Consider the following 72,089-nt stretch of genomic DNA (forward strand, 5'->3'; position numbering starts at 1 on the left):
ATATAAGTAGGCCTATATTCATTGTATTGGTGAATCTAGTTGATCATTTTCATATTGATGAGAATACAGTTTGTTCTTGTCATTCTTTTGTCTCTATTTTTATACTTTTCATTGTGCCCTTGATCTTGGCAAAATCTCACATGGTATCAGAGCCATTGGGGCTTCATTGATTGGATTTTGGAGACATCGTGGAAGGCTTCTATTTTTGGATCTAAGGGACTGCATTTTTCGGAGGCATCTTAGAGCGTTTTCAACCTCACCATTGCGTCCGAGAGGTCGTTTCCATAAAAATCGAGTATAAATTCGACCTATTTTGGCGAAAATCGATTTTTGGGTGTGGAGGAATTTTTCTGCCCAATTCGGGCAGTACGGTATGGAATTTTCGGATTTTTTTCAAAAATTTTTTTTTTTTTTTCTGAAAATTATTTTCCAGTTTGAAATTTTTTTTTGAAAAAAAATTTAAAAAAAAAATTTGAATTTTTTTTTGGGATTCGTACCTTCTGCCCAGTCAGCAGCACACAGTGAGCGCCCAGTCAACAACACCTAGTCAGTGCCCAATCAGCATTTTCTTTGGAAATTTTTAGACCCCTCTCCGTTGAGTAGTTTGGATTTTTGGGTCAACTTTGGAGGCCCATAACTTGCTCAATTTTGCTCCTTTTTTGGTGCCATTTTTTTTGATTTGGAATATTTTTTCATGCTCTTCGCAGTGGTGTTGTTATTTTCTAGTTTTGGTTCATAGGTTTTTCATAATTTTAAGATTCTCTCAGCTGTACCTATCTAATCCTCAATTCTACAACTTCAAAAGCCTCGTTTGAGCTCATACGACCTCCTTTTCAGGTGTCATTTTTTTTAAAGTGCGTGTTTTTTCATCTACTTTCATAATCTATGATCAGATTTCAAAGATTTTAAGTAGAAATTGTACTTTCAAATATTGGTCTTATTTGGCCTATTTGGTACTTGTAAATTGCTTGGATCTTAGTTTAGATCTCTTGCATTATTAGTTTGAGTCTCTTTTGGCCTTATTGAGACAGTTGTAAAATTGAAATCAGAAGTCCACTTTGCCATTTTTTGCAAGTGGCCCATTGTACATGCACTAAGTATAAAGTGTCAAATCATCACTTTTGGGGGGGTTCTTTGATTGAGTGAATTTGGGGGGGTGTCTTGTGTGATTGTCCCTCTCTTTCCTTGTGCTCTTTCATTTTTGTTGCAATGAGTCCTCATAAATTTCCACCTTTAACTCCACATAATTATGCATCATGGAAAATTAAAGTATGGAGCAAATTAATGGAAAAAGGTCTCACGCATTAAATAGATGGAACAATAGCAGCACCACCTAATCCTAAGGCTGATCCCAATGCTTAGTTAGAATGGCTCACTAAGAATTGCATGGCTCTTGGAACTTTGCACAAGTATGTATCAGATGACCTCATCTTTCATATTGAGAAGTGTACTACAATCAAATATGCTTGGGATATGTTTCAGAAATTGTATGGTCAAGTTGATGAAATCAGAGGTTATAAGATTGACAATGATCTCACCAACTTGGATATCAAGAGTTTTGACACAATCCAAGATTATGTCACCAAAGCAAATAAGCTAAAAGCAAAGCTTAAGGATTTTGGAATTGACAAAAAGGATGCTCAGTTGATATTCAACTTGTTGGACAAACTTGCACCAGAATATGCAGCATTTGTGTCTACGCATTTGTGTCTAGCTTCCAAACTCATCGTTTGACAGTGGGGAGTTCCTATGTTATGCCTTCATTTGATGCTTTCATAGAAATGTTGATATTGGAACAATCTAAGTTGTTGAACATGGGGCTTCTCAAGTCTTCAAAGTCCCAGGCTTTGGTGGCTAATCAAGGGAATCAAGGAAGTCAAGGCAAAGATTCCAACAAGAAGAAGAAGCACTCCAAGTCTAAGCCACAATAGGAAAAAGGACAATCATCCTCTCCATCACAAGGCAATTTTTCATCCTCTTCCAAGAAGGGGACACCACCTAAGAAGGATAAGCCAACTTGTGCATATTGCAAGAAGTATGGTCATGATGAGCATCGATGCCACACAAAACAAGTTGATGAGTTAACTAATCTTCTTAGGAAAAACAACATCAACTTGCCATCCGCCTACACAAAGAAGGATTCATCTCCTTCCTCTTCCGCACATTCTAAGGGAAAAGGACAAGCATTTGTGGCTACAACAGGTTCTTCACAGTAGTGGATACTTGACTCGGGTGCCTCATATCACATGGGTTCTACAAAGGAGCAGTTTTCTTCATTGGAGCCATCTAAGGTACCTCACATTTACATAGGTGATGATACACAAGTAGAGGTTGAAGGGAAAGGTTTAGTTGACATGGATGATAGAACTTTTGAGAATGTTCTCTATGTTCCTAACTTTTCTACCAACCTTCTTTCTATCTACCAAATCACTCACTATGGGAATGGGAAAAAGGTTGAGTTTACACCAGATTCAGTTGTGGTAAAGGAACTTGATGATGATGCCTTGGTAGTAGTGGGACAAGTCAATGACAACTCAAGGCTTTATTCATTCTCCCACTTTATGCCAAGCTCACCTTCTAGGGCCTTGCTTACTCATTCAAATTCCGAAAGTAAGCTATGGCATGAGCGGTTTGGTCACCTCAACTACTGCTATCTTCAGCAGCTCAACACTAAAGACATGGTCATAGGTCTACCTCGAATTAGTTTTTCAGAGGGTGTATGTTCAGGTTGTTCCACGAGCAAGCATCCTGAGGAAAAGTTTGATAAGGGGAAAGCTTGGAGAGCTTTGGAAGTTCTTCAACTTGTTCACAGCAATGTAGCAGGTCCATTTTCAGTACCTTCATTTAGTAAGGCCCGCTATGTCCTCACCTTCATTGATTACTACTCCTGCTTCACTTGGGTCTACTTTCTTATTCATAAGAGTGAAGTATTTGACAGATTTCAGGACTTCAAGACTCGTGTGGAGAAGCAATCTGGGAAAGTGGTGAAGATTCTTTGTACAGATAATGGAAGGGAATATGTGAAAAAGAGACTTGAGGATTTTTGTACATTTGAGGGGATTGATCTTCAACATTCTGTAGCATACACTCCACAGCAGAACGGAGTTGTAGAATGCAAGAATAGAACTCTCAAAGAAATGGCTAGCTGTATGATACATGAATGTTCTCTTGATCCCGCCTTTTGGGCCGAGGCTATCAGTTGTGCCACACACATCCAGAATCAGGTTCCTCACAAAGCTTTGCAAGGTATTACTCCTTTTGAGTTTTGGGCTGGTAGGAAACCAATTGTGAGACATTTCAGAGTCTTTGGTTGTCCAACATGGGCTCGCATACCTCCACAAAAATGCAAGGCATTGGAACCACAAAGTCGACCTTGCATATGTTTTGAATATACTGAGGGTGTTAAGGCATATAAATTGATGGATCCTGAGACACATGAGGTGTTCATTGAGAGGAGTATTCACTTTGAGGAAAGCTCTCCTAGCTTAGCCTCTCTACCTCCTCCACCTTACTCCATTGTGGATAGTGATGTTAGTGATTCAAATGATGAGACTTCTTCAAATCTGACTCGTAGGGTTACACCTTTGCAGGGTCCACTTGCAGTTGAGGAGCCTTGTTCTCCACCTCCACCTAGACCTCGTTGGGCTCGACAAACACTTGAGTCCATGGGTTCTCTTGTTGGGGATCCTTCAGATACATGAAGAACTTGATCACAACATCAAGATCTTCCACATGCATTCATTGCTACCGCTTCTGATCCACAGACATTTCAGGAAGCATCAGGGGTTCCTGAGTGGGACCAAGCTATGGAGGAAGAGTATAGTTCCTTGATGAGGAACAACACATGGGATTTAGTCCATCTCCCTAAGGGGAGAAAGATGGTTCGATGTAAGTGGATCTATCGGACCAAGTTTGCAGCAGATGGTAGTGTGGATAAGTACAAGGCTTGACTTGTTGTGAAAGGTTTCTCCCAAGTAGCAGGTGTTGACTATATTGAGACCTTTGCACCCGTAGCCAAGATGAACTCCATTCTCTTGACACTTGCTATTGCTGCAGCTCATGGTTGGGCTATACATCAGATGGATGTGAAGAGTGTTTTTCTTCATGGTGACCTTGATGAGGAGATTTATATGGAGCAGCCGCAGGGTTTCATCCAGGATACTTCCTTGGTTTGCAGACTAAGGAAATCTCTATATGGCCTTAAGCAGGCCCCCAGGGCTTGGTATGCCAAGATGGATTCCTTTCTTCTCTCAGCAGGGTTCACCAAGTGTCACTTTGATCTGAATGTCTATATTTTGCAACAGGATGACTCTCACTTGATACTTGTGCTCTATGTTGATGATTTGATCATTACAGGGAGTACTACATCCATCATTAGCAGGGTCAAATCTGCTTTGCATAACAGATTTGCTATGACTGACTTGTGTCTTTTGCACTACTTTCTCGGGATAGAGATTTCATAGTCACCTTTCGGGATTACACTATCGCAGCCCAAGTATTCTCTTGATCGACTTGCACGCTTTCATATGGCTGATTGTAAGCCTGCCCTGACTCCCTTTCTTTCAGGAGTCAAGCTTGAGGCTCAGTGTTCTTCTCCACCAGTTGTTGCCACTTTGTATCATCAGCTTGTGGGTAGTCTCATCTACTTGACCCATACAGGCCCTGATATTTCATTTGCAGTTGGCATGGTTTCCCGCTTCATGCAGGAACCACACGAGCTTCATTGGAAAGCCACCAAATGCATCCTTCATTACATCCAGGGTACACATCACTATGGGATTCACTATGCAACAAGCACAAGACTTCGCTCGGTTGGTTACATAGACTCCGATTGGGCTGGTGATCTTGATGATCATAAGTCTACTTCCGGTTACAGTTTTTACCTTGGTTCAGGCCCCATTTGTTAGTAGAGCAAGAAGAAACATGCTATTGCTCTCTCTTCGACTGAGGCTGAGTATCAAGGTGCTATTAACACAGCGACTGAGACCATTTGGCTCTAGTAGATTCTCACAGAGTTTGGGTTCACCACTTCACGGCTGACAGTTCTACATTGCGACAATCAGAGTGCTATTGCAATCTTGAAGAACCCAGTCCAGCACCAATGGACCAAACACATCGAGATTCATATGCACTATATCTGAGAGCTCATTCAGGAGTAGGTCATTGATTTGCAGTATTGTCCTACATCGGAGCAGGTTGCTGACATATTCACCAAACCTTTCACTGAGAGTAAGTTCCAGCAATTGCAAGCTCTCTTGGGGGTGCAGGATGTGTCATTAGGGGGGGTCAGCTGACTTCTCCTTCCTCTCTTATGGGGGGGACTTTTTCCTCTTTAGGGTTTTGTCCATCTTCTTTGAGAGTCTTTTGTACATTCATCTCTCTTTTGGGGGGGAGTTTTCTCCCACTGGGTTTTCTCCCTTTCTCCATTTGTGAGAGATTGTATTGCATAGTTTTCTTGCATTTGCATATTGTACATGGGTACCTATCCTGGCCTAGTAGCCGAGACCCATCTTGCATTGTTGACTTAAGTCTTCATTCCCCTAAGTTGCACTTAATGGGGGGTGTTGGTGTAAATAAATATTCATTATGGATATTATTACACTTTACTTAAGTTAACTTAGGATAATGCATCTCTTTGTAGTTTGGATTTGAGACACTTAGGGAAGTGTGCACATAGGGATAGAGCTTGTAGAAGAAATTCCACCTTTTGTGGTCTTATTTTGCTATTACACTCCACATTCGGTGGGTCATCCACCTCTTGTGGAATATTATATTATTTCTCCTAACTACCCCTAGTATTTCTTACCTACCCTTGTTTCTCATTGAGCCATATGTCATGATTGTGTGCTTGTACATCCATATGGCCTTGCCTATATAAGCAGGCCTATATTCATTGTATTGGTGAATCCAGTTGATCATTTTCATATTGATGAGAATACAGTTTGTTCTTGTCATTCTTTTGTCTGTATTTTTATACTTTTCATTGTGCCCTTGATCTTGGCAAAATCTCACAAGAAGGATGTACAAATCACCAGTATGCTATGTGGATGCAAAACAAAAAGACTCCCACCAAATAGAGATGCAGTCACCATGAGAAGAGATGACTAATAGTGAGTGTGCCCCAACTGGATCACATGTGCCTATTTGAATACATGTTGCACAAATAGGGAAGCCACATGAGTAGATTGCAATATGCAGATGACAAGGATCCACTCCCATTGGGATATGCACTAGACCGACATAGAAGGCATGTTAAGCCACCATCACAAAAAAGGAAGAGTAGAGAAGTGATGAGTTTTTCACCTCGACAAACTGGCTAAGATGATGTTCAGACTGATGATGGTGAAAGGCATAACAATAGTTGTAGAGAGAGAGTGCAACCAGTATGTAGATGCCTTAAATGGAAGTAGTTGAAGGTTGATGACATGGTGTCATCAGAATGGCTACCGGTCAACATGAGAAACGGTAAGGAAGCAAAGAGGCTAAGTGATGTGCTCCTACCTGATGAGAATGAGCATGGTATGGATAGGCATGTCTAGCAACCAGTTAAGGTGTTCCAATGGAAGATCAACAATGTGCAGACATGATGGTTAATCGGTAAAGTGTGAGATACCAGAAGGGTTAGAGAACTGGTAGAAAAGAAGGATCAGTTGAGTGTTTGGTCGGTGATCCTATCTAAACTGACATAGAGGTCCAAGCTAAGGTGGATGTCGACAAAGGTGCCACGTGGAGTCAAGGTAGAAAACATGCATGCAGAGGTAGATGGAGTATACACTGATGAGGTTGTTATAGAGTTGGTCAACATTAATTGTAGACCATGTAAATCATAGGATGTATTGCAGAGATGTTGTAAAGGTGTGTATCTCGAGGGAGGTCGAACAGAGGTGATAGATGCAAAGTGTCCAGGTACAGAATGAGGTTGGTGATGCAATCTACAGAACCATTTATGGTGATTGATCATGTGTCCCACCGGCTAACTATTCATGTTTTCTAAACATAGCAAACGTGTATTAGAAGGCATGTTAATGGCAGTGATGTGCATATAGTTGTCTTGGATCATAGATTGAATAAGATCTGATTGGATTCGATGCAACTCATGATTAGTGGAAGAAACCCTAAGGTGCCAAGTTTGAATATTTCTTTTGGAGGGAAAGTGAATATAAATATGCGGGCCAAAGACAGATGCTGCCAAGTGATGTGAAAGGATGAATATATGAGAGTTGAGAAATACAACACCACAGGAGCCCAAATGATCTCTGCAAGCTAAATAAACCTGTTACAAGGAGAAGCAAGGAAGCAACAAAGGAAAAAAAAATACATAGAAATATGCTCAAAAAGATGAGAGCTCAATATTCACCAAAATGTGTAATGTGATAACGATACAAAGAAAAGAAAATTAACCTCTAATAGGTCAAGAAACCCTAAAAGGGAAAACCTAGGCTTGCACATAATAATTAATAAAAAAATTGATTATTATGCACCTAATGCTAGCTTAAGTGTAAAAGAGATAAAGGGAACTTAAATAATTAGACAAATGTTGTTTAATTAATCAAGTAAAGACCTGATTACTCTAACACCCCCCCTTAAGCTAGACTTAGGGAGAAGCTAAAACCTAGAACAACTACTGAAAGCAGGAAAGATGGGTCCCGACAATAAGGCCTGATCAGGTACCCAAATACAATGAAATCTCTATGAAATGGAGAGAAAAAAGAGAAAACCCAATGGGAAAAAACTTCTCTCCAAAAAGAGATAAAATAACATGTTGAAAGAAATAAGAAGGAAGGAAGGCCTCATAAAGACCCCCCAAGGACAACTTCCTTCATCCCAAGCATAGAGTGCAATTGAAGATAGTGTGGCAATGTGAAAGGTTTCGTGAAGATGTCTGCAACCTTCTCGGTAGTGGGAATGTACTCCAAAATGAGAGAACCATCCCAAATCAACTGGCGGATAAAATGTATGTGAATCTCAATGTGCTTCATTCATTGATGCTCTACTGGGTTACAAGAAATATGAATAGCACTCTGATTGTCACACCAAAGAATAGTGGGACTATCAAAAGGAAAACCAAACTCAGTCATCAACTGTCGAAGCCATAAGATCTCCTAACTGGCGAGCACAACAACTCGGTACTTAGCCTCTGTAGATGATAATGCATGAGCAGTTTGCTTCTTGCAAGACCATGTGATAGGAACAGAGCCAAGAAAAAAAACAAAGCCAGAAGTACACTTCTGATTAGTGACATCACCAACCCAATCTAAGCCAATGTAGCCAACAATGTGAGGTTCCCCTGATGTGTAGTGAATGCCATGAGAAATAGAGCTCTGAATATACCGCAAAATATGTTTGGCAGCTTGCCAATGACTCTCATGGGGATCATGGGAGAATTGAGAGACAAGGCCAACCGCAAAGGAAAGATCAGGATGAGTGTGTGTCAGGTACAACAAACTGCCAACCAATTGCTTGTAAAGTGTAGAATCTACTGAAGGAGTGGGGTAAAAAGTAATCAAAACAACCCCTGACAGAAAAGGAGTGGGAGCAGGCTTTCAATCAAGCATGCGAAAGCATTGAAGCATGTCAAGAGCATACTTCTGCTAGTAAATGAAGATCCCATCAGAAGACTGAATCACCTGAAGACCAAGAAAATAGTGCAGAAGACCGACATTTGTCATCTCAAACTGGTCCAACAAAGCTCACTGAATATGTTGAACCATAGAGGATGAGCTACCTGTGATGAGGAGATCATCAACATATAGCACAAGAATCAGGATCTCACCCTCAACAAGCTAAATGTACACTATGTGATCGAAATGACTGTGGGTGAAACCAGTGGAGAGCAAGAAAGAGTCCATCTTCTCATACCAAGCCCGAGGGGCCTATTTGAGACCATACAATGAACGCTGAAGTCTGCAAACCAAAGAACTGTCCTACACAAATCCCTGAGGCTGCTCCATATAGATTTACTCCTGTAGGTCCCCATGCAAGAAAGCACTCTTCACATCCATCTGAAAAATGGGTCATCCCCTAGAAGCTGCAAGAGATAGTATAAAGCGAATAGAGTTCATCTTAGTGACAGGGGAAAATGTCTCAGAATTTCAAAGTAATCGGTACCCTCAACCTATGAGAAACCCTTTGCAACAAGACATGCTTTGTAATTATCAATAGAACCATCAACAACATACTTAGTGCGATACAACCAGTGACACCTAACCATCTTTCTGCTCTTAGGAAGAGGACAAAGATCCCAAGTATTATTCCTCATCAAATAAGAATACTCCTTCTCCATAGCACAATCCCACTCAAGGTGTCTTGTAGCCTCTAAAAACTTCTGAGGATAATCTAAAATGGCATGACTCAAAATACTAGAACCCACAGTATGAGAATGGATGCGACGAGTATCTAAAGGATCACCAGCCATAGATCATGCCACCTCAACAGTAAAGTGAGCCCACTTGGGCATCTGAGGTGGAGCAAGTGGAGGTGGGGATGGTGAATCATCAACAATGTCATCAGAATCATCCTCAAAATAATCCTAAAGAGATGCAATGGGAGGAGTAGGTAGAGGAGTAGACACTGGAGACATGGTATCCACTGTGGGAAGGTACTCATCAAACTGAATATCATGTCGAAAAAGGACCTCTCTAGAATCAGGATCAAACAACCTATACACCTTAACATACTCACATTAGCCAACAAAAATGAGGGGTCAGCTCTTCTATTCCATTCCTTTCCTTTGAGAATCAAAAATAAAAGCTCATGCCTCACTACCAAAAACTCAGAAAAAAGAAACACCAGGCTTGTCATGAGACCAAGCCTCCTCAGGAGTCATATGTCGAATCGCCTTGTGAGGCATCTGATTCTGAATGTACTTGGCACAATTGAATTCATCAACCCAAAAAGATGAATCCATGGACCTGGACTGAAGCATACAATTCACCATCTCCCATAAATTTTTGTTCTTTTTCTCAGCAACACCATTCTGCTGAGGGGTGTAGGGAATAGTAAACTGATGTTGCAAACCATGCTTAGTGCAAAAATATCTGAAATCCTAATTCACATACTCCCCCCCATTATCTGTACATATCCTTCGAATAGAACAACCAGATTGCTTCTCTACAAATATCTTGAAGATGCGAAATGAATCAAAGACATCAAACTTGTACTTAAGAAAGTACACCCATGTGTGTCGGGAGAAGTCATTAATAAAAGTGAGTACATACTTGGCCCCAGAAAAAGGAGTGGGAAATGACATAAGATCACTATGAATAAACTCCAAGGGTTCCAAAGCACGAGGGGCTCTTTCCTTTGGAAAGGGATCCCTGTGATGCTTGCCAAGAACACAACCATGATAAACACCATCAATGCAAGAAATCTCTGGGATCCCAATAACAAGTGTCTGTGTACTCATCTGCTGAAGATATCTATAATTGATATGGCCCAAGTGCTCTTGCCAATGTTTACTCACTGAATTTGCATGTGCTATAAGAGATGAACCTACACCCATAGAGGGCTCTAATCCATCAAATCTGTAAAGACGAGATGCAATATCAACACTCCTAGTAGCCACAACCAAATCAGAGTCATGGAGGTCCTGAATAACCACATTATGTGGTGAGAACTCAACTGTCTTACCAGAGCCAGAATGACAAATCTGATAAATGGACATGAGGTTTTTCAAGATGTCAAGGACAACTAGAACATCCTGTAGAGTACTCCCATCCAAATAGATAGAACCTGAACCCAAGACTGAAAGCTGAACTAAGTCACCCACTGCAATCTGTGAAGTACCACAAGAGGCAAGATAAGTAACCAATTGCTGAGTGTGAGTCATATGGTGAGAAGCACCAGAATCTAATATCCAAGTGGACCCATAGGTTGAAGCTCGATAAATGAGAGCATGACCTTTCCCCATGGAAGGAGAAGATGCCTAAGGTGAGGAGATGTGATGCTACTGCATGGCTTCCTCTAAAGCCTCTAAGCGTTTCCAACACCTGGAAACTCGATGTCCTTCCTTGTCACAAAAACTGCAAGTGTCTCTTGATTTCTTCTTAGTCTTGGAGGAAGACTCACCAGACTGTGAATATTTCCCATGTTTTGGAGGAAATGGTGGTTTAGAGTCAGACTTAGGAGGTGGCTTGGAGGAATGCTCACTGCCTACAAAATTCTTCTTTGGCTTTGGTTTCTACTTTTTCTTCTCCTTAGAGGACTGAGCAACCAATGCTTTGTTCTTGGACCCTGAGAGCATGTCCAGCTGAGAAAGGTGAGACTTATCACAAGACAAACACTCACAAAACACATCAAAGGTAGGCATGGTGAAATGAGCACCCAAGCCATCCATGGTGGAGTATAAAGCAAAGGCAAAAAACTGAAAAATGACCCCGAAGCTTTGAAAGAATCAAGTGAATGCACTCTGTGTCTGTCTTGATCTTTCCACAACCCTGAAGAACACATCTGGTAGTCTTGAATTTGTTCAAAAAATACTTAATGGTGGGAAAGGAATCAGGTGATAAGGAAACCAACTCTGCCTCAATTTGTAATGCCCAAATCTCATTAACCCTTCTGGAGAGAGACTCAAACTTCAACCACATAGCATGAGGAGTGAGCAACTCATCAAAGTGAATTAGAAGACTATCAAAGACATGCAAAGAGAGAAAACCCATGGTATCATCCATCTTTTTTATGTACTAAAGAAGCTCATCCGTTGCAATAGAGGCTGAACCTCATCCAAACAAGATCACAACCCTCATGCTCGGAGAAACTTCCTGATGCGAGGCTTCTAGGTGTGATAGTTGTGTGATGTCAACAACTCAACTAAAGCATCTTCCATGAAACTCAGCACCTGCACCTGCTTGTGGTTTTTTTTTATGATTTGATCTTTCAGAATAGACAGAAGATGCAAAAAGGTTTGTGTGTTTTGAGAGTTTTGGTTTTCTAGATTTCTAATATAAATGACAGAAAGCAAGAAAAAAACACCCCCCCACAATAGTTAAACCCAAACCCTAGTACATACTGATGGGAAGGAAGTAGTGCATAAGCAAAAAAACTTAAAAATTAAATATCATGTACCTAATGAAAAATATGAGAAATAAGATCACATATCTGAATAGAGCATGCTGAGAGATTTCCAACTCCTATTCCATTTTGAAAAACAGAGTCTATTTGCCCATTCTATGACCCCACAAGTGCAGAAAAGAGACCCCACTTTGACTGAAAAAAAGTACACTCAAACAAAAAAATTGGTAAAACATTCCAACACCACAAGGTCCAGCTCGAAACCATCTTTCTGACGCCTATTCGTTTTTGAAAAAATAATTCTGTATGCTCGAGATATGGCAAAAAACCAACCCCCCCCTTGAAAGGCAAGAGAGAGTTGCAACAGGGGCTCACTAGTGGCAGGGTCAGGCAGAGGTGGTGCTCAAGTAGAGGAGCGACAGAGTGGTAGAGCTAGGTAGAGGCATGATGGCGGTGGTGGGTGAGTGGCTAGTGGGCGAAATGCGGTGGCCGGGGTCAGAGGCCAATGGGGGCCAACGGGGTACCCCAAAAAGATATATTTTTGAAACAAAGAAACTTTTTACCTTCCTTTGAATGATTTTTTTGATTTTTGATTTTTAATATTTTTTTTGGTAAAAAATCGAAATTCAGCCTACATGCCATAAAAAGGCAAAAAATAAATTTTTTGAGTTTTTTTTTGAACTGCGTGTCAGGGCCGTATGACCTGGTACTGAAGAAAAAATACCCCCAGAGGCTCAGGAGTAAAAAATGGTCAAGTTTTATATAACCATAGGGGTCTTTGGGCCTTCTGAGCATGATGGTGAGGTCTGTTTAGGCCCAAAGTGCTAAAAAAAAAGGCCTATCCCTAGGTGGACAAAAAAAACTTATGAAAAACCTCAGATCTGCTTCCAATGCAAAATACGCAAAACAAGAACACGTAGCTGTAGATCCGAAGCTCTGATACCATGTGAGAGTTGAGAAATACAACACCACATGAGCCTAAATGATCTCTGCAAGCTGAATAAACCTATTACAAGGAGAAGAAAGGAAGCAACAAAGGAAAAACAAATACATAGAAAATATGCTCATAAAGATGAGAGCTCAATATTCACCAAAATATGTAATGTTATAATGATACAACGAAAAGAAAATTAACCTCTAATAGGTCAAGAAACCCTAAAAGGGAAAACCTAGGCTTGCACATAATAATTAATAAAATAATTAATTATTATGCACCTAATATTAGCTTAAGTGTAAAATAGATCAAGGGAACTTAAATAATTAAACAAATGTTGTTTAATTAATCAAGTAAAGACTTGATTACTCTAACAGAATAGAGAAGTAGATGAAGTGTGATATCTGTAGTGGATCGTAGAGATTGAGCAGTAGGGAGACAACCGATAATAGGTTTTGGCGAAGGTTTAACTGGTGAGGTTAGATCAACTGGCAAGATGCTGAATGAGTGAGTGTAGATGTTGCATGTGACAAAAAATTAGTCAAGTACTCAACAACAATCAGAAGAGAGACTGTGTGAGAAAGAGAATAGGGTTGAAGAGTTCAACCTGCAATAGTGAGGCAACCGGTAGTCTGCCAATTAGTTTGTGAGAGGAGTAGACCGGTGGTGGATAGCAGTAGTGTGTGAGAGAGAAAAAAGAACCAACAAAGAGAAAATTGCATTAGGAGAAAGGGTTGCAGTTGAGAGGCAAGTAGAGAACCTGCAGAGCATTGGAGAGAGGAGAACCAGTAGAGAGATTTGCAAAAGAGTTACAAAATCCATTTGTAATAAGACTATTACTATTGTATTTGAATATACTCATTGTAGACCACTGAGTTGAAGCTCGATGCGAGGGTTGTAGCTCTGAATCAGGGGTTGATTCTCCTTGGGTTGTTTCCCTAAATTAGGGGTTGGTGCCTCAACATTGTAATCAGAGATTCAGTGTGAGGCTGGATTGGAGTAGTAGACTTCAATAACATTTCTCACCAAGGTTTTTCCCATCTTGGGTTTTCCTCATATATGTTGGTGTTATGTGATGTCCCTTTATGTGTGATTGCATTGGTGATTAGTCTCCCCACTAACCGGTAAGTCTTCATTGAGTTAGATCTGATAACCAATATACACACATAGGATAGTTAAAGGGAAAAGATTGAGAATCATTTATTCACCCCCCTCTCAGTGGTACATTGTGTCTAAGAGTATGATGGAAAATTTTCCTTGAAATGTTTCTCTTGCAATAAGGTAGGGCATTTTTCTTCTAGGTGCCTGGAGAGAATGTCTAAGTATGATAGGCATGACAAATTTGATAAGCATGATAGGAATGATAGATATGAGAAGCATGAGAAGTATGATAAGCCTTACAAGTCTAACCAGAAGTATAAGTATTAGAAGAACTATTATTATGTTGTTGATGAAGGTATTACAGATGAAGAATCAAAAGAAGATGAAGTTGAGTTTATTACTATCAAAGATTATGGGCTGGTGCATGTTGATCCCACAAGCTGCACTATTGAGGAGAAATATTTAGCTGCTAAAGTTGAAGAGAAATATGAATGGATTATTGACAACGGTTGTTCGCATCATATGACTAGTGATAAAAGAAAATTTGTGAATATGGAATGGTATGATGGTGGAATAGTAAGATTTGGAGATGACAAAGCCTATGTGATCTGTGGTAGAGGTTCTATTTCCTTTTATGGTAAGCATAATACCAATGATATCTTGTATATTGAAGGTTTGAAGCATAATATTTTAAGTGTTGGATAGATGGTTGAAAAAGGTTATGATTTACAATTCAAGAATGGAAAATGCAAGATCCTAAATGCCTCCGGTATAGAGATTGTATCTAGAACTAAGACTGGAGGTAATATTTTTCATTTGAATGCTGATGAGAAAATTTGTTTGATTGCTTAGATTGATGAAAGTTGGCTATGGCATAGGAGAATGTTTCATGTTAATTTTGATTCAATGATTAATATTAGTTCTACACAAGCTCTTAGAGATTTGCCTATAATTGTCAAGCCTACTAATTTGGTATGTAAAGAATATCAAATGGGTAAGCTAACCAAAATTTCTTTGAAGAGCAAGCAGTATACATCTGATGGATTGCTAGATCTTGTGCATACTGACCTATGTGGACCTAGAAACGTTAGAAGTGTGTAGGGTGATAGATATTTTATGCTTCTAATTGATGATTATTCTAGGATGATGTGAGTTGTCTTTTTGAAGGAGAAATTAGAAGCATTGAACAAATTCAATATATTCAAAGCAAAGGTTGAGTTTAAACAGGATTGAAGGGGAAATGTCTGAGATTTGATAGAGAAGGATAATTTTGTTCTAGTGATTTTTTTCATTCTATGAGAAGCATGGGATTAGAAGAAAATTATCTGCTCCTAGAACCCTGCAACAAAATGGAGTTGTTGAAAGGAAGAACATGACTATTTTGGATGTTGCAAGGACTATGCTGATTGAAGGGAATATTCTGAAGATCTACTAGAGAGAAGTTGTTACCATTTTTGCTTACACATTCAACTGAGTTCATATAAAAGTTGATACTGGTAAGACTCCTTATGAGCTATGGTTTGGTCATGTTCCTACTAGGAGATATTTCAAAAATTTTGGTAGCAAGTATTATATCAAGAGAGATGAGGATATAGGAAAGTTTGACACAAGAAGTGATGAAGCAATTTTCTTGGGATATTCAACAAAGAGCAAAGCCTACTGATGATACAATAAGAGACTGTGGAAGATAGTAGAAAGCACAAATGTGAAGGTTGATGAGAACTATGGAAAAGAAATCAAAGTATGTGGATATAATGATGGTTAGCATATTGTTCTAACATCTATTTAGACTGAATAATTGAAGCAAAATGATCTGGTAGAGACAATTAACCCAGATATTGCTGCTACCGGTGTGATGATTAGAAGAAGGCTAGCTATTGAAGAAGTATGTTTGATTTCCAAAATTGAACCTAAATATGTTATTGAAGCTTGGAAAGATGAAAATTGGATAAGGGCTATGGAAGAAGAATTGAATCAGATTGAAAAGAATAATACATGAGAACTTGTGCCTAGACCTAAAGATAAGAATGTCATTGGTACTAAATGGGTATTTCGAAACAAATTGAATGAAGCTGGAGAATGTGTCAAAAATAAAGAAATATTGGTATGAAAAGGATATTCATATAAAGAAGGGATTGATTATGAGGATACTTTTGCTTCGGTAGCTAGACTTGAAGTTGTCAGATTGTTGCTTGCATATGCTACCTATAAAGATTTCTATGTATATCCGATGGATGTCAAATCAAATTTTCTAAATGGTGATATTGATGAAGAAGTCTACATTGAGAAACCTGATGGATTTTCATTATCAGATGATGGTGACATGGTATACAAACTGAAGAAAGCTCTTTATGGATTGAAACAAGCCCCTAGATCTTGGTATGCTAGATTGGATGAGTACGTGTTGAAATTGGGATTTAATAAAGGTACTGCTAATAGTAATCTGTATTTTAAGATTGAGAATGATAACATCTTGATTGTTGAAGTTTTTGTTGATGATATTATCTTTGGAGGAGATGATAACTTGAGCATGAAGTTGGCAGGTGATATGCAGAAAAAATTTGAGATGTCTATGATAGGAGAGATGAAATTTTTCTTAGGTTTGTAGATTTCACAGACTGGAAAAGGTATTTTTATATCTCAAACTAAATATGTAAAGGAATTATTGAAGAAGTTTGGGTTAGATGACTCCAAACTAGTTGGAACTCCTATGGTGATTGGTTGCAAATTATCTAAAAAATGATGAATCTCCGAAAGCCAATCAGTCTTTGTACAGATCTATGGTTGGTGGACTACTATATTTGACTCAGACTAGACTGGACATTATGTATGTTGTCTGTATGGTTGCTAGATATCAAGCTAATCTGAAAGAGAGTCATGTCACTATGGTAAAGAGGATATTCTGATACTTGAAAGGAACTGTGGATTATGGTTTGTGGTATCTGAGGAATGATGATTTCATGTTATGTGCTTAAACTGATGCTGATTGGACTAGTGATTTTGATGACCAGAAGAGTACCTCTGGTGGTGCTTTCTTTTTGGGGAAGAATTTGGTTTCATGGGCTAGTAAGAAACAAGATCAATGTCCTTATCTACTGCTGAAGTTGAGTACATTGTTGCTGCTAATAACTGCACTCGGGTAGTTTGGATGAAGCAAATGTTGAAGGATATCAGAGTTATCTATGATGAGCTTTCTATCATATATTGTGATAATTCCACTGCTACTACTATGTCAAATAATCTAGTGCAACATTCAAAGACAACATGTATCAATCAAGTATCATTTCTTGAGAGAAAAAGTTAGTGAAGAGAAAGTAAAGTTGGAATATGTATCTACAAAGGAACAAATTGCTGATTTTTTCACTAAGCATTTGCTTGTAGATACATTTGTCTATTTGAGAGACAAGTTAGGGGTATCTACCCCTCCTAATGAGAACTAGATGCATTGAGTTGCATCAATATAGTGGACTCCAAAGTCTTATCTTTTTGTTTGGATTGATGAGTTGGTGTTGCTCCTCTAGTGGAGTAGTCTATTGGTTTGGTTTTTTATTTTGAGAAACTTTGGCAATGTTGTCAAAGGGGAAAGAGAAGCATGTGAAAAACTATTTTATCTGCTTAATCTTAGGGGGAGCTTGGTGGAGATGTTTTCTTTCTTTGCATTGATTGTTTTTCACATTTATATGTTGCCATCAATGCCAAAGGGGGAGATTGTTGGACATTGATGTTGCTATGATATGTTGTTGTCATTGATGTCAACATATTCTTGTGATTTATTTCTTCGATGATTGCAAATTGGTTTATTGGGATCTTAGTTTATTATATAGAATATTTATAGTATCATTATATTCTTTTGTATTGGTTTTGGTGATCTAAGAAGCTTAATTGATCATATCACATGATCCAATTTGCAGTTTGCTTTTCTGTTCAATGCTTTGCAAAGCGGTATTTCCTCCGATATATTTCGGTATGATCATATCTTGAGCTGATATTTTGGGATGGTCTTGTGTATCTTAATTTTAGATGGTTCGTGATTTGGTGCTATGCATGTTATTTGTCTTCGTGGCAGTTGTTTTTATTTGAGTACTTCTGAGTTTCAGATGTTGATCGATGAAGATTTGATAAGTGGTGTTGGTACAACTATTACTGATGATTTTAGCATGCTTGCTGGTGTTTCCTAAGTATGTCCTATTTATTTTTGTGATTTGTATTAATTGTTGTGCGAGTTCTTGGTGAGTTTTCTCAACCAGTGATGTTCTTTGTGTTATGCAGTTTTCTTGGTGGTGCAACGTTTTGCGGTTAATCTTGGCATGATTACCGGTGGTGATGAGCATTTGGAAATTTGATTTAAGTCCATGTTATGTCATGTATATTATTATATTGGTCTTGTGGTTGATCTTGGTATTGTGTGATGTAATTTTGTAATTGTGAGTTGAAGGTTTAGCTAACCTTGTTATCAAGATTGATGAATTGTATAAATAGGTGATATTTTCATGTAATTTAGGTATAGAGGTTGTGTTTGCATTATCAGAATGTGGTGTATGTGCAAACAAGTGATTCATTATTCAGTATTGTGATTGAGTAGAGATTGGTGTTGCAAAGCAGACAATTGTGCTTAGCTAGAACTATCATCAGACATTTGCAGATGCTATTATTGTAGTTCATTCCTTCCAAATTGTAGTCCAAATTTTATTGTAAGTCAGTGAGACTTCCTTGAGGGTTGTAGCCTACCAGGTTATTATATTTGAGCAATTAGTTCTAGGCAATGTACCTGAATGCTGGTGCATTCCCCATTGTAATATTTTCACATACTACTGCAGAGTATCATCTATTTGTGGTTTTCTCTCATTTTTGTTGCCAACACCTATTAACAACTTTAGTTTGCCCATCCATTTGTGGATGGTAGGCTAAACTATAAGACAATTTTGTGCTAAGTTTCTTCCATAAGGTCCTCCAAAAGTGACCTATAAACTTGGAATCCCAATCAGAGACAATATTCAAGGGTAAACCATGGATCCTCACCACTTCTTTGAATAACAAACTTGCAATCTGAGATGCATCATTACTACACTTTCATGGAAGAAAATGTGCCATCTTACTAAACCGGTCAACAACCACAAATACACTATCAAAACCCCTTGGAGTTCTAGGCAGCCCTAACACAAAATCCATACTCACACTCTCCCAAGGCCTATTGGGAATCGGAAGGGGTTGATAAAGCCCTACATTTGATGAAGTTCCTTTGAATTTTTAACATATGGAACACCCTTCAACATACCTCCTTACATAAACCTACATTTTTGGCCAATAATAGAATCTTCTAACCTATTCCAAAGTCTTGTCAAGCCCAAAACAACCTCCCAAACTCCTAGTATGTTTCTCTTTGATGATATTATCCCTCATTGAGCATCTAGGTACACATAATTGACCCCCCTTGAAGAGAAAACCATTCTGAAGTAAAAAATCAGAATACTCACTGTGGAACATATTTAAAGACTGATTACAAACCTCATTAATCTCTTTTAAATCTGCATCATCGTGATACATGTCTTTGAGTGCATCTACCCCCATGCTTTGTAGTTGTATTTCTTGCACCATGAGTGCTCTATTACTAAGAGAATCTGCCACTTTATTGTCTTGGCCTTTCTTGTGTTTTATAGTAAAGGTGCAGGCTTGCAAAGATTCAACCCACTTCATGTGTCTATGGTTGAGTTTATCCTATCCATTCAAGAAACTTAGAGCATGATTGTTAGTAAAAGAAACAAATTCCATGGGTAACAAATAGTTCCTCCACTTTTTAAGTGCTTGAACCATGACATACAATTCTAAATAATATAAAGAATACTTCCTCTTTGCCTCACTGATCTTCTCACTAAAGAATGCAACTGGTCTTCCCTCTTGGCTTAAAATAATCCCTATTGCTTGATTCCTAGCATCACACTCAATGGTGAAAACTTTATCAAAATCAAGGAGCACAAGAATTTATGGTCCATTGGTCCAAGAAAACTTACCCTTATTACCTCCTTTGATGGTATCAAGAATCGGTGCACATATGTGGTTGAAGTTCTTTATGAATATCCTATAGAAGCTTGCATGTCCATGGAAGCTCCTAACATCTCCCACTGATTTTGGGGTTCACCAATTAAGGATAGAATCCACCTTGGAAAGATCCATCTTCAAACTTTCCTTCGAGATGACAAAACCAAGGTACACTAGCTCTTCTTTCACGAAGTCACACTTCTCCAAGTTTACCATCAGTTTCTCCTCATGCAATCTCCTCAAAACCATGTCAAGGTGCTTTATATTCTCCTCCATGGACTTAATAAACACAAGAATGTCATCTAAATAAACCATAACAAATATTCCAATAAAAGGTTTCAATACCTCATTCATTAGGCGCATGAAGGTACTAGGTGCATTTAACAACCTAAAGGGAATCACCAAACACTCATAGAGGCCCTCATTAGTCTTAAAGGTTGTCTTCCATTCATCCCCTTCTCTAATCCTTTTCTGATGATAATCACTCTTCAAATATTTGAAAAGTAGCTTTCTCCTCCCAAACAATCCATGAGATCCTCCATTCTTGGAATAGGAAACCTATATTTGATTGTGATCCGGCTAATGGCTCTTGGATCAATACAAAGTCTCCATGTTCCATCCTTCTTGGGTGAAAGGATGGTAGGTACAACACATGGGCTCAAACCTTTCCTCAATGGGCCCTTTTCCAATAATTCTTGCACTTGCTATGCAATCTCCTTAGTTTGAATCGATGTCATTTTGTAAGAAGCCTTAATAGGTAGTGTATCCCATGTGACTAGGTCTATATGATGACTTACATCTCTGATTGGGGGTAGGGAATTGGGTAATTCCTCCACTACAATGTCGTTATACTTCCCTAGCAAAGTTTGAACCTCACTAGGTATGGATCCTCCTTTGGTTTTAGGCAAATCTGATCCATTGTTTGGCTTCACAATCAAGGAAAATCCTATACCACCTTCCTCTTTCAAGGTTTACAAAAACTCCTTCTCACCTACCTCCATGACACTAGAGCCCACTTATTTATCCACACCTTCATCCGATAGAGGGTTCAAGGTAAAAGACTCACCATTCTTGGTTATGGTATAAGTGTTTTTTTGCCCATCATGTTGAGCATTGAGATCATACTGCCATGGATTTCCTAAAAGAAAATGACAAGCATCCATGGGGATCACATCACATAGGACTCTATCCCTATACCCCCCAATTTAAAATTCTACCCAAGATTGTTTATTTACAAGAACTTGTTAGCCCTTACTCAACCAAGACACCTTGTAAGGGGTAAGATGAGGGATTCTCTTCAATCCTAACTTCTCAACCATTTCTAATGACACCAAGTTATTTGTAGACCCTAAATCAACTATGAATCTACATACCTTCCCACCAGATTTACAAGAAGTTATAAAAAATGACTTCCTTTGTGGTGGCTCCTTGGTATTTGGCACTTTCAAGAGAGTTCTCCTCATCATTAGGATCTCCCCAAATTTTGGCTTAGTAGGCTTATGTGGTATATTGACACTTTGGAAATCCTCCTCTTGCACTAGTTGGTTCCTCCTATCTCAACCATAAGAACTAGAGGATTTCTTTTCAGGACATTTGAAGGTAGGATGCCCTACTTGATTGCAATTATAACATCTACCCATGAAGGTGCTTGAACCTCTTCTTGATCCACCGAATCCTCCTCTTTCGTTGGGTCTTCTTCCTCTAAAACTTACTCTATTACTTGAGTCCCCACTTTGTTCATTGTGGTTAGACTTTCCTTGTTGTCTTTGGAGCTGATTTCTGCCCCCAAAAGTTCCTCTCCCTCTGAAATTTCTACCTCTTCCTCTACCTTGATGATCACTCTTCCTCTTCAACTTTTCTTCTGCCCTCAATGCTACTTGGAAACACTCATCCATGGTCTTGGGGACAAGGAGGCTGATTTCATCTTGGATATTGAACCTCAATCCATTAAGATATCTAGCCACATTTCCTCTTTCATTCTCCACATGTCCATACCTCATGTTGAGTTTGTGAAACTCCTTAGTGCAGGCAGCCACATCCATGTCTTTTTGTTTAAGGTTTTGCATCCTTCTGAGTACTTGAACCTCATAATGAGTAGGAAGGAATTGTCCTTTCAGTTTGTTTACCATCCTATCCCATGAATTTATCATGGATTGTTTTCACTTCACCCTTTCTCCTTGGGTGTAGTTCCACCAAACCAAGGTTGTGCCCTTCAACTTTGTTTTGGTAAACTTCACCTTCTTGTCTTTAGGTACCTCCTTGTACTCAAACTAATTATTTAAGGAATCAATCCACTCTATCAACTCCTCAAAATCCATATTGAATCAATACATAGGAAGATCCATTTTCACATCAGAAGCATCCCCTTTCATTGATTTCAAAGCATTGATGAACCTTCTTTCTTCAGGAGGAATCTCCTCTTCCCGAGGTCTTGCAGGAGGGGTCTCACATTCACCTTCTCCTCCTTCTTCTTCTTCAGGGTCACTGTCACTCTCTTAACCCCTATCTATCCTTATCTCTTTTCCCTTCAATGCTTCTACCTCTTCTCTTAGGGCTTTCAATTCCCTAGCTACTGTAGATCTGGCTTTTGGAGGCATATTACTCACTCAAAATCACCTACTTTTCTTCACACACTAGTACCTTCCCTTACCAAACCAAACATGGCTCTAATACCAATTTTATTTAGAGAGTTTAATAATTTCTACAAAAAACCAAGACTAAGGTTTCAAACCCAAAACTCCAATTTGCACAATGTATTACTCAGCCAAGGCTTATACCCTTTAACAATGCTTCACAATGAGGCCATTTGAGACATCTCGACAAAAGACATAAGAAAATATTGGGGAAGGAATTCCAACATTTTCTCAGACCTAAGAGGACTCAAAAAAACCAATTCCACCTTTGGAACAAACCCTTCTAAGCCACTCCACACCATTGGCCTTCTAGGAGGACTAGTCTTTAGTATCCCTACTCAGAGGTCTTTTTGGCCATAACTTTTGAATCACTGACACTAGGGGAAAAATGAACCCACTTCTAAATACCCTTTTAGAAACTGTGAAACATATGTCAAAATTAGGATGAGGTGATTTGGACCAAAATTTTCAAAAACTGACTGTTGTAGTCCTCCAAGAGCCCTATTAGGCCTCCAAATACACTACAAACACCTCGTAGACACTCCACCAACTTGAAAACCCAAATTGGAATGTAATGGAATGGAAAAAATGAAAGGATTTCATAGGTTTTTTGGTCTTCTTGATTGTTTTGGTACCAAAACTCCATTTGTCTTCTCAAACCCTATCCAACCGGCTTAACACATGAGGATGTTAAGAACACAAAAAACCTTCAAAACTCTTCCTCTGAAAAAACCAACCAAAACCCCTCTGTAATATGGATATATCTTCCATTCCAATAAGTATTGAGTCAATCCATTGATGGAATGGCTAGATATTCATTATTTTCAATCAAAGCCCCAAGACCTAGGGTTTCAGACCAGTTTTGAGAAAACATCCTATAGAATGCTAAAAAATAAATGAAAATTAACCAAACTAATCTCAAATGAAAGGTAGTTCAGAAGAATTTCTAATTAATCCACTTGGAAATTTTGAAACGTCCGTACAGAGAAGTTATAACAGAAAGAGCAATATTTTTGCAGAAAATTATAGAGAAATTGTCTTCAAATTCATTCAAAATTTTGAGTTCTTTGTACAAAATAACCATCCAAACCCTCCTCAACACTTTAGGGGTCTATTTAAACTACAAAACCAATGGATATAACCATATTTTTAATTGGTTAGCCTTGCAACTACCTAAAAAACTTGCAAACATGTGGAATAGGACCAAAAAACATTAAATACATCAGTTTTTCTCCCTCAACACACATTAGGAGGTGTTAGACCAAGTTTGACCAATGTGGTCCTAGTTGATTACATACAAGCAATTGGCATCAATGCCTTACAAGGTGACTCCAAATGACTTCAAAATGTGTCAAGATGGTCCTCAAGACCTTATTATATTTCACATGGACAAAAAAATATGACAATAAATGGAAAACACTTGATAGGCCCCTTGGACCCATAGGTGCCCCTGCACCAGTTTGGACCAAATTTGCTTAAGGCATTTACATAGTAAAAGTAGGTTACAAATATCTCCAAGAGAAAGAAAGTCATGTTCACTTGCCTTCACGGCTTTGTTTGAGTCCTACATGTCTAACTAGGATGCATCTTGATGATCTTGGAATAATATTAGTCTTCTCCTATGTTCTTTGTAGTTGAGCTTATGAAGATGTAGATAATATCCTTCTTAGTTGTTCCTTCAAAAAAACTTGCTAGATTTAGTTGCAAATTAAGTTAAGTTTTGAAGTTCCTCTATAGAACTCACTACTAAAAACATTATAGAGCTGGTTGATAATTAATAAACAATCAACCTATGCATTCCTTTGTGACCGGAGCCCATCCATTTTGATTTGGTAGATCAAAGATTGAAAAGAATAATATAATATTTAGGGAAAAAGATTACACCTATTGAGAATGTAATCGTGAAAATAGAGCAATATATTTCTAAATTAGTCATGTCATACTTATTTAAAAATATCTTTCCAAAAATAATTTTTTCCACATAAGATAGCCTCATTAAAAAAATAGAGAATCATCTGCAACCCTTCCTCAATTGATGTGATTTCACAAATCAATGCTAATAAAGTAGGAAAGTTCTATAAATGGTTACCACCCATTCTCCACTTGGTCAATCTAAACGTTGATGAGGCCTCTAAAGGGAATCCAAGTGTGTCAAGAGCTAATGGTTTCTTAAGTTACCACAAAGTTCATGCAATTGGTCCTTTTTGAAAGAAAACCCCTCAAGGTAGTAATAATATGGCTGAATTAAATGCTCTTAAGATTGACCTACATATTGCAATTCAAAAAAATGTGAATGATATCCTGATTGAAGGGGATTCGTTAGTAGTAATTAACATAATTTCACAAATTATATTGGATAATTATAAATTAAAGTATCATGTATAAATAATTATCCTAATTTTGTTAAATTTTAACTATTATGAAGTTGGTGACTATTTTAGAATTCCATAATAGATACTTTATCAAACTAAGAAATCAAGAAAAATATTAGTTACTTGGAGCTCAAGGATTCAGACTATATTTTTGAGTGTTCTCTCTTGTGAAGTTTAGTTTCATTACACATATGTTGTTGCGCTAGTCATTAAGACTATCTTTGGAAATGGATAACGTTCATCCACCTGGAAATATTCTTCATAAATTGCATATGTGGATTATTGTCGTTTGATTACCTAGACACTCAATTTGTATATGATAAAATAATAAATTCATTGTTTGCTTTCTATTGAATTTCAGTGGTGAATTTTAGTTGTGTTATAATTTAAGTGTTGCAACTTGGTCCTATTTAAGATAGGAAATATTGTGGAGTTTGGAATTTGAATATTTATTTTTTACTATTAGTTGTTTTGTTGAGAAGTGATAGTGGTGGATGATATTTGGTGTTTGTAATTTAGGGTTTCGACAATGATTATGTATCAAGTGGATTGGCATATGAAGGTTTTTTGTTGATTGTCTAATTGGTTTGGTGGAAGGATTTGTTCATGTAGGTAAGCGTAAAACTCGCCATACCATGGGGAATCAGGACCGATGAGTTGACATACCATCTTGGATTCAGGGATATCATAAGTGGGGATCCAAATCTATTCAACTAAGAACTCATAGTGTGTTGAGTTATATGGAAGATCGAGAAGAGAGGCTATTATATCCATTGCATTTGCAACTCTGATATGCTCTTGAGAAATCTGATCAAAGGTGATAGCTATGAATAATTCCTTGAAACTATCAACCATTTTCTTATAAGGCATGAGCTTATCATCCTTCATTTGGTAATCATCATTAACCTATCAAGAAACCAATTGTGAATCATTGTATACTTATAGCTCCTTCAAGTTCTATTGTATGGCCATTCTTACTCTTGTGATCAAGGCCCCATATTCTGCTATGTTGTTTGTGCATGGGAATGTGAGCATGTATGATTTTGGAATGCTATCACCTTGAGGTGTGATAAAAATAATGCCAGCTCATGAACCATTCTTAGTGTATGATCCATCAAAATATATCTTCCATTGTTGTGCTGGTTGGACTGTGAAGATCTCTTCATCTGGAAAATTTGAGATGATAGGATGGTCTCCTATGAGTGGCGCTTTAGACAACTGATATGCAATTACTTTCTGTTTGATTTATTAATGGTCCACAAACTTATGTTGAACTCACTAAGGATCATAACCCACTTTTCTAAATGGCCTATTAGTGGTCCTTTATTGAGTAAATACTTGAGTGGGTCTATCTTGGTGATGAGTTGTATCTTATGTGTTGGCATGTAGTGCCTCAATTTGGTTTCTACTAAAATCACTGTGAGACAAGATTGTTCAATAGGCATATAATTGAGTCCATACCCTACTAGTGTCCTAGAGATGTAGTACACTGCACATTCTTTTCCTTCTCCATTATGTTATGCTAGTAATACCCCTAAGGCTATAGCCGTAGATAATATATATAATAACAAGGACCTATTTGGAGTTGGTGGTATTAACATAGATGGTTCCATCAGGTAGTCCTTAAGTTTCTAGAATGTTTATTGACATTTCTCATCCTATTTGAAGCGAACATTCTTATGTAATAGATGTGTGAATGGATGACATTTATTGGCCAATTATACAATGAATTGACGGATTGACTATAGCCTCCCTTGTAATGTTCTCAATTTGCCGATGTTCTTAGGAGGTGACATCTCCATGATTGCCTTTAATTTTGCAGGATCAACCTCAATTCCTTTGTTTGAGACAATGTATCCTAGGAGCTTTCCAATGGTCACTCCAAAGACACACTTCTTTGGATTGAGGCGAACATTATACTGTTCTAGTTTGGTGAAGATTTTCTCCAACACTGCAAGGTGATCATCTCTTGTTAATGATTTAGCTAGTAAATCATCCACATAATCTTCCATTAGTGTATGCATCATGTTGTGGAAGATGGTAGTCATTTCCCTTTGATATTTAGCTCCTGAATTTTTTAGACCGAATGGCATCACATTCCAATAGTATGTTTCTCATGGGCATGTGAAAGTGGTTTTGTGTTGATCTTCTGGGGTGATCTTAATCTGGTTGTATCCTGAAAAACCCATCCGTGAGAGATAGCATCGCATGTCTTGCTATTAGGTCCATGATCATATCAATGTTGGGTAGAGGGAAGTCATCCTTAGGACATGCTTTTTTTAAATCTCTAAAATTTGTACAGATATGGATGCCCCCAATCAGTTTTGCCACTGGAACGATGTTGGATAGCCATTTTACATAGTCAATAAGTCTAATGAAACAGACATCTAACAACGTTTTGAGTTCATCTTTCACTAAGAGCGTGATCTGAGGATGCATCTTAGTTTCTGTTTCAACAATTTTGCTCCTTTTGCTACTATCAAGTGATGCATCACTATATCTAGATCTAGTCCTAGCATGTCTGCATAGGACCATGCAAATTTGATCTATCTCTTTTGAAAGAATTATACAAAATTAGGATTTTCTTCTAGAGTCAATGATTCTGCTAGGTGTATCATGTGGGGATTTTCTGGTGTTCCCAGATTTATTTCTTTTTTTCCTCCACAAGGATAGATGATCATTCCAAATTTGTGCTGAAGGGGAGAATGTCAAACCTTTCATCCTCAGGTGCCTCAGAGAGGTTTTCACATTTGGATGCCTCCTTTGTTTTTACTTTTTTGGGATCTAGAAGTGTGGTTGTGCAATTTTCACTAGAAGATCCATTCGTTATTGTTATATTTTTGCAACTGAAAAGTTTGGCATTTGCTTCGAAGTAAGTTGCGCTATTGAGATCAATAGAAAATATAGTTTTGTGATCCTTGTTTGGTATGTTATCCCTAATTCGAGAAAGTATATTATCACCTCATCGTTTTGGAAGGTGTTAAGGCACAGGGGATCTTGCTAGTCCCAGTCAATAAGTTCAGGGTGGATGATTGGCATTGCTTCATCGATTAGATTGAGATCATAGGACACGTCATTTATGGTTAGGATGGAGGTATTGAGGTCATCGTCAGTACTCTCCTCATCATAATCGGGGTTGGGAAGTGGCATCTCTCCAAGAAATATCCTTAGTATCCTGATTCCAAAAGGTTTTGATCCATGCATCTCCCTCGGCTCTCTTATCTTCAAAAGTATCAAAAGAGTCCTCTTCAAAGTCATGTGAAGCTAAAGAATCTCATTTGTATTCATGTGAATTTATCTCATAATAAATTTGTAAAATTTTGTCACTATATCTTATAGGGATATCTTCAGGTGTGAAATTTTTGTTGACAACTACTACAGGTATTGTATCCGACAGGGTTGTTGATGTTGCTTGGGTGTCTGAAACATAGAAGAGCTTTAACCTTGGAGTGATGGGCTTATAAGTTGGTTGCTTTTGTTTGCTTATAAGCTTGAACTTAGAAGAGATCCCTAGACTAGGATTAAGTGTGAGTCCTATTTTATCTCTTGGTTTTAACAAGGGTTGTAATTGCTTGTATGGTTCCTATTTGTAGGATCCCAAAGCACTATGGCCAACACAACCCATCTTTTTCATTTTGGTGAAGCCTTTGTCAAAATTCTCGGTGGGAATCTTTACCTTGTGTTTACCTTTGTCTATAGGGTCCTTGTAGATCCATTTGGCCAAATCCTCTTCCATATTCTCTTCCTCTTGGGTCCTTCTACAAGTGAACTAAGTCAATGTACAAGTATTTGCTGCAATAGGTGGCTAGAGTGAAATTTGTAGCTTGCCATGAGTCCTAGGTGAGAGAGGTATTTAGCCAACATAGAAAAGTTGGCCAATGTTATATTTTCTTGGGCCTTCATCCTTTACCTTCATCTTCAGATTGTCTTGTTTGGGTGTAGGGATCAGTGTACTGGTGAGAGAATTTGGGTGGACATATGATGGTGAGGTGGTGGATTCTATTTTGCTAGGAACCATGATATTCATATGGTGATTAATGTTATTGTAAAAGGAAAATGGATTGGCATCACCAAAGATAGTAATCTCCACTCCATTATATGGAAATTTGATGCACTGATGGTAGGTGGATGGTACTTCTTACATGGCATGAATCCATGGACTTCCCAGTAAGAGATTTTATGGAAGAGGTAGATCTAGGACTTGACAAACCACATCCTTCACCACAAGTCTTACCCTTACTCGTAGAGTAACACACCCTTTAAAGGAGTGTTTTGCATTGTCATAGGTCTTGATGGCGATTTTCTTTCTGGCATCAACTACTCCTGCATATCCCAATGCTATTATTAATTGTAAGGCTCAAATGTTAAGGCAAACTCCATTGTCAATCAAGAATCACTTGATTTTTTGTTTACGTATGAATCCCTCAATGTGGAGAGGGGATTTATGGGGTTTTTGAATGGATGCATCGTCACTCTTAGAAAAAGTGACACATGGTGATGATTTTGAGAATTCCAACCATGGCTTGAAATTAATCTTTGTTTAGGTTGGATGGAACTGACTCTTCTTGGAGAGCTTGGTCCAAGGTAGTTTTGTGTGAGGGTGATAGGTGAAAAATCTCTAGTATAGAAATGAGTGATGGTGTCTTATTCAGTTGGTCCACAAGGTTATATTATTTGGGCATGTATGTCATTCTTGATGGTGCTCCTTGTAAGGTAATCTTGCTATGATGGGTAACAACAATGCATTCAAGATCTTTTCCTTTGATTGTAATGGTTGTAACTTGCTTATTATCATCATAAAGGTTATTGATAGTATAGTCATATGATGTGCGTGTATAGTTTGTCGTGCTATCTTGGTTCTTACCTTGATGGGAGGGATCCCATTTCTTATATGATGGGAGTAGATTCTTGAACATGTTGTGATCTATATTGGAAGATTTTGTAGTGTGGCCATTCACTTCTATCTCACCTCAATCAAAGAGGTTTTGAATGATGTCCTTTAGTAGATGGCAATTATTTGTCTTGTGCCCTCTTCCTTTGTGAAATTCATAATGCTCATTATCCCTCCAACATGGAGGTTTAACCTAAGGCTTGTAATTTGATATTTTAGGAATCGTGATAAGATTGGAAGACATGAACTATCATAATACCATTTCAAGAGGTTCTCCCAAGGGTGTATATGTTTGATTTAGTTTGTAGATAGAGTACCTCCTCTTACATGCCTCTTGTTGTGTGTTGGGGGCTTGATTTCCTTGATTGTTTGGGGGATTACCTTGGTTGGTATTGTTGTTGTTGGGGTTGGAGTTATTGTTGTTACGATTATCATCTCGCCCGACTATTTTGACCATAGGTTGGGAAATCTTGATAGTCCTTGCATCTACAATACCATTATTAACGATGTTTTTGTTCTTGGAACAAAACTTGGGTTTGTCATTGTTGTAGGTCGGTCGAGGACCATCCTTGTTGTCCTTGTAGATTTTGAAAAATCTCTTCTTGATAAGGGCTTTCTCGATTTTGAGTCCTTGGGCTATCACCACCACAAAAGAGCCCAAAATTTTTACTTCCAAGTAGAATTCCATCTCTTCATTTAAGTTTGAAATGAAGATTTCAAGTAATTGTTTCTCAGGAATGTGGAAGGAATGTCTTCTAGAAAGGTGTCTCCATATTTGCAAGAATGTTGAGAATAACTCTCCATTATTTTGTTTAGTATTGCATAAATCATCCATGGAGACATCATCTTCTATGTTGTGTGCATGATGAGTAACACATTTTTGCACTATCCTCAAATGTCTTGATTTCACATGTCAACTGTGAAAACCACTACATACCCAAGCCTCCTAGACTTTGAGGAAAGAGGTGCATAAATTAGGTCTCATCATATGCAACCTCTAATCATGCAGAGTAGAATTCTCTCACATGGTCTCTTGGATCTCCTTTTCCTTTGTGTTTGTTAAATTTTGGAGTCTTGAAATTGCGTGGGAAAGGAGACATGGAAATTTTCCTATCAAATGGATAGGGACAGATGTCCTTGAGAACATATCTATTTTGTGGCCTCCCTAAGTTTGATTGTTGGGTGAGTTCTTGTACTTGTTGTCTCAAAATATCCATTTATGTGAGAGGAGGAGGGATGTTCCCTTGTTAATACTGGTTGTTGTCATAATTGTGGGTATTCCTCATCCTTCTCTTGTTTTAAATTATCTCTTGTTTATAACTATGTTGGGCTTGCTCTGTTTTTTCCCTAAGTTGTGATACGTCAAAGTCTAAAGGGATTTTTCCACCCTCTTGAGAAATTCATAGGAAATGGACGTCAATATTCCCCTTGAGAATCTCATCAAAGAGTTTGTTAAATCTGGGGTCATGTGTTGCTCATTCAATTTCCTCTTGTGTGGGAGTATGTAAGTCTTCTCCCCCTACAAATTATCTATGATGAAAGGGGTTGAGGTCTTCTTCCTCTTCCTATTCTTGATGTATTTCATTTTTCTTGTGTCTCATACTCTAAGACCTGGTTTTAGCCATGTTGAAGTGTGTGTTTTGGAAATGAAATGGATGAAAAAGTGGGTGGTCTATCCCCTCTTATAGTTACAATATTTTATGATGGTGATGATTGAGTTCAAATGTTTGTGGATGAGTGATTTCTTACCCTAAAGGTTGGATTTTAATAGAGTCCTCTTTGGGATTGCTTGCTTGGTGTTCAACAATCATGAGATGAGGTGTAGCAAGGTTTGTGTTATTACAATCACAAGCTACCTAGCTATGAGAGGATGCACCCATGAACTAGTTTTAACCTATCTAGATGCTTAGTAATTCCCCTTATGATGACTAATACTAGATGTAGAGACACACTAGAGAATATTTCTATTGGTGTCATAATGATCAATATCCAAAAGAACCAAGGGCAAGACCTCTTTGTGTTTAGAGTTGAATGGAATTTTGATGTTTCAATTATGAGCTTTGAAATGAGTGTAAACCTTGGAATTTATACTAGGGGACTATGATTTTGATGATTGATTTCAAATGATTTAAGGGGGAAATGTGAAAGATGTGTATTTAGAATGACTCAAGAAAATGAAGAAGAGGAAATGTGGAACCTTGGAATCTCTAATGGGTGATAGAGGATTGTGGAATGTATGATGGAGGAATGCATTAACCGTGATTGTGATGATATGATAAAGCCCTCCTTTGAAAGAAAGCTTGTGATGTGATGGTTTCTAGTTCAAAATCGTAGGTCAAACCATGGTCAAAATCATGATAGTGATGGAGGAAGGTGCGATGTTTTAACAAAAGCTTGTAGTTCTTGTACAAGAAATTTCTTTTCTTTTGGGTCTTCTTTTCACTTGGCTTCTTCTTATTAAGATGATGATAAATGGATATCTTGATGTACTTGAGAGATTTCCAAACCCTAAGGATTTGATGTTTGAGCTGGATTGTTCTTAGTTGATGGGATGTAATTGTTTTGAATGTGTGATTTTGACAAGAAGACACATCAAGCATATAAACACTTCTTTTCTTGGTAACTTTGAAATGAATTCGATGAAATGTGTATATTCTAGGATCTTTTCAACCTCAAATGATGTCCATAGGTTTTAAACAGTTAAATACAAATTAGTCAGTCTCTTCTATTGTCAAAAAGGTCATTAATAATATCATATCCCACATCTTGATACTTCGTCAGCTCAAACAACCTTGTGACACCCAAGGGTGCACCCATTTTTTTACCTTTCGCTAGAAGTTGAACCAAAAAGAATTGATTCTCAATTGGATCATTTTCTTGGGAGATATATGGTGAGTGGCTTTGAGGCGGATTCTTCCCCACCCTTGCACTATGATATTACAATATTTGGTTACTGACTCAGCTGGTTTCTATACTTAAGGTTTGTAATAAGGGCTTTGTTTAGTGTGTCAATGATAAACTCCCTCAAGAGGCTTCTCAACCTTTAGAACAAAGGCTTTATGTATCTCAAGGATACTGGGGGAAGGCTATCAATGAGCACTACCATTGGATTTTATTTTGATCAAAATCCACATTTGATTATAATGGGTTGGAATACTTGACATTAGTTGTTCCCCTCTCACCGGTCTTATGGGCTTCTCGGGAGGGCAGGCCTACTAATGGATTTAGCTAAATTGCAATAAATGAAAGTGAGTCTAACATTTTGATCACCCAATTAAGGGGAGAGCATAGGCCTATCACAAGACAAAACAAATATGTTTGTTCATTAACCCTTTGCAATAAGAAAATCTAATTTTCTCTTTTTATTCCATTATTGCAATATGATTTAATTTCTACTTGGAGAGGTTGCTCCAACAAACATGGTGTTATTTTTAATCAAGATAGAAATAATGAGTGTTCTTTTTATCCAACAATTGCAATAATTGAACTTTAAAAACTTTGAAAAACCTTGCAAGAAAAACAAGAACTTGAAATTTGAAAAAGGTGGCTTGTTCTTTTTAACTTTGCAAAATGAAGTGTGGTTTGTCCTTTTTACCCTTTGTAACAAGAGAATGAAATTTAATTATTCTTTTTAATTTGCACAAAAATGAAATGTGATCTATTTGCAAAAAGGAAGGTTCTTTTTTCGTTCTTTTTATCCTTTGCAATAAAAGAAAGTTAAGCTCTTTTTATGACACCAAATGAAAAATGAGATCCTTTTTATTTTGCACCAAATGAAAATGTGAAGTTCTTTTTAACTTGCAAGAAGTAAAGATTTGAAGTTATTTTTAAACACTTGTCACAAGAAATGAAAACTTGAAACACAAAATAAATTTAAAACTAATCTAACTCCTTGGAAACCTGCAAAACCCATGAAATATCAGTCCAATATGGTGGGCTCACAAGCTTAACATTCTTTTGAGTGTTACAAAATTTGGATCTCTTCTTGTGACAAATGTGCTACTTTTCTAAAGCATAAGTGCTAAAATAGAGAGAAAATATGTTAAAATTGAGCAAAAGCACTAAAACATTACAATTGCACTAAAATAAGACACACAAGTGTTACAACAAAATAATTGCACTAAAAGAAGTGATAAAAGAGATAAAACATATAGATGTGCTAGAATAGAACTTCACAGGAGCGACAAAACTTAGAACAAAAGCACTCAACCACCTGGCAAATACGCTAAAATGAGACATGTGCATGGAAAATCTGCAAGTTTTAAAAAATTTAGTAAATTTTTTAACTTGTTAGTGTTGAATATGGGACACATGCCCCATGGTGGGTGCCAAAATGATGCACATGAAAGGGGGGCATTCAAAACAAAAGCTCAAAGGTTAGTATGTTAGTCTCAAGAAAAACTAAATGAACTAAAAACTTCCAAATGCATACCAAAAGAGATAAAGAACAAACAATAGAAGCATAGAATATGAAAAATAAGAGTTAGAAACTCCCTAAGATACACCCATTGTACTCTTTGATGTCTTGATGCAAGGGCATTGATGCAGAGGGCTTGGTATTAATGAGCAATTTCCTTGGTTTCTTCTATGGGTTAAAACTTGGCACCATCCAATGGTCCAATATCTCCAACCTTCCAAAGGTTCTTAATCTTTTCCTTGATCCTTCCCAAGGATCAATCCACTTAGGAAAAATTTGTTTCACAAGGAGACTCCTACCCCTATATGCTCAACCCCTAAACCAAGACACCTCACAACCCCAAGCCCCTTGCCAACAGGACCTTTTGATCAAATGGTGGAATATGTCATGTGTGTGTATTTGAACATGTTTTACAAGGTATTGTCATTTACTTATATGTCTTTTGTCTATTCTTACAAACCTTTTGCGCCTTTTGTTCTTAGTGACCTAGGAAATAGAGCTACAAGCAATTAGGCCTCTAATTGGATTTTTTCCTCTCTATCTACCAAACTCTGTGAACAACCTCTTGAAAAAAAATTATATTTAGATACCCTTTTGGACCCTCTAAAGGATTTCAAACTTTTGCATTTGGGTTTTGAGTTCAAGTGTTCAAACCCTATTGTGCCTATTTTAGCCTAGTTAGCTGGTATAGGGGTTTAGGTCTCAAAACCTTCATCAATCAGATGCGAATAAAGTTAGGGATTTTAGAGAGGTTCTGAACATTCTCAAGGGTCCCCTCCATGCAATTTTTTATCACCGCTTTGTCCACTGCTCCAAGGATACAATCAATCCTTCGTTGTAGACTTTCCACATGGGTAATGTCAAGTCTAGGGCATCACTCCAAAAGTGTTAGGTGAGATCTTTTGCTTCCCAAACCAAAAAAATCATCTAGTATACAAGGTATTCCAACATTCCCCAGGGTTTTAGACCATTACCATTGAGGAATGTTGAATGGTGTCTCTTTTTGCATCCAAACCCTAATTTTTAGGGTTTCTACTAGGCAGCGAGAAAAAAAAATTCAATTACTCATCAACCAAAGAACTTCAAGACCTAAAACCTACATAAAATGAAAGTTGATTCACTTTTACAACTGATTCAAGGCATTTTTCCTTCCATATGTCCGTACAAATCCATACCAAACCCAAGAACAAAAGAAAATGCAGTAAAAATGACAGTTTCAAAATTGTAGGATGCATAAATTTAATTCAAAGTCTCAATCTAACCTTTGGGAATTGTTCCTCAAGCTTAAATAAGGCCAAGGAATCCTTCCAACCACCTCCAAATGTACAAGTGCAACCAACTAGCCGTTGGGCAACCACAACTCAAATATTTTCAAAATTGCCTATGACAACATAGCAACTTTTGACAAATTATTACATCACGCACTTGCCTTCATACCAAAGGTTACAAAGTGGACACACAACATCTCTATGACCCCAAGACACCAAAAACATAAATAAAATTCCCATACAAGGCTTTTTGACCAATTACACACCTTGGAGCCTTAGGGCTTATTACATAGCATTGGTAGCATTACCACATTCGTTTAGGACCTACACAAGAAACCTTCAAGGCAACACATTGTGTTGAATTCAAGAACATGTTGAAAAGATCCTAGCACACCCTTTAGTGCCCTTGCACCATACTCCCCTAGATAAGAAAACTCAAGTCCCTTGATTTGCCAACCGGGTGACTGAGGTTCCATGCTTTATGATATGACTTTCAGACATCCAAGTAGCTTCAGACTTAGGGAGGTCCTTCCACTTGACCAAGTAGTCCTTGTAGACCCCTCTTCTGGTTTGTTTGATCACTTTGGAATCAAGGATACTCTCCAAATCCAAAGGTTTTATCGGTGGTGAATCCCTCACCCAATCTACATCCTCTTCCACAAGAGATGAATCAGGTGTTGCATCAGGTAAAGGACCCTTGAAGGTTGTCAAATCACACACATTAAAAATGGGAGAGATCCCCAAATCTGGTGGAAGCTCAACCTCATAAGCATTGTTACCAAATTTATGAACCACCCAGAGAGGTCCTATCTTCTTCATGAGCATCTTAGAGGGTTGGCCCTTGGGAAATATTTCCTTCCTCAGATAGGCCATCATCAAATCTCCTACTTGAAATTGAACATTCCTTCTCTTAATATCTTCCCTGATTTTTTATTTTTCTGCACTTTTGTGAAGTGAAGTCTTGACTTGATCATAGATCTCCTTCATAGTGATGGCAAAGTCCTCTCCTTGAGCACTCCTTCTTCCCATACCTCCAAGGTCTATAAGTTCTAGTATCCCTCTAGGATGTAAGCCATACACAACCTCAAATGGGCTTCTCCCTGTACTTCTATTAACTGAATCATTATATGCATATTCTGCTTGTGCAATCACCAAATCCCAACTTTGTCCATGTTTCTTGGTAAGGCATCTAAGAAGATTCCCAAGAGATCTATTAACCACCTCAGTTTGGCCATCAGTCTGAGGATGGTATGCTAAAGAAAATGATAGATTGGTACCCAATTTCTTCTAGAGAGCCCTCCAAAAATGACCCACAAACTTGGAGTCTCTATCAGTGATAATATTCAGAGGTAGACCATGTATCCTTACAACTTCTTTGAAGAAGAGTCCTGCAATATGAGATGCATCATTTGTGCATTTACATGGCACAAAATGAGCCATCTTGCTGAACCTATCAACAATTACAAAGACTCTATCAAACTCCCTAGAAGTTAAGTACAAAATCCATACTAAGGCTTTCCCAAGGCCTAGTAGGAACCGGTAAAGGTTGATTCAACCTAGCATTAGTAGAAACTCCTTTTTCCCTTTGACAAATGGGACAATGCTCCACAAATATTCTTACCTCTTCTTGCATTTTAGGCCAAAAGTAAAACCTTGATACCTGCTCCAAATTTTTATCCAAACCAAAATGACCACCAAGGCTTCCATTATGCTTTTCCCTAATGATATTCTCCCTCATAGAGCATTGAGGAATACATAGTTGATGCCCCTTAAAGAGAAATCTATCCTGCAACATGAAATCAAGGAACTCAACATGAAAGGAATCAAAAAACTTAGCACATACATCATAAGCATCCTTAAAATCTTTATCCTCCTTATACATGAGTTTAAGAGAATCAACACCAACACTTTGACATTGGATTTCTAGGATAGTGAGTACTCTCCTACTCAAGGAATCTACAACCTTATTAGACATGCCCTTCTTATGCTTGATAGTAAAAGCGTAAGGTTGAATTTGTTCAACCCACTTGATATGTCTTTTATTCAACTTCTCCTACCCATTAAGAAAATTCAATGCATGGTTATCAGTATAAACAATGAACTCTTTTGGAAGAAGGTAATGGCTCCAAATTTTAAGTGTTTGTACCATATCATAGAGCTCCAAATCATAGGTTGATTACCTTTTATTATCCTCATTCAACTTCTCTAAAAAGAATGCCACCGGATGCCCTTCTTGACTAAGAACTGCACCTATTGCCTGCTTGCTTGCATCACATTCAACTGTAAAAAGTTGATCAAAATTAGGGAGCCTCAAGGTAGGAAGTTACGCAACTTTCCTCTTCAAAATATCAAAGCTTTTATATTCCCTCTCTATCCATTCAAACCTGCATTGGATTCCCCCTTTTATAGTGTTAAGAATTGGAGCATAAATATGACTTAAATCCCTGATGAACTTTGTATAAAAAGAAGCCAATCCATGAAAGCTCCTAGAATCCCCTATTGTCCTAGGTGTAGGCCAATTGACAATAGCCTCAACCTTTGAAGGATCTATTTTTAAACTTCCCTTGGAAACCACAAAGCCTAGATACACCAACCCAGTTTTCATAAATTCACACTTCTCAATGTTGATTGCTAGTTTCTCCTCATGAAGCTTTCTCAAAAACTAATATAAATACTTCAAATGATCCTCCTTGGACCTGCTAAACACCAAGATGTCATCAAGATAAACAATAAAAAAAATTCCAATAAAGTCAACCAATACCTCATTCATGAGGCGCATAAAGGTACTAGGTGCATTTGTGAACCTAAAGGGCATCACCAGCCATTCATATAAACCCTCATTTGTCTTAAAGGAAGTCTTCCACTCATCACCAAGTCTGATTATGATCTGATGGTAACCTAACTTCAAATCAATCTTTGAAAAGTAGCAAGATCCCCCAAGATAGTCCATTAGGTCTTCAATCCTAGGCATAGGAAACTGATACCTAATTGTGATATTGTTAATGGCTCTAGAGTTAGTGTACATTCTCCATGTTTCATCTTTTTTGGTGCCAACACTGTAGGTACAACACATGGGCTTAAAATGCTCCTAATCAACCCCTTGTAGGTAGCTTTGTTGGGTAAGGTTACACCAAGGATCAAATCAATTTGATGACTAATTTATTTGATTGGAGGCAAGTTATCAGGCATGTCTTTCACTATAATTCCTTCATATCTATCCAACATGGCTTGCACTTCACTAGGAACCTCTCTGTTTGTACCATTCTCTTGTTGAGGTTTATCCTTTGGGTATAAGACTAAAGCATAGCCTTGGATCTCCTCTTGCTTCTGAAAACTCTTTCCCACTAATCATCATGACACTTGGACTAACAATCTTCTCTTCCCCTTGATCAAGTAAGGGTTCCATCCTAAACTGCTTACAATTCTTGGAGATGACATACACATTAATTATTTTCCCCATCATGTTGGGCTCTAACATCATACTACCAAGGGCGGCCTAATAACAAGTGACAAGCATCCATAGGAAGGATATCACACAAGATACTATCCTTATAGTCTTCTAGTTCAAAATCCACCCAAGTTTGTTCATCTACCACTACATGTTGCCCCTTGTTAAGCCAAGACACCCTATAAGGACTCACATGTGGTAACCTTTTCAATTTTAACTTCTCTACCATTTCCAAAGAAACAATATTCTCAGTGGATCCAAAATCTACAATCACCTTAAAAACCTTACCATGAGACTTACAAGTAGCCTTGAAGAGTAACTTTCTTTGTGGTGTATCCTTGCATTGGGGTACCTTCAATAACATCCTCCTTAGCATGAGGCTTTCTCCATCCAAGGTGGGACCTTCATTTCCCATGGGTGAATTGACACTTTTTCCATCATCCTCTTGCACAAGTTGATTCCCTCTTTTTGGTCCATGTGAACTAGAAGCTTTTTTCGAGGATCTACTCATGGTATGACCCACTTGGTTTTAATTGTAACACTTGCCAGTGAAAACACCAGGACCTCTGCCTTGACTTCCTTTCCTACCCCTACCAAAAGGTCTTCTTCCTCATCTAAAGCCTCCATTCTTATTGTTGAACTCTCCATTGGACTCTTCCTAGTTAGAGTCACCATTTTTAAAAGGAGTATTTCTTCCTCCATAGCCATATCTACCTCTGAAATTCCTACCTCCCCTTCCTCTATTGTTTTTCTCTCCTCTTCTCCTTATCTTATCTTCCACTCTCAATGCCAATTGGAAACATTTGTGCATAGTGTCCGGAAGCATGATTCCAATCTCATCTTGGATGTTTTGCCTTAACCCATTCAGGTATCTAGCCACCTTGTTCGCCTCTTCTTCATGCTTCTTTGACATAAGACTTAGTTTGTGAAATTCTTTAGTATATGCATTCACATCCAACTCCCTCTATCTGAGATTTTATAGCTTCTTGTACATCTGAACCTCATAATCTATTGGTAGGAATTGATCTTTGATTTTTCTCTTCATCCTCTCCCAAGAGGATGTCTTCTTCTTCCCTATATTCATCCTTTCTTCTTGCAACACTATCCACCACAAGAAGGCAGACCCCTTGACTCTAGACATTTCCAAACTCACTCTTTTCTCCTCGAGATTTTCTTTGTAGTCAAAGTGGTTATTGAGTGCTTCTATCCATTCAAGAACATATTCTCCATTCAAGCTACCACTATAAATAGGTAAACTTTCCACATTGTCTCTGTTTACTGATTTCAAAGCATCCAAGAACATCTTTTGATCAGGTGCCATATTCTAAGGAATGGCCTCCTTCCTTCATTCTCTTCTTCTAATTCATCATCACACATTTTGTCCTTTCCCTTGGTATATCCGGTCTCTTTGAGTTTCTCTTCAAGCAACTCCTCTACCATCTTCTTGATGGCCTCTGGGTTCATTTCCTTAGGAGGAATTGTATCAGCCTCTCCTCCAAATTCTGAGTCTGACATACACTATTCCACCCTTGGTATAGATCTGATACCACTTTGATGCAAAGGGCTTGGTGTTAATGAGCAATTTCCTTGGCTTCTTCTATGAATTAGAACTTGGCACCATCCAATGGCCCAATATCTCCAACCTTCCAAAGGTTCTTAAGCTTTTCCTTGATCCTTCCCAAGGATCAATTCACTTAGGACAGCTTGGTTTCACAAGGAGACTCTTGCCCCTATATGCTCAACCCCTAAATCAAGACACCTCACAACCCCAAGCCCCTTGCCAACATGACCTTTTGATAAAATGGTGGAATATGTTAGATGTGGGTGTTTCAACATGTTTTACAATTTATTTTCATTGACTTAGACCTCTTTGGTCAGTTCTTACAATCCTTTTGTGCCTTTTATTCGTAGTGACCTAGGAAATAGGGCTACAAGCAAGTAGGCATCTATTTGGAATTTTTCTCCTCTATCTACCAAAATTTGTGAACAACCCCTTAAAAAAATTTTATATTTAGATACCCTTTTGGATCCTCTAAAGGATTTCAAGCTTTTTCATTTGGTGTTTGAGTGCAAGTGTTCAAACCCTACTATGCCTATTTTAGCCTAGTTAGCCGACATAGGGGTTTTAGGTCTCAAAACCTTCACCAATCAAATGGGAATGAATTTAGGGATTTTGGAGAGGATTTTAACATGTCTAAGGGTCCCCTCCATGAAATTTTTGACCACCTCTTTTTCCACTTCTCCAAGGATACAATCAATCCTTCGCTGCACACACTTGCCACATGGGTAATGTCAAGTCTAGGGCATCACTCCAAAAGTACAAGGTGAGATCTTTTGCTTCCAAAACCAAAAAAATAATATAGTATAAAAGGTATTCCAACATTCTCAAGGGTTTCAAACCATTCCCATTGAGGAATGTTGAATGGTGGCTCCTTTTGCATCCAAACCCTGATTTTTGCGGTTTCTACCAGGCAACGAGAAAGAAAATTCAATTACTCGTCAACCAAATAACTTCAAGACCTCAAACCTACATAAAATGAAACGTGGTTCACTATTACAACCAATTCAAGGAATTATCCCTTCCATATGTTCATACAAATCTGTACCAAAGCCAAGAACACAAGAAAATGCAATAAAAATGATAGTTTTAGAATTGTAGGAAGCATAAATTTCATTCAAAGTTTCAATCTAACCTTTGGGAATCATTTCTTAGGCTTAAATAAGGACAATGAATCCTTCCAAACACCTCCCAATGTACAAGTGCAACCAACTAGCCGTTGGGCAACCAGAACTCAATTTTTTTCCAAAATTGCCTATGACAACATAGAAACTTTTGACAAATTATTACATCACACACTTTCTTTCATACCAAAGGTTACAAAGTGGAGAAACAACATCTCTAGGACCCCTAGACACCAAAAACATAAATAAAATTCCCATACAAGGCTTTTTGACCAAGTACACACCTTGGAGCCTTAGGGCTTATTACATAACATTGGTAGCATTACCACATCCATTTAGGACCTATGTAAGAAACCTTAAAGGCAAGACATTGTGTTTCATTCAAACACATGTTTAAAATATGCTAGCACACCCTTGAGTGCCCCTACACTAGACATCCAGGAAATTACTTCAGTTGGAGTAGTTGATCGTGGAATTGTTGATTACTGAGGAGGTGACCTTGGAGATTGTTGCATTTCTTCATATTTGTGAATTTAAAGTTGTAGATTTAGATTTAGCATCTAGAGATCTCCGACTTAAACATATTCGTATTTCAAATTTTCATGGCATTTGGGTTTGATTCCGGTGAGATATCGGATCCAGTATTGGTTTGTCCTTACCGTGTTGTTCTTACATATATCAATTCTAGCATTGGTTTGTTATTGGGTTGCAGATCATTTTCATTTCTTGTGGATCATATGGGAGTGTTGTCTTGGACTTGGCTGATGTTCATGGAGATCCGCTCGAAGTTCTAATTTTTTTAGGAGGTGTTCTTGGTGATTTGGTCGATGAGCTTGTGTTTACACGTTTCTTCATAAACTAGAGCATTTTGGGTGATTTGATTAAGTTGTTGAGGCTTGTGGATGGTATAAAGGGGATGATGGAGATTTATTTGGAAAGGGGGAAGATTTGCAAAAGATAAGATTTAGAAAAGATGTAGACTCTAGAGGTGTAGAGGTGTTTTTGGTTTGGCAAACTAAAGTCTAGATCAGTAGATAGAGCAAAAGACAGAGTTGAAAGCAAATGGTCTATAGAATTAGGAAATTTGAGTTGTTTGAATCATTTTGTTATCTTGGGCTGTGAACTAGAATCTATAAATCCTGAGGGCATATGCAATTTCATCAAATTATTTTAAAGATTGCTCATTTTTTATGTTTTCCTCGATTCTATTTTGTGTTGTGTAAACCGGTTCCTCTATTATTCATGGTATTTGTGTTTTAGGCTGCAAAGCGGGGTTGTCCTTCATTGGACCTCCCTACCTTGACTTCATCATGTCTATCCCTTATTTTTCTCCTCTCCCAGATCCAAAATCCAATGCTTGATTTTAGCTCTCAGTTTTAGCATGTAGCCATGGATGCCAAATGAAGGATTGAATAGATGAAAATAAACTTCTATTGCTATGAAAATGCACAAATATAATTTCTATGAGAAAGATAAGTATGAGTCTCTATGCCAATATAGTAACAATGCTTAAAAATGCTTCCTCCTTTGCTTGAAGATGAGGGTTCCTTTTATAGGCAAAATGGGCAATTGGATGGCTAGGATTGATTTGGCTTAGCAAGGGCTAGGATTGCATGAGAGAGGCATGATCCTCAATCCATGTTTGCAACTTCCACCATTGCAATGGTGAAAAGTGGCATCATGAGAGGGCTTGAGAAGAGAGGGAAGAAGCATTAAATGCTTGAGGGGACATGAGGGTAACCTCATGTAGTTAGGTTATTGGATAAATACTTTATCTAATGTCAAAGCCATTATCTAATGGGTAAATTTTTGTACAAGGTTTACCCATGGTTAGGCATTGGTCAAAGGGACAAGGCCCATTTGGGTTAGTCTGTTGAAGAAGGGAAGCATTTAAGACTCTGTAAGAGTCTTAAATGGGTGAGATGATGGATTGAGGGTTAATTTGGGATTAGGATTTTGTAAATGATGAGAAGTCGGTATAGGCTAAAATAGAAGGGTTTAGAAGAAAATTAGTGAGCAAGTAGGCATTGTAGGAGAATGGAAGTGGATGAGTATTTTAAATAAATACTTGTTTATTTTAATAGGAATTTTGTTTGGGGATTTTAAATAAATGTTTAATTTATATAAATGAGAGGAAAGGTGGTGATTAAATCAATTTATTTAATAGTTGGACAATAGTTAGTGATTTTAATTTAAATAAATTTATGAAATTTATTTAATTAAAATAGTAGAATGGGTTGAAATGAATTAATTAAATTTAAATTTAATTAATAGAAGAATATTAGTGCATTAAAAAAATATTAAATATTTATTTAATTTAGTGGACAAATTTATGTGTCTACAATCTTATTTGTAGGAAAAAAGGATTGTTTGTATAGATCTCACCTTTCAGTAAGAATTTAAGACTTTTGGCAGTATTTGTCATGTTGGGAGATGTTGAGAAAGGATGGGTTTTCATGTTTCAAAGCACGTGGTAAGTAATTTCATTGGAAGAATTAGGATGCTGTGTCTAGAAAATTTAATTATCCTTGCATGATCTAGTATATATATATTGATTGTCAACTTTCTCCGTATTCTCTCTATCTGGATATAAGATTTGTAAGAATGCTTCTTAGGGGTGCATTTGATATTAAATATAAGTAATAAATTCTTATTGATGAATGTGTTTTGGCATGTACAACGGGAAAAATTTGGGTTAGAATAAAACCTTGTATCGAAGACCAAGAATTAATGCATTGCATTTATGACCCCATTCTAAAATTAGATAACAAACTACATTGCAGTGTAAGTGTCGAAAAGGTAAGGTTGGTAAATTATATGTATAGTGGATATAAGAAATTAGAAATAATTATTTGGTATCCCTACTTAATTTGAAGAATAAGGGTCTCTAGTTTTGTGGAAGATCTGCATGGATTGATGAAATGTTGTGTTTGATCTAATGAATAGGCTAAGCAAGGATGTTATCTTCCTACCTTGTTTGAAATTCAAAATAAATGTTCTCACTTGATGAACTTTAGTCTAATGGATTAATCATCAAATGAATGATGTTTAACCTACCAACATTTTTCCTTGAGTTGCAAAATATATTAAGTTTTGAGTGGACGTACTTAATTGTTAATAGGAGGTGAGTTTGGTAAGAATATTTGAATTAGTGGGGCATTGCATGTAAACAAAAATATAATTATTACAAGTAAGGCCATTAGTTCCATGATTGTATAAGTAATTTTTTTGGTTAGTGATTTGCTAAGAAAAATTATAAAAAATGATAGGAGTGATTGAAATTGAATCTAAAGTTTAATTTTGTTCATCATTAAAGTAATGAGGTGATGTATGCGTGAATATTTAAAAGACTTTGTGAAGGGTATTCTAAATATTTGCATGCTAATTATTATCCACTATGATCAGTGGAATATGTTATGGGATGTCATCAAGTGATTAATTGTGAATCTGATGTCTATCTTTATTATAGTCCTAATATAGTGAATGAAGTTATTGTTAACAATTTGGAGGAATTGATCATGTGTCGCACTGATGTTTTGACATTGATGTCAATACTAGTTGTTTTGTTGTCTACCAGCTTCCTGTAGAGTGGTTGCATTATGATATTGATCTGGAGACCATGTTCGGTATTCTCCGATTTGGTCTAGCTTGTGGTATTGGCTTGGATTGGCTATTCATGTGTTTGTGATGCATATCACATTTAGTTGGTTTGGGATTTAATGATCTGGATATCATTTGTTCTAGTAAGCCTTTTGGTCACCGATAAGGGTTTTACCAACAACGCTTTGATGAAGATCTTTTGATGAATCTGATAAGTGGTGTTGGTGCGGCTTCTAGAAGGTTATCAGGATGTTGATGGTTATCATGTTCATGTTCTAGTTGATCATGATGTTTCATTTAGCACCAAACTCATTCATTGTTATTATGCTAGGTTATGGACTGGTTTGTTTAACGTATTGGTTGATGCTCCCGATGCGTCATTGGTTGGATTTATTGTTTGGATTATGTTGTTTCAGTCTTAGGCCGACTTGGTTTATCATTAGTTTACGGGATTATGTAACATATCTATTGTACTATCTTTTAGATGGATGACCTAATTGTTTATGTCCTGGATTGGTATAAATATGATGTAAGATCTCTTTGTAGATCATAACTTAGGAGTGAGATATAGGATTATCTATGTGCAAATGATTTTATAATCATATGCAAAGGTATTGGTCAATCACAGGTGATTGAATTGGGCCTGTGAAAGAGGTTTAAGACCTTCGGTATTGAGCTTAACCGAAACTATACTCAGGCATAGGAGATGTTATTCTTGTAGTTCACTCAACTTTCTGGATTGTAGTCTACATTACTTTGTAGTTAGTGAGGCTCCTTTTGTGATGAGTAGTGTGCTCTAGGAAGTGTGTCTTCGTGCATGTGCAGTCCCCTCTTGTTGTAATAGCATACTTGTTGGAGAAGTATTTGTTAGGTCTGACTTGGAAAGATAATGTAATGAGAGGGGAGGGGTGAATCAGTACTTCAAAACTTTTCTTTAAAAACAATTTTATTGATAAACACAAACTATGTATTGTTGATCTCATAATAATACTGAAACATAATCATAGAAATAACATCCATCAAAATATCACTCCATAACACAAAGATTTTTGGTCATGCAGAAACTCTTGGTTAGAGAGAAAAACTATGGTGGGGATGGCACCCACAACTTCACTACTACATTAATCAAGATTGCTCGGTTAGAGCTACATGTTTAGCCATTTCTAATAGCTTACCCTATTAGGAGTATAAAGATCTTTAGATCTACCTTGCTAAAGGATTTTACAAACACTTCTACAAAATGTTGTACTTGGTTAAAGGCTTTACAATTTATAGACTTTATTAGAGTCTTTTACCCTATTAAAGGTTTCTGTTACAACTTAATATTTCAATCAAAATATTTACAAAATATCTGCAACTTCACATCTGAAATGTTATAGTAGACTCTATGTGCTCAATATAAAATTACCTTGCTCATAGCATTCCTCGGTAATTGATAAATCAACTCGGTAACCACTTCTAGATACTCTGTCCCTTAGACTATTCTCTGAAACCTTCTCAGTAACCTTTGAATATCTATGTCAATATTCTTCCTTCATACTAAACTATATCATTCCTTTGTATCTTCTCTCTTGATTTTCCATGTCATATCATATTTGTCGAATACTCAAATCATTCTATTTATATAGATCTCTGAGATGATGATATGTTCATGTTTCGATCATACAAACATGTTTTATCGAATGAATAAACATAGAAATTATTTCATTGGATATTCTCTCTCCAAATCATACAAAATCTGTAAATACAATTTCCTATGTAATAACGGTTTCATCTTCTCGAATCTAGTAACACGTTTCACATGTGTGTCTAGGTTCATTGAATCTGGTAACACATTTTCACTCGGTTCAGATTAACTTGGTGATCCTTCTTTGCTGCTCAGTAGACATATGAACCTTACTCAGTAGACACTCTGTATTCGTCTCAGTTCATAGCTCGGTGTATATCATCTCGGTGACTTGTCTCTCTTCTGTAACCAACATTGGTGGCTTTGGTATTTACCGACTGGACTATTTGGTAGTATTAACCGACTAGTGTATATAGAATGACTTTGGGCATAAAACTAATGACAACTTAGTAAATAGAAATAGTATTATCTGACTGCATGGGTAGGCTTCCCACTATGGTTTTTCCCTTTACCAAGTTTTCCACGTACAAATCTTGGTGTTATGTGTTATGGATGGTTGGTTAATTATTCTGTAATTTATGTTTATGCTTAACTATTACATCTGTTATTCCAGTATTTGGTTTATGCATTCCGGTAGAATGTTTTGTGAGCTTAAAGTTTTATAATCTATTGACAATTGATTCACCCCCCCCTCTTAGTTGTCCACCGATTATCCTAACAATTGGTATCAAAGCTTGGTCCTCTTTTGTATAAGCTTAACTATTTGAGGAAGATCCTATGGCAACTAATAATTCAACCACATCTTTTTTCTGGAGAGAAACCCCTAAGCTTGATTCAACAAATTACAGAGTATGGAAGATTTAGATGGAGACTCATTTGAGATGTATTGAGAAAGAAATTTGGGAGATCACGGAGAAAGGCTATACTCCTCATAATCTAACATCTGGCAATCCTTCTCTGGCTGTTAGAATCAATGACAGTCCCAAAGACACTAAGAGGGGGGGGTGAATCAGTGTCTAACCGGTTAGTAGAATATTAAAACTTATTAAGAACTTTGTATCCCAAAACAGTGTACTGGTAAATAAGAATTAATGCAGCAAAGAAAATAATAGTGACAACATATAGAACACACCATAACACAAGATATTTAATGAGGAAACCCAGTGTGGGAAAAACCTCGGTGGGATTTGGGACCCACAATATTCACTCACTGGCCAATGAATAAATATTACTTACAATGAGGGGCCTGCACATGCAAGAAGGCTAGCATCCTAGAGCTCACTACTCAACTACAAAACATAAGTCTCACTGACTTACAAAATGGATTATAAAAACCAATACAATGTACTGCTTCAAATCAGCATCAACTATGCTAGATTCAGTACCAGTTTAAGCTTAGTCTATTACCAAAACCTTTGTTGTCAACTATATCACCTTATACAAAAATATCATCTATTCTCTCTCTCTTATCATATCATATCATCTCTCCTATCCAAATGACTTATAAGATCTCATACATATATATGAGTCTTTTACAATATGCCATGTCGGCTTTTACAAAAGATAATTACAATATAAAAAAATAAACAAAGTTTATTCCATGTTGTCTAGAGTGTCGGTATGCATTATTACCGTTGTCGGTGAAGTTCCTACTGGTGAAGTGCCTATTGGTGTCGGTAACTGTCAATGGGTTTCCAAATGATTGCCAGTTGGTTGCCATCAATGACAAAATCAACTATGGACAATGAAAATTATTGTAGAGATAGAGAAGCACTCTTGAGTGCACTATCTGATCAACAAATTATGGGATTAACTGACCCATCTAATGTGAAGGCTATATGGGATAAGTTGGAAGCTTTGAATGAAGGTGACCCTACTGTTAAAATTGCTAAAGTTGATGGTTACCGGGTAAGGTATGAGAACCTGAAGATGGAAGAAGATGAAAGGATTATTGCTTTCATGGAAAGAATAAAATTGTTATGGGAATTCAGTCTTGTGGTGGATCTCTGAGCGAAGATGATATTGTTTCTAAAGTTTTGAGATATTTGCCACCAGCTTAGAAGATGAAGGCTACTGAAATTAATGAGATGAGAATAATGACTAACACTTTTGTTAACTGGGATACTTTGGTTGGAAAATTGTCTACTTTTGAGCTTGAAGAATTTGGTCCTCAAGGAGTTACAAAGACTGAATCTTCTTTTCATGCACCTACATTATCAACTGGCAAGAGTGATTGGAAAGATTTATATGTGAAGGAACTAGATGAAATGAAGAAATAAGATGAATATTTTGAGCAACTAGAAGCCCTATTTTCTGGAAGAGTACCTAAAGGTCCTGTTGGAAGTAAGTGATGAATACTAAGAGGGGGGGGGGGGTGAATTAGTATGCCAAAAATCTCCACTCTAAAACACTTAAATAGTCTGAAGATAAACCGGTAAAACAGTTTAATAGACAGACTGGTTATCACACATGCAAACCAAAATGTAAATAAAGCATTCACCCACAAAAGCAATACAACCATAACACAAGATATTTGACGTGGAAACCCAAATGGGAAAAACCATGGTGAGATGGAACTCACAAGTCACTATCTGCAGAATAGAAACCAGACCGGTTAAGGTCTTACAATGTTCTTCACCAGAACAGATCCTGTTAGGAATCTCAATCTCTGTTAGGAGATAAGTCCGATTAAAGACTACCTTGCTAGAGGATTTTAGATTCACAGAGGTGAACCACCTTGTTAGAGGATTTTATAAAAGGCTTTTGGGCCTACCCGGTTAAGGGCTACAGACTTGTCAAAGATGTGAGTAATCAACAAGTGTTTGATCTATCTAATAGCATAGATTGCCTGGTTAGATCCAGTATAGCTCACAGCTAATGCATTCCAGCATTACTTTAGTCTTCTCTGTCTCTCACTCAGTTACAACTTGATCTTCTCAGATAAGATCGCTCTTACAACAACTCATCAACCACCTTAAACCCTAGCACTACATAAACCCTTTCAACAACAACCTAAAACCCTAGACATGATGTCCTTTAAAAGGAATCTGATTTCATGTCGGTCTAATAGGATTACATTACAATTTCCTAGGTTCAATGAATCTAGACATACTCAGTAACATGACACAAGAAGCACCGTCAGTGTGTCGGCACCATCAAACAATCGGTGGATTGGTAACTCATCATAAAATGTCAGTTGGTAACTCATCACAGAGTATTACCGGTTCATACAAAACACCGGTTGCCAGTTTGACAAAAATGAAGACTGGTAAGAATGTGTTATGCCGCTTTTCTCCCTCATACTGCTTGAGATCTATGAACTGCTTGGGGTCGACATGTTGCTTCAGACCGGGAAACGCATTCTGCAAAATCACCAATAGTCTAAAGACTAGAATACAACATACTAGTTGGAACAGATACCGGTTGAGGTCTAGCTCATACATATAAAGGGGATCTTAATGCAAGTGTGTGTCCATCAATGACAATCACAACATAAACATAAAAAATGCCAATAGTAAGTATGAAGGAAAATCACCTTTAAAATGTTTTACATGTAATAAGATAGGTCATTTTGTATCTAGATGTCGTAAGAGGAATTCAAGATTTGAAGAGAGAGCTAGAATATCTTTTACGCCTAACCATGATTATCAGAACAAGCATAAGTATAGGAGAAACAAAGACAAATCATGATACTATGCGGATGAGGAAGTTGTAATTGATTTTTATGATGAAACGACACAAGATTTGGCTAGCGGATCTGGTAGTGGTAAGGAATGGATATTTTTGGCTATTAAGGAAGATACTTTGGTACCTGTTATTCAAAATGAGGAAAAGGCCCTTGCTGCTAAAATTGAAGACAAGGATGAATGGGTAATAGATTGTGGTTGTTCACATCATATGACTGGAGATAAAAGGAAATTTTTATCTTTGCAAGAATTTGATGGCGGATTGGTTAGATTTGGAGATGACAAAGCATGCATTATTAGAGGAAGAGGAACTATATCATTGGATTGTAAGCATAATACTGATAATGTTTATTATGTTGAAGGTTTAAGGCATAATATTTTAAGTGTAGGACAGTTGGTGGATAAGGGATTTCAATTATAGTTCAAGGATGGAAAATGCAAAATCATTAATAGATCTGGTTTGGAGATTACAGCCGGTACATAGACTAAAGGTAACTTATTTCATTTGAACTCTGGTGAGAAGACATGTCTAATTGCACAAATTGATAAGAGTTGGATATGGAATAAGAGGTTTTGTCATGTGAATTTTGATTTCATTGTAAAGATCAGTTCAATTAAGGCCGTTAGAGATATACCTAAGATTGTGAAACCCTATAATCTGGTATATAAGGAATGTCAATTGGGAAAGTAGGTCAAAACTTCTTTTAAGATTATTCAAGATAAATCTAATGATGTTCTTGATCTTATTCATACTGATTTATATGGTCCTACTAGAATAAAGAGTTTTCAAGGTGATAGATATTTTATGCTAATCATTGATAACTATTATAGAATGATGTGGGTTACTCTTCTGAGGGAGAAATATGAAGCTTTTGAAAAGTTTAATATCTTTAAAGCTAAAGTTGAGACAAAGACAAGGTTGAAGATTAAAATCTTAGGTTCAGATCAGGGTGGTGAGTTTACATCCGGTGAATTTAACAATTATTGTGAGAAGCATGGGATAAGGAGACAGTTGTTTGCCCCCCTCAGACACCTCAACAAAATGGTGTTGTGGAAAGAAAGAACAAAACTATCTTGGATGTGGCTAGAACTATGATGATGGAAGCTAATCTACCTCATATCTATTGGAGAGAAGTTGTGAGCATGGCGATATGCATATTCAATAGAGTTCATATCAAAGGAGACATTGGTAAGACACCTTCAATTAAGTATTTCAGAAACTTTGGTAGTAAATGCTATATCAAAAGAGATGACTTCATTGGAAAGTTTGATCCTAGATGTGATGAAGGGATATTTCTTGGTTATTCTAATGAAAGAAAATCTTATATATGTTATAACAAGATATTGCAGAGAATTGTGGAGAGAGCTAATGTCAAGGTGGATGAGCTGTACAAAGGTCAAATTAGAACTTATGAGAGAGAACCGGAAGTGGAAATGATCATAACTAAATAGGTAGCACCTGTACTAGAATGAAATATTGAACCAGTTACTCTGGCAGTATCAAAAAATTCAATAGTGATTGAAGATCAGAGCAGGGAAACAGAAAGTCAGAAGACTCCTCGGTATGTAAGGTTAAATCATTCAGAAGATCAGATAATTGGAGACAAGAACAAAGGAGTAATGACAAGAAGAAGGTTGACAACTAATGAGGTATATTTAATTTCTTAATTTGAACCGACATCAATTATTGAAGCTTGTAAAGATGAATGTTGGATGAAATCTATGGAAGAGTAATTAGATCAAATTGAAAAGAACAACACATGGACTTTAGTTCCCTAGCCTAAAAATAAGAATGTTATTGGAACTAAATGGAATTTTAGGAACAAATTGAATGAGGATGGAAAATTTATGAGGAATTAGGCTAGATTGGTATGTAAAAGATATTCTCAGAAAAAAGGAATTAATTATGATGAGACTTTTTCTTTGGTAGCTAGGATTGAAGTTGTGAGATTATTTCTTGCTTATGTTGCCCATAAAAAATACAAGTTTTATCAGAGGGATGCTAAATGTGCTTTTTTTAATAAATATCTTTAAGAGGAAGTTTATATTGAGAAACCTAATGGTTTTTCACTTTTAGATGATAAAAACATGGTTTGAAGGTTAAGGAAAGCGTTATATTGATTGAAACAAGCCCCTAGAGCTTGGTATGTTAGATTGGACAAATATCTTTTAAAGCTTGGTTTGACTAAAGGTATTGTTGACAATAAATTATATTATAAGATCATTGATGATGACATATTGATTGTTGAAGTATTTGTTGATGATATCATTTTTGGAGGTGAGGATAAATTATGTATGGAATTCTCTGAAAATTTGAAAAATAAATTTGAGATGTCTATGATTGGGGAGATGAAATTTTTCTTAGGTATGTAGATTACTCAAAATGATAAAGGTATTTTCATCTGTCAAACTAAGTATGCTAGAGATTTGTTGAAGAAATCTAGTATGGAAAATTCTAAACCGGTTGGTACCCCTATCGTTGCAAGTGAGAAATTGACAAAGAAAGATGTATCAGCTCTAGTAAATCCTACAAGGTACAAATCTATGATTGGAGGTTTGTTATATCTGACTCGGACTAGACTAGATATAATGAATGCTATTTGTATTATATCAAGATATCAAAGTGATCCTAGAGAGAATCATGAGTGCAGTGAAAAGGATTTTTAGGTATTTACAAGGAACAACTGAGTACGGTTTGTGGTATCCTAAAGATGGTGACTTTACACTATGTACATATACAAATGCTCATTGGATGGAGATGTTGATGACCAAAAGAGAACAACTGGTGGAGCTTTCTTTCGTGGAAAGAAACTTGTTTCATGGATCAACAAGAAGAAATCATGTACTTCTTTATGTACTATTGAAGTTGAGTATGTTGTTGCTGCTACTAACTATACACAAGTTTTATGGATGAAGCAAATGTTGAAGGATATAAGGGTTGATTGCAATGAACCGGTAGTTATTCATTGTGATAACTCTACTGCTATTGATATATTAAAGAATTTGGTATTTCATTCTAAGACTAAGCACATTTCTATCAAGTATAATCTTCTAAAGGAGAAGGTGGAAGCAAATGAAGTTAAACTGGTTTATGTGAAAACTAAAGAGAAGATTGCATATATCTTCACTAAACCTTTTCCTAAGGAATCATTTGAGTACTTCAGAGACAAATTGGGATTTTCTGCCCCTCTGATAGAGACTTGAGTGATGTTGATTTGCATCACTCCAGTATGCATTTATCTATGCTATCATTTATTCCAGATTGATGTGTTGATGCTACTACTTGGGGGGAGTAGTCAGTTATGTGGTTCAAAGGTTTTATGATTTTTATTTGATGTTTATGTCATATTTTTGTCATTGATGTCAAGGGGGAGAGATATATGTGAAAAATAGAGTTTTATAGAGATATCATTCTCACGTGGAGTTTGGGTTTTGGTTCAGACCTTCATTGTCATATCATCTTGGAGATTTTGTTGGATGTTTTCCATTGGGAGAGACTTGTTTAGCATTTTATTGTCACTTTGATGTTTTTCACATCTAGTGTTTCCATCAATGCCAAAGGGGGATATTGTTGGCAATTTGGAGGAATTAATTATGTGTTGCATTGATGTTTTTTCATTCATGTCAACACTAGCTTATTTCCTATCTACCAGCTTCTGGTAGAGTGGTTGGATTATGATATTGATCTGGAGACCATCTCTGGTATTCTCCGATTTGGTCTAGCTTGTGGTATTGGCTTGGATTGGTTATTCATGTGTTCCCGATGCGTATCACATTCAATTGGTTTGGGATTTGATGATCTAGATGCTATCATTTGCTCTAGTAATCCTTTTGGTCACTGGTAAGGGTTTTACCGGCAATGCTTTGATGAAGATATTTTGATGAATTTGATAAGTGTTGTTGGTGAAATTTCTAGAAGGTTATCAGGATGTTGATAGTTATCATGTTCATTTTCCAGTCGATCATGATGTTTCATTTAGCACCGGACCCATTCAGTGTTATTCTGCTAGGTTATGGACCGGTTTGTGTAATGTGTTGGTTGATGCTCCCGATGCATCACTGGTTGGATTTATTGTTTGGATTATGTTGTTTCGATCTTACGCCGACTTGGTTTATCATTGGTTTGTGGGATTATGTAACAAATCTATTGTTGGTATTTCGGATATGTTGATATGGTTTTGTCATTGATGTCAACACCCATTAACACTTATCAACTTTGGTCAGCCTACTGGCACTTGAATAATTGGTTATGTTCACTGACAAGCAAGTGTCTTATGCATAGTCACTGGTATCTGGTTCACCGGTAGGATATAATGTTCACTGGCACTTGGAATGACATGGAAAACACTTGGTTATGTCGAAGACATCGTTTGGACACTTGGTCTTGGAGATTTGTTCATTGGTATATTCGAGTTTGCATATTTGTTGTTAGCGACAAATAGGTCCAGAATAAGCACCGATAGGCTTATCTATTCCAGATCAACATGACACATTTTGGAGATGATTTATTAATGTTGTAAATGTATTAAGCTGACATGTTGAATCGGATATTGCATCGGTTATTGATTTACTTGTAAATTATTTTTATTGTAATATCTTTTAAAGCTGTCCTACTAAAATTGGTCTTAGGTTATGGTATAAATGTAAGAGCTTATTTGTAAGATCAAAATGTGAATGTGAAGGAAGGAATAATTTAGTATATGCAAGAATGAGTAGAGCTATACACACAGACATCATTTGAAGGTTGAAGGAAGGTTTTTGTAAAGACAAATCAGAACTACACCGGTACTGAATCCAGCATATGAAGATGCTATTTTGAGTAGTACATATTTATTGGATCTAACCATCCAGTTGTAGTCAATGTGACTCCCATTTGTGTTTGAGCAGTGAGCTCTAGGCGTTTGGCCTTTCTGCATGTGCAGACCCCATTTGTATACACATACTATCTGCAGTTGTATCATCTAATTGTGGGTAAGGTTTCCCACTGTGGTTTTTCCCCTTACAGGGTTTCCACATACAAACATTGGTGTTATGTGTTGTGGATGTTATTGTATTTCTATTTCATGCATTAATCTTTATCGATACTGCAATTAACTGATAAACTATCTACTGACATAAAGTTTGGTTTACCGGTATTAAGCATTTAGTTTGGTTAAGTTGTTTTTGGTTTGAATTTATTAGACAACTGATTCACTCCCCCCCCCCCTCTCAGTTGTCTCCGGGACCTAACAATTGGTATCTTATCCTAGTTCTCTTTTTGCAGAAGTTTAATAGCTTGAGGAGATCCAATGTCTTCTAACTATTTCAGGAAGGACAGTCCTAAACTTGATGGAACCAACTATGGCATATGCAAGATTAGGATGGAGACATATCTGAATTGCATTGGAAAGGAAATTTGGGAAGTTACAAAGAATGGCTATACTGTTCCTACTCAGAATTAGCCTAATCCACCTAACTTGGCTAAAAATGAGGAAAATGATTGCAAAGCAAGAGAAGCACTTTTGAGCGTATTATCAGATCAGAAAATCATGGGATTATTAGATAGGTCTACTACTAAAGCTATTTGGGATCATTTGGAAACACTGAATGAAGGAGATTCCACAGTCAAAATTGCAAAACTTGAAAGCTTCCGAGTCAGGTATGAAAATCTGAAAATGGAAGAAGAAGAAAGGATTTCTGCTTTTATGGAAAGAGTAAATGAAATTGTTTTGGGTATTAAATGTTGTGGAGGAACCTTGAGTGAAGATGAAATTATTTCAAAATTTTTAAGAGGATTTCCACCGGCATACAAAATCAAAGTTAATTCTATAAATGAGTTAAGAACAATGCCTAATACATCAGTAACTAGAGACACTGATTGGAAAACTTTTAGCTTTTGAAATTGAGGAATTTGGTCTTGTTGCTACTATAAAGACAGATTTAGCTTTTAAGGCATCAACATCATCTGCACCATCATTTGACAAGTCTGATTGGAAAGCCTTTTATGCAAGAGAACTTGAAGAAAGGAGGAGAGAAATTGAAGAACTTGAAGAACTATTTTCAAGGAAAATGCCTAAAGGTCCAGTTGGAAGTAAGTATGAAGGTAAAGCACCCTTTAAATGTTTTAACTATAATAAGATTGGTCATATGGCTTCAAGATTCCCTGATAGACATGCAAGATTAAGAGAAGAAGCTAGAAGAATATACAAGCCTAACCCTAAATATCAAAGATACAAATTTAAGAAGAATAAAGACAAATATTGTTATCTTGTTGATGAAGGAGTCAACAATGGATGGGTCTTTGTTGCTATAATAGAAGATCAACCGACACCTACTGTTCAACCGATAGAGTAGGCCCTGGCAGCTAAAATTAAAGTTAAGGATGAATGGATCATTGATTCAGGATGTTCACATTATATGACTGGTGATAAAAGTAAATTCTTGACTTTTCAGGAATGTAACAGAGGTCTAGTAATATTTGGAGATGATAAAGCTTGTTTGCTCAAAGGAAAAGGTACTATATCTCTTGATGGTAAGCATAATATTGACAATGTTTACTATGTTGAAGGTTTAAAGCATAATCTTTTGAGTGTTGGTCAATTAGTTGAGAAAGGATTTTAGTTACAATTCAAGAATGGGAAATGCAAAATTATGAATAGAACTGGTTTGGAAATTGCAACCGGTAATCAAACTAGAGGTAACATCTTTCATTTAAATAACAATGAAAATACATGCTTGATTGCACATATTGATGAAAGTTGGCTATAGCATAAGAGACTCTGTCATTTAAATTTTGATTGCATTGTGAAAATCAATACTACTAAGGTAGTTAGAGATTTACCTAAGATTGTTAAACCTCACAATCTGGTATGTAAGGAATGTCAATTTGGAAAACAAGTTAGAGCATCTTTCAAAAGTATTCCAGAAAAATGCAATAATGCTCTTGACTTAATTCATACTGATTTATGTGGTCCAGGTAGAACTAAAAGCTTACAAAGTGATAAATATTTCATGCTAATTATTGATGACTATTCTAGAATGTGTTGGGTTACTTTTCTCAGAGAAAAATCAGAAGCACTTGGGAAATTAAAACTATTTAAGGCAATGGTAGAAAATGAAACCGGTAAGAAAACCAAATGTCTGAGATCAGATAAAGGAGGAGAATTCACATCTAAGGAATCTAATACATTCTGTGAAGTAAATTGAATCAGAAGATAGTTATCATCACCCCAGACACCACAGTAGAATGGAGTTGTAGAACGGAAAACGAGAACTATCTTTAATGCAGCTAGAAGTATGTTATCAGAAGAAAATCTACCACATGTATAATGGAGAGAGGTAGTAATTACAATGGTCTACACTTTCAACAAAGTTCACATCAAAGGTGAAACCGGTAAGACCCCTCATGAACTATGGTTTGGTATTACTCCTACTCTTAAATATTTCAAAATATTTGGAAGTAAATGCTATATTAGAAGAGATGAGTATATTGGCAAATTTGATCCTAGAAGTGATGAAGGAATATTTCTTGGTTTTTCTTCTAAGAGCAAGGCATATGGATGTTTTAACAAGAGATTGCAAAAAATTATTGAGAGTACAGATGTGAAGATTGATGAACAGTTTAGAGGAACTTCAAGGTATATAGAATCTGAACCGGCAACAAAAATATTGACAAATGAACCCACACCAGTACAAAATGAAGATCTAGTTACACCAGTATCATCTGAAAATTCCACTGTAATTGAGGAACAACAACAAATGAAGACACCTCGGTATGTACGTAAGACTGAATCACTTTGAAAATCAGATAATTGGGAACAAGTATCAAGGAGTTATGACAAGAGGAAGAATGTAAAATGAAGAGGTATGTCTTATTTCTCAAATTGAACCATCATCAATTAATGAGGCATGTGAAGATAAACACTGGATTAAAGCTATGGAAGAAGAATTAGAACAAATTGAAAAGAATAACACATGGACATTAGTTCCCCGACCTAAAGACAAAAATGTAATTGGAACAAAATGGGTATTCAGAAACAAACTTAATGAAGATGGTAAGGTAATCAGAAATAAAGCAAGACTAGTGTGTAAGGGATATTCACAGAAAGAAGGAATTGACTACAATGAAACATTTGCACTGGTAGCTAGAATTGAGGCAGTCATATTATTCTTGGCTTTTGCAGCACACAAGAACTACAAAGTATATCAAATGGATATTAAATGTGCATTTCTGAATGGAGATCTTGAAGAAGAAGTCTACATTGAGCAACCTGATGGATTTTATTTGACAAATAATAAAGATATAGTTTGCACGTTAGGGAAAGCTTTGTATGGGTTGAAGAAAGCTCCAAGAGCTTGGTATGCTAGATTGGATAAATATCTTTTGAAGATTGGTTTTTCTAAAGGTAATGCTTACAACAATTTATACTATAAATTGACTAATGATGACATTTTGGTTATAAAAGTTTTTTTTGATGATATAATCTTTGGAGGAGAAGATGGATTATGTAAATACTTTTTTATTGAAATGAAGCAAGAATTTGAAATGTCTATGATTGGAGAGATAAAATTATTTTATAGGATTGCAGATTTCACAGATTGATAAAGCTATATTCTTGAGTCAATCTAAGTACTTAAAGGAGTTACTAAAGAAATTTGGGATGGAGAACTATAAACCGGTAAGCACACCTATGACTACAAATGATAAATTATCACTAAGGGATGAATCTACACCCGTTAATCCGACTAGGTACAAATCAACAAAGTTGCACATCTTTATCAACAACTAAATTAGAATATGTTGCAATAGCAACTAACTATACACAGGTATTATAGCTTAAGAAAATGTTGAAGGACATAAAGGTAAAATGCAAGGAACCTATAACTATCTATTGTGATAACACTGCAACAATTGATATATCTAAGAATCCGGTACTACATTCTAAAACTAAACATGTTTCTATTAAACTGAATTTTCTAAAAGAGAATGTTGAAGCAAAAGAAGTAAAACTGGTTTATGTGAATACTAAAGAGCAAATTGCAGATATTTTCATTAAGCCTTTGCCTAAAGAGACTTTTTAATATCTCAGAGATCAGCTTGGGGTCATACCCCCACCAGTAGAGACTTAGATAGTTGATGTTTGTCATCAACTGGTAGAACTAATAGACAAATCTTTTAGTCCAGCTTTGATGATGAGAGCTACTTCTCAGGGAGAGAGTAGTTGGTATTTTGTATTTGAACTTGGTTTTATATTAGCTTTGTCATTTGATGTCAAAGGGAGAGAGATTGATATGGAAAAACACAAGGAAAACACATGTTACTCCTAGGGGGAGTGATATTTATTTTGGGAGAGATTGATTTCTCTCTATATCCAAATTTTGATTTCTGGTTATGATCTCTTTTGGGAGATTGTTGGTTTTTGGTATTTGGAATTTCTGTTTTGGCACTATGATGGTTTTTCCATCTTGTGTTGACATCAATGCCAAAGGGGGAGATTGTTGGTATTTTGGATATGTTGATATGGTTTTGTCATTGATGTCAACACCCATTAACACTTATCAACTCTGGTCAGGCTACTGGCACTTGGAGAATTGGTTATGTTCACCGGCAAGCAAGTGACTTATGCACAGTCACCGGTATCTGGTTCACCAGCAAGATATAATGTTCACCGACACTTGGAATGACATGGAAAACACTTGGTTATGTCGAAGACATCGTTTGGACACTTGGTCTTGGAGATTTGTTCATTGGTATATTCAAGTTTGCATATTTGTTGTTACCGACAAATAGGTCCAGAATAAGCACCAAGATGCTTATCTATTCCAGATCAGCATGACATGCTTTGGAGATGATTTATTAATGTTGTAAATGCATTAAGCCAACATGTTGAATCAGATATTGCATCAGTTATTTATTTACTTATAAATTGTTTTTATTGTAATATCTTTTAGAGCCGTCCTACTAAAATTGGTCTTAGGTTATGGTATAAATGTAAGATCTTATTTGTAAGATCAAAATGTGAATGTGAAGGAAGGAATAATTTAGTATATGCAAGAATAATCAGACCTATACATGCAGACATCATTTGAAGGTTGAAGGAAGGTTTTTTAAAGACAAATCATAACTACACCGGTACTGAAACCAACATATGAAGATGCTATTTTGAGAAGTACATCTTTATTGGATCTTACCATCCAATTGTAGTCAGTGTGACTCCCATTTGTGTTTGAGCAGTGAGCTCTAGGTGCTTGGCCTTTCTGCATGTGCAGACCCCATTTGTATACACATACTATCTGCAGTAGTATCATCTGATTGTGGGTAAGGTTTTCCACCGTGGTTTTTCCCCTTACAGGGTTTCCACGTACAAACATTGGTGTTATGTGTTGTGGATGTTATTGTCTTTCTGTTTCATGCATTAATCTTTACCGGTACTGCAATTAACTGATAAATTGTCTACTGGTATTAAGCATTTAGTTTGGTTAAGTTGTTTTTGGATTGAATTTATTAGACAACTAATTCATCTCCCCCTCTCAGTTGTCTCTGGGACCTAACATCTATTGTATTATCTTTTAGGTGGCCGACCTAATTGTTTAGGTCCCGGGTTGGTATAAATATGATGTAAGATCTCTTTGTAGATCATAACTTAGGAGTGAGATATAGGATTATCTATGTGTGAATAATGTTGTAATCATATGTAGAGGTTTTGGTCGATCATAGGTGATCAAATTGGATTTGTGAAAGAGGTTAAAGACCTCTGGTATTGAGCTTAACTAGAACTGTACTCAGGCATAGGAGATATTATTCTTGCAGTTCACTCAACTTTCTGGATTGTAGTTAGTGAGGCTCCTTTTGTGATAAGAAGTGTGCCTTTATGCCTGTATTGGACCCTCTTTTTGTAATCAGATACTTTCTATAGAAGTATTATCTGACCGTGGGTAGGATTCCCACTACAGTTTTTCCCTTTACCTGGTTTTCCACATACAAATCTTAGTGTTATATGTTATGGATGGTTGGTTAATTATTTTGTAATTTATGTTTATGCTTAACTGTTACATCTATTATTTTGATATTTGGTTTATGCATTCCAGTAGAAGGTATTGTGAGCTTAATGTTTTATAATTCGTTGACAACTGATTCACCCTCCTCCCCTCTTAGTTGTCCACCATTTATCCTAATATTTATTGTGTATAAGATGAATATTGGTTATGTATTCAGTTTATCCCTCATGTGTGTATGAGGCATTAAATGCTCTCCTTTTCATATATCTTATCACATCAAGGATGATTGCATAAATACTCATGAGTAAGAAAAAGGATGGCATTGCATTGTTAATGATAATTTGTTGCATGTAAATAGAAATTTCAATTTCTTTTATTATCACATAAAAATTTTCTTAAGGTATATTTATAATATGGCCTAATGCATCTGGTGGACATTCTCTAACGCATTCAAGAGATCATGTTCTTGGGTGATGTGTAGTGGTTACTCCCTTGGGTGTGGCTGATATCAGTTACCTCGTTATGTGGTAATATTAGTGTTCATTGATTTGCCTTGAGTTATTTGAGATATATACTTGGTGTCATTGGGCTAGCCTTATTTTCTTTTGAATTTCCTTATGCTAGGATTGGCCACCAAACTCTACTTTATATCTACTTTGTGGAACTTGTCACACTTTATTTATTGTTGATGTTGTCAACATTTTTTATGATTTAATGTCAAATTTGATAAGTTCCCCATTTGGGTTTCTCCTTTGTTGTCTATGGTCATCATTCCAAATCATTGGTGTTGTGGGCCTCATTTTTGTGTTAAGTGTTGTTTCTATCATGTTCATTTCGAACCTCTGATAGTGTGTGAAAGAGAGGACGTCGTGGAGGTGCACTGAGCATGATGAGAAAATAGATAATACTAATGTTGGTTGAGTAAATGAAATATGTTTTTAGATGAAATGTATTGGTAATTTTCTAGATTATATGAAATTTTAGATAAAAGTGTGCTTGGATTAAGGAAGCTTATATTTGATGGTATGGTTAAATGCCAATGAACTACAAATGTCCTATCCTCAATAAGTGCCTATGTATGTTTCTTATATGATTATTTTCTAGGGATGCCTATGAACAAATTACTAAGTGAAAGAGTGCATTAAGTATGTGTTATATGTAGCATGAATCGCTTCTCTTGTTTAGTTAATGTCATCTTGCACTTCATGTTGGTATTTGTAGTGTGAAGATTGAGATGTTTGCTCTCCATTAAATCTCATTTTCTATTATGAGTTTGGGTTGCAGAACTTGGTTATTGTGCGATAGCTTTATTACATTTGACTTGAGGAAAGTTTTTTTGAGAAACTTTTCACTTGTAATAGGTAAATGTTGTGATTTATTCAGTAAAATAGGGGAGTGTCTATGGTAAAATGCCATGTAAAATGTATGCATGTCTTCTTACTTGTGTATAAAAATATTTTAAGGAGGTGTTGTTATAATTAAATAGTATGAGTTACTGTGATTTGTGTTTACTAATTTGGTGATGATAATTATGATTGATAAATATGCCTTGCAAGAATGTTGTTAAATGGTGGTTTCTAAAAGAGATTTGAGTGAAATAGTATGCTTATTATAGCTAGTGAGGCAAATACTTTGTTTTAAGCTCTTAATAGTGTATTTCTTTGAATAATTAAAGGAAGTAAACGAAAACTTTTGTTGTTGTTATCTTACTTGAAATAGGAAATGTTTAAACTAAAATATTTTTCATTGGTTAATGAATCCCTATTGAGAAAATTCATTGAGTTGCTTGTAATTAACATGGAATAAAGGTATAATTGGGTAATATACAAACAAATTTTCAAGTCTAATGTGTTCATGTTCTATCCTAGCTTTGCGACTTCCAGGATTAAATCGACTTCTAGGGGGGAAGATGTGATGCCCTTCTCCTATCATGCTATTTGTGTTTGTGATGGACCTGATATTTACCTCTGACATTTTATTTTGATCATAGATACTTTCTTTATTAATGCACTCATTGATCGACCTATTGTCTTGATTGGATGCATGGTAGAGATTTTAGTGATGTTTTGATTACGTATATGTTTTATTTCTGTAGTGATGCATGCCTTATTCACATTATGATTAAGATTTGATGTTATCAAAATAGTAAATTGATGTGGTTTGTTGGAATCAATGAACACTAAGGGGGGTGAATTAGTGTTTTATAATTTACAAACTTATTAAGCTGATTCTTAAACCACCAAATGCATAAGAATGAAAGCAAAGTGCAAAAACATAAATCAAACAACCACACAACCATACCAAGATTTTTACATGGAAACCTAGAAAGGGAAAAACCATAGTGGGATTTGAACCCACAATATTATTATACTATGGCCAAAATTATGATAATATTACATAAGGGGAATACACTTGCATTCAGGCACACTGCCTAGAGCTCACTACTCAATTACATAAGAGGGCAATAACCTTGGAGGACTCACTGTCCTACAAATGAGATAAAAGAGTAATTACAATATCTGAACTAAAATATAGCATCTACGAATGCCAAAGATCATTTTCGGTTAAGCACAATTTGACTGTCAAATGCTACTCTACCTTTCTGCCTTATTCTGCAACACAGCCATCTACCAGAGCACCAATTCTACATTTTGATGCTCATTCGCATACCAAACATCCACATTCACATATTCCATACCTAAAATGATCATCTAGATCAACATTATATATGCACAACCTAATAAGATTTCAAACACGTTGGCTTCAAAAAAACCGCATAACACGCAACATAAAATGTGTAGCCTTAGGTCAGCTCAATCTGCCCATTAATCCAAATGCGGACCCAAACAAAATGATAAAAAGATTCATACAAGTCATCTAAAACCCCTCAACCATGAAACCAATCACCGAAATCAACCAAACCATTTTGCAACACACGTTACACAAGAATATCTCTATTCTAACTGAATTACTGGATACCATACTGTTAACATTATTTTGGGATTTCTCGTACGTGGCGTTTTCATCAAGTGGCAATATTTCTTTTTTATCTTCAACCATTTTCCTATTTTCCAACGTGTGCGCCATGTGGCCTCTCAGTGTTGCCTCTAGGTGCTCGATTTTTTCATTCAAAGTTGAGAGAACACGGAGTTGTCGGGTGGCTCAGTTTTTATAGAATGGTACACTTCTTGGCCCCACCATCTATTGTGCAAAGGTAAAGACAATTGGTGTCTCTGTGCTGCCCGATTTGGTTCTCTCTCTATGCTCAACTTTGGGTGTCCCTTGATCTATCGCGTGTCTTCTATGGTAGTTCATGAACCAAGATGTGGTTTGCATCATGGTTTTCTTGTTGGGCTGGTGCAGGGGTCACCATGATACGGTGGAGATAACAACTTTAAAGGTTGTTTTGTTAGGTAGTGTCTCATGGTATGCCATGCTAGGTTTTCTTGTCAGAAGTGGTTGCTAGGATGTTGCTGACGCTACAAACTATTATATAGGATTTGTGGGCTCTATTTATGCTTTCTTTTCCTTGCTTAGAAGGGTTCAGACTTTCAAAGAGATTTTAGAGTTTGACTCATTTAATGAAGCCTTTATGTTGATTTAATTTGGTGAATGATAGACATATTAGATTGTGCCTATGGCCTTTGTGATGGTTTTATTTGAAGCTTAATATATTGACTTTTGTATTGTTTTCAAGTTCAATAACTTCTATGACATTTGTTGTGAGACTGTGTAGATTAAACTATGTTTTGAGACTTGTTCTCTGTTGGATGAATAGTTAATATTATTTTAAATTTGAATGAGTATTATGTTGAATTATCCTCTCGAATGGTTTTGAGCATGTAGATTGTTGAATGAGCTTTAAAACAATATGTTTTTTAGGTTTTATATGCTATTAATACTTTGGCGTATCTCCTAAATAGTGTAGACCATTTTGTTTTAAGTTTTCTCCTTCCCCTTTTCTCCCCCAATTGTATGAAGAGCTGACTTCTCAAACCCGGAGGTCATCCAGTGAGTTTCTCCCAACAGGTCCCCCATCACTAAATTTCCCATAAGGTTGTTCACGTTTAAGGTAAAATTAAGAGTCAACAGTTCTTTTTTTGGCACGCCTAGTGGGACCCAGATTTTGAATAAGCCTAAGCTATTTTATGAGCCACAGACCTGTTACCAGGATTTAGACAACTTTGAATCTTAGTTTACTCCTTCCACCCTTGTTAAACTTCCATTCGCACACAACCTCTTCTTCCCAAAACCCACATATCTTCCCTACAATCATTCCTATAATAATGGCGCAGATTCCTACTAGAAACTTCATGACATGGAACAAGGAAATCCCTCTCATTCCTCCCTTTCTACCTTTAGTATGGAGGCTGATTCCCTCCGCCGCAAACAAAGTCCCTAAATTCACCAGAGAATCTCACATGACTCCCGAGGAGAACCTACAAGATATAGCCAATGTCTGCACTATCCATAACATCACTGAGAAAAATATAGCTTTGACATTGCTTGTGGCATCTTTCAAAGGGAGAGCTCTAGATTGGTATAGATCTCTTGGTCCAAATTCTATATCCGATTGGGATCAACTGGGTGATCGCTTCTTTCAGAGATTCTCTGACAAGGCTGATAGGTTATCCTTGATGCATCAATTAATTACCACAAAGAGAGCCCCTTAGAAAGCAGTGACAAAATAAAATTTTATGGTTTCAGAGTACTTTGCAAAGAATACCATTGTCCACCCATCCTCCTGTAGATATGGCATTAATCTTTTATCTGAAGGCCTTCAACTCTAATATATCTATAATGATTCAATCTCTAGGAGGCAATACCCTCCTGCAAGTGTTTGAATTGGCAGTCCAAGCAAAAAATAATCTAATCGATGCCGAGAAGCTTGCACCACAACCACTCATGCCAGTCTTTCTTGAGCCATCAGGTTAGGTCCCTGAACCAACTATGCCTAGCACATCTGCTCCCCAATCTATGTACATGTACCCCAGACCCCAACAAGTGCATCCGCCTCCACCCTCATTTCTGGTCACGGAGGTCAGTGATATGAAATTTTTTTTGAGAAATTTCTCGAATGAAATTGTCAATCTGAAAAGGTCTCAAATCCCACTTGCTAAACCCCCTTTCCAACAAAATTTCCAAGGGAATAGACCCACATATCAACAAAACCAATATGCAAATAACCAAACTTCCCCAAGTCAGCCGAATGACCAAATAGTTCCGGTACCCAATCTTTTGCAAACTATCTACCCTAATACCAGTAAAGAGTTGATAGTGGGACAAAATAATCTAGGGGATGATACCAATTCTTGGTTTTTTCCATGTAACAATTCCCACGTCCCAAGAAATTATCCAAGAGGCAATTTGCAACAAAAAAATGCAAATCAATGGAACCTAGGTGTGGTTTCAGATGATTCGGTTTACGCATCCCCTGGCATGGATAATGCGTCTCTCATTGCCCAGATGTAAGGTATGTCAATGGAACAAGAAGTGGAGATAGCTCCAAACCACACACTATTCTCTTGGATGGAGGATGAATATATCGTGCTCACAAATGGCACAACCACATCAAGCTCAGGGGATCCTCAAGTGCAATTAGATTACAATCTCTGGTCAAAAAGGCACTTCACGAGGGAGAATATAAGCATGCAGGGGAGATTTATCATAGATTTAGCTCCTGAACAACCCGCAGTTGCTACCACATACTTGAGAAAGGAGTTTATCCCTTATAAGCTGAGACAGACAAAGGCCTCGGTGCCATCAGTTTTGGACATGGTGGAGTAGCTAAAGAAAGCCCCAACCAACATCACTTTATGGGATCTCCTTAGTATCCCAAAGAAAAAGAATCGGTTGAAAGAAGCTCTGTCTGAGGTGGGGAAAACTACAGGCAGAAATGATACTAAGTCTCCACAGATCAGAGAAGAAAAATTTCAGCCCCCTATAGATAGATCGCACTCACCAACCATGTTGATGAATGAGGCCATACCTCCTAAATCCCAAACAGAAGGTAAGCTTAAACCAAATCCTTTCTATTTGAACCTCATAGTAGGAGATAAGCTTTTACATAATTTTGTGATAGATTTCGGTGCCAGCACCACCATCATGCCTAAGCAAATTGTTGAGGTTTTGAATATCAAATATGAGCCGTTAAATAGGGGTGTTATGCAACTAGATGGGAATAAGGTCTAGACCGTGGGTCTTATCAAAAGCCTTCTCCTAATGTTGTTCACATGTCCTAGTGTCACTGTACCTCAAGAAGTGGTATTTATTGACATCTTGCCTATTTTTGGCCTCTGCCTTTCTCGAGACTTCACCACCAAAAAAGGAGGTTACCTATCCTTAGATTGGTCCCACCTCATCCTTCAAACCCAACATGGTGCTAAACTCAAAATTATTTTAGAACCTCTTCACACTAAGCATGTAGTGGATCAAGCTATGATAAATTTTGAGCCAACTCATACCTCCATCTCCAATGAAGAGAGGAAAATTTTAGAACTTCTCAAGGATGAGGAAGTGATCGGGGATATTATACCAGATCAGGAGGTCTTTCTCAATGAATTCATAAATTCTGATCCATAATCCAACTATCATGCCATAGGTCTTGGTACTTACTGTATTTTTAATGAAGATCAATTCATCCCAAAACTAACTAAAGAATTGTTGACCAAAGGAGAGTTGTCTTCTGCGCTCTGGACCTTACACTTTGATGGGGCAAGATGCAAAGTAGGTTCAGGGGCTGGGATTTTCCTTACTTCACCTTTGGGTGAATAGATTCTGAAGTCTTTTCACCTACATTTTTCTTGCTCCAACAATGAAGTAGAATATGAAGGACTGATCCAAGGCTTAAGCTTGGCGGAAAGGATGGGTATCAAGCAGTTGAAATTTTTGGGTGATTCTGAGCTGATTATACACCAAGATTGAGGAATCTCTAGTGCCAAACACATCGGTATGAGATCCTACCACCACAGGACATGGGATCTAATCGAAATCTTTGATGCTTTCAACATCTAGAGGATTTATTGAAAGACAAATACTTCTACTGGTCGGATGACTACTATTGGATCGCAATTTGATCCTGTTGTGGACTTGCTCGCCAATCCCTAGGTGGTCTGTGTGATCATTCAACCAACTATTCCTGGCAATGACACCCATTGGCAAGTTCTCGAAAGCAACGAGCAAATCATTTTGTTCATTCAAAACTTGGGAGAGTTTGTTGATCAACTGCAACCTAAGGTAAAGGAAGCTTATGAGGATTAGATCATTCAACTGAAATCCAACAAGCTCCCAAATAGATTGATCACCCTGGAAAATTTGTTTGACCACGTTGATGCCAAAAATGATAGGCAAAAACTTAAGGCTGATAAGAGCGACTATGTCGAAATGTCAGTAGGAGATGGGAGAATACTCAAGGTCAGAAAGGAAGTTTCTTTAGAAGACTGAGAGAGACTGCCTCGATATTGTGATAAGTATGTAGGCATGCTAGCATGGTCATATGATGATTTGAAAGGGTATAATTGTAGCATCATTCAACACACCATTGAGCTCACTGATGGGGCCAAGCTGGTTCGACAAAAGCAAAGATCTGTCAATCTAAAAATTTAGTTCTTTATGACTCAAGAATTGAAGAAGCTGATAGAATCAAAGATCATCTACCCCATCAAGCATAGTACATGGGTACTAATTTGGTGCCAGTCAGGAAAAAGAATGGAGATATCTGACTTTGTGTGGATTTTCGGGACCTGAACCAAGCATCTCTACAAGATCATTACCCTTTGCCACCAATGGAACTGTTGTTAAGCATGGTAGCAAGGTCAGAGATGTTCTCAATGTTAGATGGTTTCTTAGGTTACAACCAAGTATTGGTGAAGCTAGAAGATCAACATAAGACAACCTTCACAATCAAATGGGAAACATTCGCTTATCAAAAAATGTCATTTGGGTTGTCAAATGCTGGTGCAACTTTTCAAAGAGCTGTGGACCTAGCTTTTAAGGAGCTCATTAATCAAATCATCCTCATATATTTGGATGAATTGAACATGTTTTCAAAACACAAAGAAGACCACTTCAATCATCTTGAGCTAGTGTTCCAGAAGAGTGTGGAGTTTGGCATCTCTTTGAACCCAAAGAAATGCATCTGTGGGGTCTCGCAAGGAAAATTACTAGGGCACATAGTGTCAAAGGAAGGAGTCTCCATCGATCCTGATTGAGTGAAGGCAATAAAGGAGCTTCCTCTTCCCATCAACAAAAAGGGCATCCATTCCTTCCTACGTAAGGTTAACTTCATTAGCCGCTTTATCTCAGATTTTGTTGGGATGGTGAGGCCTATCACTCTAATGCTTAAAAAGGAAACACATTTTAAATGGACTCTTGAATCTAAAGAGGCTTTCAAGAAGATCAAAGATGCTATCTCTTTAGCCCCCATGCTATCCAACCCCAATATGTCTAAGGATTTTATAATGTATGTTTTCTCTAGCCATTATAGAATTGTTGTGGTTCTAACCCAAAAAATATGCAGACAAAAGGGGTGAGCACCCCATATCTTTCCATTCCAAGACTCTGAACAAATATGAGGCTAAGTACAATTTTGTTGAAAAGAAAGCTTTGGCTATTGTCAAAGGCCTTAAAAAGTTTAGGCATTTCATCGGCTATAATAAGACTACTGTGTATGTCACCCATCCTTTAGTCAGAGAATATATCATGCAAGGCGACATTACAGAGAAGAGCATGAACTGGATTACCAAAATCCTGGAATATGACATTGATGTCAGACCCACCAAGGTAATCTGCAACAAAGGTTTGTGTGAATACATAGCCCAAGAGTTTAAACCCCAAGAAGCTGAGGTTGCTACAAGGGAGGTTGTAATGGTCACCTCTGTACCAACAAAAACATGCTGGATGGAGACTCAAAAATATCTTATGAAGACTGGGATTTTTCTTGTAGGCCTCTTTCCCAAAAAGAGGATATTTTACAGGATGCAGAACAACGACTTCCACTTGGTGGATGGATTACTTTTTAAGATAAATTTCAATGGAATATTGCTTTACTGTGTGAACCAAGGCAAAGCTAGTAAGGTTCTACACGAATTTCATTATGGTTCATCAAGAGGCCACTTTTCAGCACAAACTACCATCATCAAGATCACTCACACTGGGTATTTCTGGCCCTCTATGTTTGAGGATGTGCACACCCTGGTAAGAGAGTGCAAAGAATGCCAGTACTACAGTGGCTGGTGTAGAAAGGTGATAATGTCGCTCAAGCCCATAATGGTGGAAGAACCCTTTGTTCAGTGGGGTCTCAACTTAATAGGGATGATCAACCCTCTAAGCTTAGCTGGACACAAGTGGATCTTAATCATGACTAACTACTTCACCAGATGGTCTGAGGTCGTTCCCTTGAGGAATTCATTAGAGACCAAAATATTAACATTTCTAGAGGACTTAGTGTGCCGATATGGTCCACCAAAGACCATAATATTGGATAATGCATGAGCATTCATAGGCTTACATTTTACCCAATTCACTCTCAGTAGAGGTATCTACCTAAAGACCTCCTCAAACTACTATACACAGGAAAATAGCCTAGCTGAGTTTACTAACAAGAATCTCATAAGGCTCATTAAAAGGATGGGCTCTGAGTACAAAAGGGAGTGGCATCACAACTTGAGGAGCACATTATGGGTAGACCAGATAACACCCAAATAGGTCTTATAGAATTTTCCATACAAGCTAGTCTACGAAAAAGATGCATTGTTCCCCGTGTCTCTAGAAATCCCCGCCTTAAAATTACTCAAGTCTATTGAGGTGGAAAAAAATGGTCCCATGGAGGTAAGGTTGGCAAAAATTATGGAACTAGAGGAGGGAAGGGAAGCAGTATTTTTGTCCCTTCAAAACTGACAACAAACCTGTAAGGAAAGCAATGCGCGGAAAACGCTCTCCTAACATCAATTCTAAGGGGATTTATAAGAAAGGAAGTATTTTAATTTCAATTTGCAATACATTAAGATAAAACATAGACAAAAGATTAAGATTAACTAGACAGAATAGCACCAGAGAAAGACATCAGATATACGTGGGAACCTTATGGGTAAAAAACCCACCACCAAAAAAGAGATCCCTTTATTCAGTAAACAACACAGTTACAATAAAGTACTCAGATCCTCTTTTATAGACTCTTTTCTCAGCACACGCAGACACCTCTACTCGGCTCAGCTTCTACAACTTCCATATCTTCTCTTCGGCTACCACCACAGTATTTATGCACAACCATCTGCTCATTGGTTACATCTCTAGCAATCGCCATCTGCCAAACCAATCAGCCTTGGTGCATAACCATCCAGTAACAACCTATTTATTCAAGAATTCATGGAAAACATATTATCCCACATTCATCCAGAAGATGGGTTGG

Source organism: Cryptomeria japonica, chromosome 6 (assembly GCF_030272615.1).
Source record: "Cryptomeria japonica chromosome 6, Sugi_1.0, whole genome shotgun sequence".
NCBI classification, from domain to species: domain Eukaryota; kingdom Viridiplantae; phylum Streptophyta; class Pinopsida; order Cupressales; family Cupressaceae; genus Cryptomeria; species Cryptomeria japonica.